The following is a 72089-nucleotide window of genomic DNA, read 5'->3' as shown; positions in this document are numbered from 1 at the left end:
GAGCTTCTTGCTTTACCCAAATACCCCACTGAGGAATTGGAGCATTCTTGATAACTTCCTGATTTCTTTATGGGCCCATGAATCTCTTACTTGGAACCCGAGCTTTCCTCTCCGCTTGTTTCTTTTTATTACTTAGCGCTTCAACTTTCTTGGCTCTATCAGCTAACATGGTGAACTCTCTTATTTTTAGGACCCCAATCAATAGTTTAACATGCTTGGTTAGTCCTTCCTCGAAGCTTTTGCACAATTCTGCTTTATTCTAAACCTACTATTGGGCATACTGACTCAGTCGGACAAACTCTCGTTCGTATTCTGACACAGTCCATTCCTCTTACTTAAGCTGTAGAAATTCCTTTCTCTTCTGATCTAAGAATCTTTGACTGATGTACTTCTTTTTAAATTCGGCTTGAAAGAACTCCCATGTAATATTCTCCCTCGGTGCTACTGAAGATATAGTTTTCCACCAGTTGTATGCAATGTCTTTCAGTAAAGATATCGTGCACTTCAAGCACTCTTCAGGGGTACATGAAAATTCATCAAGAACTCTCACGGTAATCTCAAGCCAGAACTCAGCCCGTTCCGGATCATCGTCAATTGTAGCCCTAAATTCTTCAGCCCTATATTTTCTAAGCTTATCTACTGGAGCTTTACCAATCCTTACCAAGCCAATACCTTTAGGTACTTCTTCAAATTATTCAGGAGGTGGGGGAGGTTGCAGTATAGCAGGGTTGGTTCTCAAGTACTCACCAAACCATTCATCTATTATTTTGAAAAGGGCTTCCTTTGCCTCTTCCTGACCCCTAGACATGGGCCTTCTACTACGACTAGACGTAGCTCCCTATACGGAAGCTTGAGCATAGCTCTCGGATTCCTTGGACTCATCTCAGGCTTGGTAGGAAGACATTTAATATATACAAATACATTTAAAATGGTTATGTAACACCCCGTACCCGAGTCCGTTACCGGAGTCGAACACAAGGTGCACACAGACTTAACTTAATTGTTTTCATAGTCCATAAAAAAAATTTCCAGACAAGCTGGCTACTGCATCACTGTCGCCTTAAAAATCATATCTTGAGTTTCAAAACTCGAAAATCAGTTTCGTAATTTTTTCCTAAAACTAGACTCATATGTCCATCTACAGATTTTTTTCTAGAATTGTTGGTCGAGCCAATTAGTACATTTTATTAGTTAAAGTCTCCCCTAATCCAGGGTTCGACAACACTGACCTTCACGCATTACGAATTGGATATCTCCCTATACAGGGCTTCAATACTGATGCCGTTTGTTTCTATAGAAATTAGACTCAAGGAGGAATCTATAAATATATGGCATGACTCATAATTATCTCTGGTTAATTTACAATGAATTTCAAAAGTCGGAACAGGGAATCCAGAAACTGTTCTGGCCCTGTTTCACGAAAACCTAAATATCTCTTAACATACAACTCATATGACCTTTTTGTTTCTTCCCTATGAAATTATATTCATCAAGGTTCATTTACATAATTTATTCACTATTTAATTCCATTGCTGATATTTTTAGTGATTTTTCACATCCACACCACTGCTGCTGTCAGCATCTGTTTTCAGGTAAACTTTACCTATTTCGTGGTTTCCATGGACCAACTAGAGTTTTGTCATACATAGGTCCACCTATGATCATATTTAGCCATTCCAAGGGCTGATCATTGCCCAACACTTCCATTCCAGTCCATAGTCACATCATGAAACCATATATACATACATAAACACAAATGGTCTAATGCCATACTCCACTTCTACGAGCCATTTTCGCATGGCTGTACACACATACATCACAAAACGTACTTGAAAACAGCAAAGGGTAGTCCTATACATGCCATTTCAAAGCTCAACCAAAATTGTACCAAAAGGGGGCTTTGATAGTGTGGGAGACTTGACTTCCAAAAATTCGAGTTCGATGGTGACGAGCCAAAATCTATAAAACAGAGGACAAAGAAACGGAGTAAGCAATTTATGCTTAGTAAGTTTTGAGCAAGGGATTCCAACACAACAAAAGCATAGCATTCATATAGCTAAACGAATAATTTCATATGCACACATTCTCAATATCATACTTACTTCACATTACCAACCCTTATGTTCATACACAAAGATCAACTTAGCCATAGGCGGTAGCTCGTTTATCAACCGGCGAATACTTATTTGTAAGGGCTCAACTAATTCAAAGCACATACGAACATACCTCATTGCTGGAATTTTTACAAGCGTATTAACTGAAATTTTTACAGCAAGATTGCTCTTTCCGAATCACGTACCTTCGGATTTTATCCGGATATAGCGACTTCGCTCAAAAGCCTTTGGAGATAGCCGGTTATAATAGCTCGCACAAATGCCTTTGGACTTAACCCGAATTTGGGAACTCGCACAAATGCCTTCGGATCTTAGTCCGGATTTAGTAACTCGCACAAATGCCTTTGAATTGACCGGATTTAGTCACTTAGCACAAAAGCCTTGGGACTTAGCCGGATACCATTCGAATAACCAAGCACATATATCAACAAATCATAACACAATCTTATTACATTCTCATTACCAAAGCTCAAACACAAGACACTTATCATATTTACAATTTCGGCTCAATAGCCACACACAAAGAGCATGATTTCGATTTACTTGAGACATGATCTAATCAAATCATACTTTAAGCTCTATTACTCAAGAACTTACCTCGGATGTTGTCGAACGATTCCGATGGCTATTCGACCACTTTTTCCTTCCCTTTATCGGATTTAGCTCCCCTTTGCTCTTGAGCTTAATTTAACAAATAAATTGATTTAATCATTTGAGCATCGAAGAGGAATTCAAGGTACTTAGCCCACATATTTTCATTAGACATTAAGGTCACATATGTACGGAAATCATGAATCAAACTCAACACATTAGTTAGTACTCTCCTTAGCCGAATTTTCCAAGCCAAGAATAGGCATCAATATGCTTGCCTCTAACCGAATGCATGCACACCAATCCCCCTCATGTGGCCGAATATGCATGTCCATGTTGAGGCCAATTATACACTTAATATCACACATGAACGACATACATTTTACTAACTAATGCATTACATATTGTAGTTCAATACACATTTATCATTTACTTCATAACCGAAACATCATGTGCAAACACATATACATATAGGTGCAAGGGCCGAATCTCAAGTTGCTTATATCCAAATATAAACATATATCCAAAGCTCAAATCTTACCTACCATGCAATATGCATAAATCATGCTTATGGATATACCATGGCCGAATACACCACAACATTATACCGTTTCAATTTTGGTCATGGTTAAACAAAGAACTTAATGTCTCACTCAAAATGCTAAAAGAAAATCCAAGAGTCCTCAATCCACCATCACATGTATCATTAGCAAGCTTCATATTTAACATGCAATGGCATTAGCACAAAATCCACCTTGGCCAAATACCATCCCCATGATATAACAAAGATTTGAACCATGGGCTAATAAGAGCATCAAGCTATCAACTAAAAACATGCATGAATCTCATGGCACAACCTCAAACATACCTTAATCTAGATATAGTATGGCCAAACCTCCTCCTAATCCTCTTTCAAACCAAGCATGAAGCAAAACTCCTTCCTTCTTCCTTAGTATTTTTGGCCAAAAGGAATGAAAAAGGATGAACAATTTTTTTTTTCTTTGCTTTTCTTCAACTCGCGGCAAAGGGGGGGGTTCACTCACACATTCTTCTTTTTTTTTTTTCATTTCTTTATTACCCATACTTATTAATTTATTTTTTTCTCCCATGATGTACCAACATAACATGTCTAGGACATGTTTTGCCCATAATTCCTTGTCATGGCCGGCCACTAGCTATTAGGGGGGGAAATTTGACATGCAAGTCCTCCCTTTTGACTACATGCACTATTAGGTCCTTATAGATTAGCCTATCACTTTTCAAAAGTGTCACACAAGTCCTACTAACTGAATTCACATGCAATCGACTAAATCGAAGCTTGAAATTTTCACACATTCATAATTTCATATTCTAGACAATAAATATTACGTTCAAACATTTCGGTGACTCGGTTTAGCGGTCCCGAAACCACTTCCCGACTAGGGTCAATTTTGGGCTGTCACAGGTTAGGAGATGTCACACTATCATAACTTGTATAATGGCATGTATAGCTAGACTCAATACATGCTATGTTAGTCCGAGAATTGACTAAACCGTAGCTCTGATACCACTAACTGTAACACCCCTTATCCGTATCCGAGGCCGGGACAGGGCACGAAGCATTACCGGCCATTTTGATAAACCATAAATTATACATATTTTTACCCTATGTTTAATGCATTTTATGGATGATTTCTCATTAGAATTGGTGAATTCGATGCTCCTAATGCTTTAATTTCATGTTTTATACTTAGGAGAGCATAGGACTGCGAAAGGAACGAGAAATGGGCCAAAAATGGAGAAAATTGGCCAAAGTTTGAGATCAACACGGCCTGGACCTCCTCACACGGGCAGACCACACGACCATGTCAATCTGGCAAAATTGGAGCACGACTCACACGGGTATAGCACACGCCCGTGCCATTCTAATAGGCTCGAACACGGCCTGAAGTAATCGCACATGGGCGAGTCCCTGCCGAGCCGAAGTTGAGTCCAATTCAAAAAAAGGCTAATTTTGAGGGCCTCTAGGCATTCCAAAGCCTATAAATACACCCTAGAGGAGGAAGAAAGGGAAGACAGAGAAGAGGGGGCAAGGAATTACACCAAGGAAGCCGATTGATCCATCTCAAAAACCGGATTCATCATCAAGACTGAAGATCTCTCCTCAATTTCCCTTCAGGAGTTTTGGGTTTTCTTTATGTTTTTTATTCTTTATTCTTCTGAGATGTTTTCTTATTTAGTTATGAACTAAAACCCCTAAATACCTAAGGGGAATGAAACCTAAGAAGAATCTTGTTATTATTTTCTTTATTGTATGATAAATATTTAACTTGTTCTTAATTATGTGTTCTTAATTCTTGTTTTGATATCCCAGAATACTGATTCAAGACATGCTCTTATTTAGAGGAGGAATAGACCCTGTCTAAGAGTACTTTTTTCATAATTAAGCAGAGTTGATTGTGCCCCAAGAAATAGGGTGACAAGATTTGGCTGGATTAAGCTGAAACCTAATAAGGGGATCCATAGATCGAGTTAATGCAACCCTAGAATGTTAATTAGAGAAAAGTATCCGTTATTCAATCTAGGGATTAGACGTTATTAGCCTTGAATAGGGATAATAACATAACTCAGGGACCTCTATGGAACAAGTTGAATGAATAAATTGTCCGATTCGGAGCCAGAATAACAAGTAAAGTCTTAATGGATTTTTCCTTAGGTATTGTCTTCAATCAATCGATTTTCCCTGTAACACCCCAAACCCGAGACCATCGCCGGTGTCGGACCCGAGGGGTTAACAAGCCAAGTTCACATGTTTTGCCCACCAATTTGACATTTCCAGTCAGGCTGGAAAACTGCGTCACTGTCGCCTTAAAAATCATATCTCGAGTTTCAAAACTTGGAAACTGGTTTCGTAAATTTTCCCTGAATTTAGACTCATATATCCATCCATGGATTTATTTCTAGGATTTTTGGTCGGGCCAATTGGTACAGTTTATTAGTTAAAGTCACCCATGTTACAGGGATCGACTGCTCTGACCTTCGCGCAGTATAACTTGAATATCTCTCTGTACAGGGCTTTAATGCTGGTATCGTTTGTTTCTAATGAAACTAGACTCAAAATGGAATCTGTAAATATAAGGTATGTCTCCTAATTCTTTTTGGATAATTTATAGTAAATTTTTAAAGTTGCGACAGGGAACCCAGAAACCATTCTGGCCCTGTCTCACAATAGCTTTAATATCTCTTAACCTGTAACTCCTATGACAATTTCGTTTCTTCCATATGAAAATAGACTCATCAAGGTTCATTTACATAGCTTATTAACTATTTAATTCCATTCCTATGAATTTTGGTGATTTTTCACATTCACGCCACTGCAGCTGGCAGCATCTGTTTTAAGGTAGGTCTTACCTATTTGGTAGTCTCCATGAATCAACTAGTCTTGCCATACATAGGTTCATATATGATCATTTTAACCATGCCAATGGCTGATCATATGACCAACATTCCCATTTCAAGCCATAGCCACATCATGACACCAAATATATACATACAAACCACAATTAGTCTAAGTTCATGCTTCCTTTTCGAGCCATTTTCGCATGGCCGTACATACTTACATTACAACATATTTAACAAACAAGGGTAGTCCTATACATGCCATCTCAAGTTCAACCAAAATTTATACCAAAATGGAGGCTTGATAGTGTGGATGACTTCGACTTCAACGATCCCAAATCCGATTGCTTGACGAAATCTAGAAAACCGAGAGCCAAAGCAGCGGGTAAGCATTTTATGCTTAGTAAGTCTCAAGGAATATAATCAACTCTAATTACAGCAATACATTCACATAACCAAATGCATCATTTCATTAATACACATTCTTACTTCACACTTCATCATTATATAATTTCACAAAGTATCAATCAATTCAATAACTGAAATTCATTAGTCGATTGAGCGAATGTTGCTCAAACATGTTGACTTTCCAATGCACATATAAACGTACCTCATTCTTTGGGCTTTTGAGTGTACTCATTGAATTTATTACAGCAGCCAACACTCACCTCCAGCCCAAGATTCTTGAACATAACCGGATATAACCATGTGCACAAATGCCTTGGTCTTAGCCCGGATAGAATGTCTCGCACGAATGCCTTGGTCTTAGCCGGATGTAGCCACTAGCACAATTGCCTTGGTCTTAACCGGATAAAATTTCCAGCATAATTGTCTTGATTTAGCCGGATATCATTCAATTTCCCATGAACACATACATCAATTATCATTGGACATACATAATTCATTTTCGTTACTAAGGCTCAAACGCAATTATAGTCACAAGCATATTCGCCTTGGGACTTAGCCGGGTAGAATTCAAATACTCATGCATACATAATCAATAATCAATACACATCCATACTTTATTTCACATAATTCAAGTAGGGTCACTTCTTGAGGACTTACCTCGGATGTTGTCGAACGGCTTTTTTCGGCTATTCGATCACTTTCTCCTTCCCTTGTCCAATTGTGGCCCTCTAAGCTCTTGAGCTAATTCAAACAAATTCAATTTATTAAAACCTCATTGTGCTAGCTTTTGGCGAATATGACAAGGAGTTTAAATGGTCATATGGCCACCCTTTAGCTTGAATACACAATGGTCATGCACATTTTATACTACATCAAGCAATTCAATACAATTTATTCGAGCATCAAGGAAATGCTAAGGCCTTCAATAGGCTACCCAAGGCCGAATATTCATGTACATGTTGAGGTCAATTTTGCACTTAATACCTCACAAAAACAGCATGCAATTTACTAATTAATGCTTTGCACATTGTATTAAAACTTATAATATAGCATCAAGCACTTATATGTGTGCTAGGCCGAATTGTGCTTGCAATTTCACAAGCATTCTTCCACATCTTCTTCTTTAAACCAATATATTCATCACTTAGTTCATAACCAAAACATAATGTGCAATCATATATATGCATATATGAGCATGGCCGAATTTCAAGGTGTCCATAGCCATCCAAAACACAAATTTTAACTAACATGCAAGAAGCATGAATCATGCTCAAGAATGCATCATGGCCGAATATGACAATCATGCTCCTTTTCAACTTCAATCATGATAAAACAAAAAAGAAAGCTCAAAATCTTACTCAAGAGTAGACAATCCATCATTGCATGCATCATCATCAAGCTTCACACTTAGCATGCAATGGCTTTATAACCATAACAACTTTGGCCAAATGCCATTTCCATGGCATAACAAAGATTTGAGCCATAGCTAACATGCACATCAAATTAGCAACCAAAACATGCATGAAACTCCCAACACAACCTCATACATACCTTACTCTTGTTGCAAGTTTAGCCAAATTTCCTTCTAGATCTCTTCTAAACAAAGAAAATGAAGCAAAATCCTTCCTTCTTCCTTAGTATTTTCGGCCAAAGAAGAGAAAAATAGGTGAAATTTTTTTTCTTTGCTTCTCTTTCACTCACGGCAAAAGGGGGAAGGATGAGCAAATTTTGATTTTTTGTTTCTCTTCCTACATGCTTAATTTTTTATCATTTATCACATCATGCATTAACAAAACATGTCATAACATGTCTTCCTTGCCCATATTCCTTGTCATGGCCGGCCACTATACCATCCTTGGGGAAATTTGACATGCAAATCCCTTATTTTTGCATGCATGCTCAACTAGTCATCACACATTTCCCCATCATACTTTCAAAGTTTACTACTAGGTCCTTTCTAGTGAAATTCACATTTATAATTCTAAATTGAAACATCAAAATGTCATACACAATTTAACACATATCATAGGCATCAAAATAAATTTTTAATTATTTTTATGCCTCGGTTTTGTGGTCCCAAAACCACATTCCGACTAGGGTCAATTTTGGGCTTTCACATTCCCAAAAGCAATTCCCCAATTCTTTTCTCTGTGAGTTCTTAGTTTAGATAATTAGTTAATTAAAACAAAAACCCCTTTTATTCTTAGGCTAGATAATAAAAAGATAGTCATTACTAGTACTTTTAGTTCCTATGGGTTCGACAATTGGTCTTGCTAAAACTATACTACTGTTCGATAGGTACACTTGCCTACATCGCGAAAATAGTTAGTTCAAGAATGAGTAATTATAAATATTTAAAACCTATCTCGAAACCTCGCGATCAAGTTTTTGGCGTCGTTGCCAGGGAACTAAAACATTAGGAATGCTTAATTTTTATTACTTTAGCCATTTATTTTTCTTGCAATTTAATTTAATTTTATCATTATTATTTATTAACCTACTCTTTCTTTCTCTTGGTAAGTTTTCATAGTTTATGACTAGAAGAAACCCGTCGGGACCATTACTTTTTGACGAAGAAATCGATTGCACAGTTCATAGAAACCAAAAAGAAATAAGGCGAAGCTTAAGATACACGAAGAATGACCAAGAAGACAATACTCAACCTCCAACCAAAGAGATGGCTGAAAACCCTATGTTTGCATGATTCAATACTCAACTTGGAATGTTTGAAACTTTTATGTTCTTTTACTTGAATTCTCAATGTATGATTACCTATGGATTATTGTGGGATATTATCGATAGAAATTATAAGTTGAGAAGAATTTATTTTGATTATGAGTTGAGAATTTTGCTTGAGGACAAGCAAATGCTTAAGTGTAGGGGTATTTGATAAACCGCAAATTATACATATTTTTACCCCATGTTTAATGCATTTTATGGATGATTTCTCATTAGAAGTGGTGAATTCGATGCTCCTAATGCTTTAATTTCATGTGTTATACTTAGGACAGCATAGGAGAGCAAAAGGAACGAGAAACGGGCCAAAAACAGAGAAAATGGGCCAAAGTATGAGATCAACACGGCCTGGACCTCCTCACACGGTCGTTTCAATCTGGAAAAATTGGAGCACGACTCACACGAGTATAGCACATGCCCGTGCCATTCTAACAGGCTCAAATACGGCCAGAAGTAATCGCACACGGGTGTGTCACACTGGCGTGTCCCTACCGAGCCCAAGTTGAGTCCAATTCAGAAAAGGCTAATTTTGAAGGCCTTTAGGCATTCCAAAGCCTATAAATACACTCTAGAGGAGGAAGAAAGGGGAGACGGAGAAGAGGGGGTAAGGAATTACTCCAAGGAAGCCGACTGGATTCATCATCAAGACTAAAGATCTCTCCTCAATTTCCCTTCAGGAGTTTTGAGTTTTCTTTATGTTTTGTATTCTTTATTCTTCTGAGATGTTTTCTTATTTAGTTATGAACTAAAACCTCTAAATACCTAAGGGGAATGAAACCTGAGACGAATCTTGTTATTATTTTCTGAATCGTATGATAAATATTTAACTTGTTCTTAATTATGTGTTCTTAATTCTTGTTTTGATATCCCAAGATACTGATTCAAGACATGCTCTTATTCAGAGGAGGAATAGACCCTGTCTAAGAGTACTTTTGTCATAATTAAGCAGAGTTGATTGCGCCCCTAGAAATAGGGTGACAAGATTTGGCCGGATTAAGCTGAAACCTAATAAGGGGATCCATAGATCGAGTTGATGCAACCCTAGAGTGCTAATTAGAGAAAAGTCTCCGTTATTCAATCTAGGGATTAGACGTTATTAGTCTTGAATAGGGATAATAACATAACTTAGGGATCTCTATGGAACAAGTTAAATGAATAAATCGTCCAATTCGGAGCCAGAATAACAAGTAAAGTATTTTTCCTTAGGTATTGTCTTCATTCAATCGATTTTCCCAAAAGCAATTCCCCAATTCTTTTCTCTGTGAGTTCTTAGTTTAGATAATTAGTTAATTAAAAAAAACCCCTTGTATTCTTAGGCTAGATAATAAAAAGACTGTCATTGCTAGTACTTTTAGTTCCTATGGGTTCGACAATTCGGTCTGGCTAAAACTATACTACTGTTCGATAGGTACACTTGCCTACATCGCGAAAATAGTTAGTTCAAGAATGAGTAATTATAAATATTTAAAACCTATCTCAAAACCTTGTGATCAAGTTTTTGGCGTCGTTGCCAGGGAACTAAAACATTAGGAACGCTTAATTTTAGCCATTTATTTTTCTTGCAATTTAATTTAATTTTATCATTATTATTTATTAACCTACTCTTTCTTTCTCTTGGCAGGTTTTCATAGTTTATGACTAGAAGAAACCCGTCGGGACCATTACTTTTTGATGAAGAAATCGATTGCACAGTTCATAGAAACCAAAGAGAAATAAGGCGAAGCTTAAGGTACACGGAGAATGACCAAGAAGACGATACTCAACCCCCAACCGAAGAGATGGCTGAAAACCAAGGAAATCAACTACCTCCTGCAATTGCGACTAATCAAAATCCTGCTCCACGTACTATGTATGACTATGGTAAACCTTTTTTAACAGGAATTGAATCAAGTATAGTTAGACCTACTATCGCTGCGAATAATTTTGAGCTGAAACCTAATATAATTCAGATGATACAGCAGTTTGTTCAATTTGATGGTTTGCAGGATGAGGATCCCAATACTCACTTGGCCAATTTTCTGGAATTTTGTGACACTTTCAAAATTAATGGCATTTCTGATGGTGCCATGAGGGTTTATCACTACTTTGGGAATAAATGACCGAAAATTTTTTACTAAAATATTTTCCGCTGGCTAAAACGGCTAAGTTACGTAATGATATCTCTTCTTTTGTGCAGATGAATTTAGAAGCACTCTACGATGCATAGGAGAGATACAAGGAACTTTTGAGAAGGTGCCCTCACCATCGGTTACCGCTTTGGCTCCAAGTACAAACATTTCACAATGGTCTGAATCCTTCGACTCGGTAAATGGTTGACGCAGCTGCTGGCGGAACCATCAACAATAAAACACCGAAAGATGCCTATGAGTTCATTGAAGAAATGTCACTGAATAACTATCAGTGGCAAGTCATAAAGACTAAGCCAACAAAAATAGTCGGCGTTTATAACGTCGACTCAGTTACTATGCTTTCAAATCAGGTAGAACTTCTCAATAAAAAGATTGATGGTTTACTTGGATCTACACAGGTACATCCAGTAATGAGGTGTGAATCAAGTGGAGGAGGTGTGCATACAAAATATCAATCCTTCATGCCTACAACTGAAGAGGAACAAGTCAACTATATGGGTAAAAATAACTTTAGATCTCAAAATAACCCATACAGTAATACTTATAATGCAGGTTGGAGGAACCACCCAAATTTCTCTTGGGGTGGTCAAGGGAATCAAAAGCCACAAAATCCTCAGGGTTTTCAACAGCCATCTTATCAACAAGAGAAGAAACAAAACCTTGAGGAAATGCTCTCTAAATTCATCTCGGTGTTAGAAACCCGTTTCCAAAATACTGAGACAACACTTAAAAATCAACAAGCATCGATCCAAGGACTTGAAACTCAGATAGGCCAGCTATCCAAACTAATCTCCAAACGATCACAAGGTAGCTTACCAAGTAATACTGAACCTAACCCAAGGGAACACCTCAACGCAATTAGTACTCAAGATAAGGAAGGATTCTTTGCGCCTGAGCTAGAATTGATGCAAGAAACTATGGTGAGCAAAGGTAAAAGTGAGGTAAGTCATAACAAAATGATGAATGAAGAATATAAACCTTGTGTCCCATACCCTAACGTGACAAAGAAAGATCAGTCAGATGAACAATTCGGTAAATTCCTTAAACTTTTGAAAAAATTACATATTAACTTACCGTTTATTGAAGCTCTGTCGCAGATGCCGAATGCAATGAAATTTTTAAAAGAGCTTTTAGTAAATAAGTGGAAGTTGGACGAAGCGTCGCATGTGGAGCTAAACGCAGTCTGCTCAGCTATTCTACAGAATAAGCTACCCCACAAATTGAAAGATCCAAGGATTTTTACAATTCCTTGCTTAATTGGTAGTTTAGATATAAATCATGCATTAGCTGATTTAGGGGCTAGTATCAATGTCATGCCTTACAAAATGTTTAAGCAACTAGGTCTTGGGAAACCTAAACAAACTAGGATGAGCATTCAATTGGCAGATGAAACTATAAGATTTCCTAGGGGTATTATTGACACACTATAAGCTGACGCCATGTCCCAGACATGTCTTACACTAGCTTGTATAACGCGGGGCCGACGCATGTCCCAGACAGGTCTTACACTAGCTCTCATCTCAATGCAGATGCATATCCCAAACCTGTCTTGCATTGGCTTAAATATCTCGAAGCTGATGCATGTCCCAGATATGTCTTACAATGGCTTTCATACTATGGCTGATGCATGTCCCAGACATGTCTTATACTAGCACACATACTGCCCATTATCACGGTACAAATATCCAAGTCTATTCCAAAGTTTCAACGAAAGTCTTTACTACTTGAGTTTCTCAACATGTATTCTTATATTCCAAAATCGAGACAATTTATGCCATATCAACTCAAATACACATTATAAAGATATAGTTGCATTATTGACATACAACTTACCTCGGATTACAAAATGTAGGCGGCTAGATGATTTACTCAACTTGCTTGGTCTTCCCCCGGTCCAAGTCTAGTTTTCGTGTTTCGTGATCTAAAATAATAAAAATTCAATGATTTAACCTCTAAAAAAATTTAAGCAATCATAAGTTCACATTTTTGGCAAAATGACCATTTTGCCTTTTAGACTATTACAAACTGACCATTTTACCCCTAGGCTGAAAAATTGATTTTTATCGAATTTCTTTAAATATGAAACTAGTCGAACCCTTTTTACTCTTATAGTGACCCAAAATTCCCTTTGTTTCACAACATTACTATCCATTTTACAAACTTTACAAAATGGTCCTTTTTTAAGGTTTTCATGACTTCTTTCACAAAAGTTGTTCACTACACCACTAAGATTCATTTTCTCCCATAAAAACTTAGAAAACATCATAAACCCTTTCATGGAAAAACCCTAGACTATTAATCATTTTGCAAAATGGTCCACTCACTAGCTAGTTCATGCTACAAGGGCTCCAAAAGTACAAAAATTATCAAAAATAACGTTCAATTTGACTTACTTGCTAGAGGATAGCTTGGCTGAAATTTTTGAAGCTTAAAAACCCCTCTTTTGCTACTATTAACAGTGGGAAGAAAATGAGAGAAAATAAAATATCATTCTCTTCTTATTCAATTTTATTTTTTTAACCAATTTAGTCACCAAAACCCACCTAACCTAATCAACTTGGTCAAACCTTGTCCCTATGGCTGGCCAAGCTTCTTTTAGAAGTCTAATTGCACTTTAAAGGCCTCCAATTATGGCTTTCTAGCTATTTAGTATACTTATCAAGTAAAATAGAACTTTTACCCTTTATGCAATTTAGACCTTTTTCAAAATTAAGCTTTCAAACGCTAAAATTAATTCACCAAATTTTTCATGCAGCTACATAAACATGCTATAACTCTAATATAATGATAAAATAATTTCTTTGACTTTGGATTGGTGGTCCCGAAACCACTGTTCCGACTGAGCCTAAAATCAGGCTATTACAATTCTTCCCCTTAGGGATTTCTGTCCCTGAAAATCTTACCGATGAATAAGGTCGGGTATTGATCTCTCATAGTCTCTTAGGGTTCCCACATAGCTTCCTCGACTCCGTGTCTACGCCATAAAACCTTCATGAGTGCTACATTTTTATTCCTCAATTTCTTGACCTCTCGATCCAAAATTTTTATTGGTTCTTCACCATTAGTCATGTCTGGCTAATCTCAACCTCAGTTGGCACGATCACATGCGAAGGATCCGATCTATATCAACGTAACATGGGCACATAGAACACGTCATGAATCTTTTCCAATTCTGAGGACAAAGCCCAATAATAGGCAATAGGCCCTACTCTCTCGGTAATCTCATAAGGTCCTATGAAACGAGGACTCAACTTGCCCTTTCTACCGAATCTGAGGACTTTCCTCCACGAAGATACCTTTAAAAACACCTTATCCACAACATAAAACTTAATCTCTTTCCATTTCAAATTCGCGTAGGATTTTTGTCTATCTGAAGTGGCCTTCAAGCAGTCGCGAATCATCTTAACTTTCTCTTCAGTCTCTTTAACTAAATCAACCCCGTCTATCTGATTCTCTATCAGCTCGGTCCAATACAAGGATGTTCGACACCTACGCCCATATAAAGCCTCATAAGGTGCCATATAACTGCTGTTGTAGGCAAATTCGACTAGTGGTAAATACTTTTCCCAACTGCCTTGGAACTCGAGAACACAACACCGTAACAAGTACTCTAATATCTGAATTACTCTTTCTGACTGACCGTCGGTTTGCAGATGAAAAGTTGTGCTAAAATTTAGTTTCGTTCCCAAAGCCTCTTGTAACTTTTTTCAAAACCGCGAGGTAAACCTCGGATCTCTATCCGAAAAAATCGATAAGAGCACTCCATGAAGTTTCACGATCTCAGAAACATATAGATCGACCAATTTCTCAAGAGAATAATCAATACGCACTAGTATAAAATGTGCCGACTTAGTAAGTCTATCAATCACTACCGAAACGAAATCTCTTTTCTTTGGCGTTAAGGGCAATCCTGATACAAAATCTATGGTTACCTGGTCCTATTTTCACTCAGGAACCATCACTGGTTGAAGTAATCCCAATGGTACTTGCTGTTCAGCTTTCACTTGTTGACAAACCAGACACTTAGAAATAAACTCAGAAATTTCTCTTTTCATCCCCGACCACCAGTACATTTTCTTCAAGTCGTTGTACATTTTCACACTACCCGGATGGATAGACAAGCAACCACTATGTGCCTCTCGTAAAATCCTCTGAATTAGCAGATTGTTCTTAGGTACACAAATTCTATCTCGGTACCTTATACACCCATCGGTACCACTATGAAATTCGGATTCATTTCCAATCTCACACTGAGCCATCTTAGCTTGCATATCCTTATCACCTTTCTGAGCTTCACAGATATCTTGAAGGAACATCAATCTAGATCTAATCTCAGCTAGTATCAAACCATCATCAACCACGGTTAATTAAATATTCATAGCCCTCAAGGAGAACAACGATTTTCTACTCAGAGCATCAGGGACTACATTTGCCTTCCCCGGGTGATAGTCAATCACTAACTCGTAATCATTTATCAACTCTAGCCACCTTCATTGCCGTAAGTTCAACTCCTTTTGAGTCATTAGATATTTTAGGCTTTTATGGTTGATGAACATCCAGCATTCTCACCATACAAATGGTGTCTCCAAATCTTTAATGTGAACATGATGGTTGCTAGCTCTAAATCGTGGGTCGGGTAATTCTTCTCGTGTGGCTTTAGCTATCTTTTTGCATAGGCTATTACTTTGCCTTCTTGCATGAGCACACACCCTAACCCATTCAAGTATGCATCACTATACATCACAAACTCTTTTTTCGGCTCCGGTTGCAATAAAATTAAGGCTTCGATCAATAAAGCCTTTAGTTTCTCGAAACTCTGTTGGCACTTCTCCGTCCATTCAAATTTGACATCCTTTTGTAACAACCTTGTCATCGGAATAGCTACAATAGAGAATCCATTCATGAATCTTCAGTAGTACCCAGCTAAACCCAGAAAGCTTCAGACCTCTGTCATATTCCTCGATAATTTCCACTCAACAATAATTGAGATCTTGCTTGGGTCAACTCGAATCCCATCTCCCGACACAATGTGTCCCAAGAATCCGACCTCTTTAAGCCAAAATTTACTCTTACTCTTATCCCTCAAACCGTTCTCAGATGCTCCGCGTGTTCACTCTCATCACAAGAGTAAATCAGTATGTCATCGATAAAGACCACCACGAACTTATCCAAATATAGCCAGAAAATGTGATTAATCAAATCCATAAACACCGCAGGGGCATTTGTTAAATCAAAGGGCATAACAAGAAACTCATATATTGTCCATACCTCATCCTAAACGCTATTTTTGGTACATATTACTCTTTAACCCTTAACTGATAGTAACCCAACCTTAAGTCGATCTTAGAAAACATAGTGGCTCCCTTCAACTGATCGAAACAATTATCGATCCTTGGCAAGGGATACTTGTTCTTCACAGTCACCTTGTTGAGCTATCAGTATTCTATGCACAATCTCATTGACCTATCCTTTTTCTTCAAAAATAGTACTGGGACACCCCACAGAGAAAAACTCGGTCTCGCAAAACCCTTTTCAGTTAACTCTACTTTCAACTCCTTCAACTCCGTAGGAGCCATCCTATATGGAGAAATCGAGATGGGTGTTGTACCGGGGACTAACTCAATTCCAAATTCAACTTCCCTCACTAGAGGTAATCTGGGTAATTCTTCCAGAAACACATTTGTAAACTCACAAACTACTGGTACGTATTCAATCTTTGACTCAGATGCTTGAGTATTCAGTACAAACACGAGATAAGCCTCATATCTTTTTCTCAAATATATCACTGCCGACAATGATGATATCACCACAGGCAAGTTATCCGTTCTACCCGATTCAACCCGAAGAACATCCCTGCTTTCACACTTCAACTCAATAATTTTTCTCCCACAGTCTACTACAACACTGAAAAGTCAACCAGTGCATCCCAAAAACATCAAGTTAGCTAGAAAATAGTGTCCTCTAATTGTCAAAGGACAATTTCTACACACTTGGTCAACTAACACATGCCTGCTTAAAGGGTTTGACACCTTTATCACAATTTCGGTAGACTCTACTAGCATGTTCATACGGGGTATCAATTCTATACAAATATAAGAGTGGGTAGACCCCGGATCAATTAAAGCAATAACAGGTATATCATGGATAGAAAAGGTACCCGTGATCACATTAGGAGACTTTGCCTTTCACGGGCACGTATAGCATAGGTCCTTGCAGGTGCTCTACCCTCGGACCTTCCTGCAACATCTCTTGGTGCACCTCTACTGCTAGACCCACTTTCAGGGTTCTTATGTGGTCTACCCCTTGAAGGAGCACTATTCGCCCTCACATCTTACTTTTTCTTATTATCTTCTAATTCGGGACAGTTTCGAATGAAGTGGTCTAGTGATCTACATTTGAAGCAACCCCTCCCGTTGCCTCGGTACTCGCCGAAATGACGCCTACCACATTGTAAACATTCTGGCCTATTTGGCTGAACACTAACGACACTCACGATAGAAATAGTCTGGGCTTTAGAAGTCGTATTCTGCTTGTTCTTGCTCTTATTTGAGAACTCCACTGGCGTGTTCGATTGGGTAGGAAACTCTCTCGATATCTTAGATGAAGTCTGCTGTGATTTCCCCATCTGTCTCTTTCTTGAGTCTCGGGACTCAATGTTAGCTCTTCTCTTCTCTTTGGCCAATTCTTGACCTTACATGCTCTCTCCACGAGCACCACAAATTCCCTCAATTCTAGGAGTCCAACTAAAAGACGGATATCTTCATTCAAACCATCTTCAAATCTTTTGCACATAATGGCTTCTATAGATATGCACTCTCGCGCATACTTGCTGAGTCTTACATACTCACGCTCGTATTTAGTCACCATCCTACGACCTTGCTTCATCTCTAAAAACTCTTTCCTTTTCTGGTCTATAAACCACTGGCTAATATACTTCTTCTGGAACTCTTCCTGGAAAAATTCTCAAGTTACTTACTCTCTCGGTACAACTGACACGAGAGTGTTCCACCATTGGTAGGCCGAGTCTCGTAAGAGTGGCACTGAGCACTTCACGCACTCCTCAGGCGTGCACGATAACTCATCAAATACTCTAATGGTATTTTCTAACCAAAATTTTGCTCTTTCCGGGTCATCATCAATCTTAGCCCGAAATTCCTCGGCCCCTTGCTTTCGTATCTTATCTACTGGGGGTTTTTTTCTCCTAACCAAATCCACTCCTTGCGGAGCTACAAGGGCATACTGAGGAATTGGATGAGGTGGGAAGCTTGAGTATTCAAATTTGCTCGAATAAACTCCAAATACCACGCGTCCATTATGTGGAGGTAAGCTTCTCTAGCTCCTCTGCCCTAACTCATTGTCACGGGCCCACAATCAATTGGCACAGTGCCTTCAGCGGGAGTCAGAGCATGACTTTCCATGTCATTTTCCGTAGCTATGTCAGGATCCATTTACTATATGAAAACATAATTTATAATCGTCATGAGTAGTCACACTATCATTATACAGTTATGGCATGTATAGCTAGACTCGTAATCATGCTAGGTTAGTCCTAAAATTAACTAAACCATAACTCTGATACCATTAAATGTAACACCCCTTACTCGAGTACGAGGCTGGGACTGGGCACGAGGCATTAACATACTTAACCACATGCATACAGTCATTTTGATGTCATTAAGACTCGGTCCAATTAAAAAATTTTCAAACTTTGTTTAGGCTCCTTAACATGGGCCTACAAGGCCCCAAACATCCATGGGAAACCATTCAGAGCCAACTCAGTTCCTTATACCGACTAAATAAAAATAACTCTTCAACTAGGGCACACACCCCTGTGGAAGGGAAACACACCCATGTGGTCATTATAACAGGGCCGTGTTAATGGCCCGTGTGATACACACAGCTTAAGCATCTAGGGACACGCCCATGTTCCATGCTCGTGTGAATTAAATTCTGAATACGAACCTACAGGGGTTTTCACACGGCCTGACACACGCCCATGTCTATAGCCCATGTCTAAAAACCTTGACATTATGTTTCTAACGTCAGCACCCGATTTGGGGCACACGGCCAAGGCACACGCCCATGGCTAGAGGTCGTGTCCTCCACACGGCTGAGACACGTGGTCATGTCTTTGCCCGTGTGTTTACTACAATACATTTTGACTTGCAAAGTTTATGTGTAGGGGACACACGGCCTAACAACACGCCTGTGGGGCTGACCGTGTGTCACACACGGGCTAGACACATGCCCGTGTGTCTACCCGTGTGGACAATATAAAGCAATATACCAAGCCTTTTCCACCCTAAAACAAAATTTAACATTAACCAACACATCAAAGATTAACTTACTATGATCTCTCAACCAAACAACCATAACTAGGACCCACGTACATTACATATAATCAACCATGCTAACAAGTTCACATTCATGAAAGGCTAGCTTGCATTCACATAATAACTTTCAATATTAGCCAATTTCCATGGCCTTATACAAAATAAATCAAATTCTAAAGTAAGCCAACATATTTGGCCAATTAACAATGACACAAAACTCAAAAGTCAAGGTCCTATACATGATATAATAATAAAAAAAGATCTAACTATACCAAGTGCTTCGGATGATAGTGTGACTGGCTTCTCCAAAGTAGAGATGATCCTCGAGTTACTATGGCAGCACTATATGAAAATGGAAAGGGAAATAGGGTAAGCATAAAGCTTAGTAAGTTGCATGAAAATAAACAACAACTACTTATCATAAGGAAATATGCTCATAACCTTTCATAGATTGTTCATGAATACATAAATAAATGCAAGTACAACTTACTCATCACCATCCAATACAAATCAATTGCATATATTGAACCCATGTCTCATACATTTCAATTTGGTACCTATACCACTCACCACACGATCATGACTTTTCTCATTTCGATACAAATCATAAACCTTTTGTTGAACCATTTGGAATGCTACCAGGTACTCAATAGCCCTAACATAGGTTAAGATGCCGACGCCATGTCCCAAACATGGTCTTATACTGGCTTTCATATAGCGAGGTTGATGCCATGTCCCAAACATGGTATTATACTGGCTTTCATATAGCGAGGCCGATGCCATGTCCCATACAGGTCTTACACTGGCTCTCATCTACCGGTGTCGATGCCATGTCCCAGACAAGTCTTGCACTGACACACTACAAACTGACGCCATGTCCCAGACAGGTCTTACACTAGCTTGTATAACACAAGGCCGATGCATGTCCTAGACATGTCTTACACTAGCTTAAATATCTCGAGGCCGATGCATGTCCCTGACATGTCTTACACTAGCACACATATCGCTCATTATCACGGTACAAATATCCAAGTCTATTCCAAAGGTTCAACGAAAGTCTTTACTGCGTGAGTTTCTCAACATGTATTCTCATATTCCAAAATCGAGACAATTTATTCCATATCAGTTTAAATACACATTATAAAGATATAGTTGCATTATTGACATACAACTTACCTCGGATTACAAAATGTAGGCGGCTAGATGAATTACTCAACTTGTTTAGTCTTCCCCCGGTCCAAGCTTGGTTTTCGTGTTTCATGATCTAAAATAATATAAATTCACTCATTTAACCTCTAAATAAATTTAAGCAATCATAAGTTCACATTTTTTGCAAAATGACCATTCTGCCCTTAGACTTTCACAAAATGACCATTTTACCCTTAGGCTCGAAAATTGATGTTTATCAAATTTCTTAAAATATTAAACCTAGCCAAACCCTTTTTACTCTTATAATGACCCAAATTTCCCTTTGTTTCACAACATTACTATCCATTTTACAAACTTTACAAAATGGTCCTTTTTAGGGTTATCATGAGAAGTTCTTTCACAAAAGTCGTTCACTACACCACGAAGATTCATTTTCTTCCATAAAAACACAGTAAACATCATAAACCCTTTCATGGAAAAACCCTATACTATTAATCATTTTGCAAAATGGTCCCCTCACTAGCTAGCTCATGCTACAAGTGCTGCAAAAGTACAAAAATTATCAAAAATAACCTTCAATTTGACTTACTTACAAGAGGATAGCTTGGCTGAAATTTTTGAAGCTTAAAAACCCCTTTTTTTGCTGGTATGAATGGTGGGAAGAAGATGAGAGAAAATAAAATATCATTCTCTCCTTATTCAATTTTATTTTTTTAACCAATTTAATCACTAAAACCCACCTAACCTAGTCAACTTGGTCAAATCTTGTCCCTATGGCCGGCCAAGCTTCTTTTAAAGTCTAATTGTACTTTAAAGGCCTCCAATTATGGCTCTCTAGCTATTTAGTATATCTATCAAGTAAAATAGAACTTTTACCCTTTATGCGATTTAGTTTTTTTTCAAAATTAAGCTTCCAAACGCTAAAACTAATTCACCAAATTTTTCATGCACCTATATAACCATGCTATAACTCTAATATAATGATAAAATAATTTCTCTGACTTGAAATTGGTTGTGCCAAAACCATCGTTCTGACTAAGTCCAAAATCGGGCTGTTGCACGGGGTACTCATTACATGCTTAGTAAGTTCATATAATGGAAAGTAAACTTAACGGTCATTTTAAACACATAATCTCAACAATCCATACAGTCCAACCATTCTAGATAATTTTCGCTAAACACATGCACTCAATTAATAAGTTAGTCTCAAATATTACGAGATGCATAGATGAGCTCATCATATCATGTACACATTATATTTCATGTTTCTCATGTCTTATATATATATATATTTCATCCCTTGAATTATTGAATTCCCGATGGATATTTCATCTGTCAATTCATATCCAGAAGTACCGTCTTGGTACATTCTCAAGCCATATATCCTACAGCAGAATTTGTAACACCCCAAACCCGGCCCAGACGTTATGGCCGAATCTGACGTGCCACATTGGAGTTGAAAACCCACGTTCTGTTTTAGTGTTTTAAAACCATACATTTTATTGAGTTAACAAAGTGTATGGAAACGGGCACCGTGTAGGTATCCGAGAGAGAGGAGGTGAGCCATGAAGGTCGCTTAAGTACCAAGCTCTTTAATTGGATCCAATCCTAGACATGCCCACAACCATAGCCACACTTTGTCATATCGAGTTTAAATTTGTTTAAGTGGACGTCTTTGATAAATCGATTAATCGTGGTGTTGAGATATTTTGAAAACAAGTATCATTTTGAAAACACGTCCTAAGTCTAGCCCATTTGAACAATTATCAACCAGGTTTGAAGTTATTAAAATAAAATAATCCAGAAGAAATAAAAGAAAAGTTAAAATGGCCTTATTACAACCCAAAAATAAATAATATTTAAAGGAAATTTAAAGAAAACCAACGCTTATTTAAAAGTCCAAAGACAATCACCATGGCCACTCAATCCCTCCGCCCAAGTCCCCACATCAAGGCTCACCGCAAGGTTAAGGAAAGGGGGTGAGTTTGGAAACTCAGTGTGCAACAAGCCCCTTTCAGAGCCCAAAACAATAACAGCCTGTTGGGTCTAAGCCCAAATCCAATCTCAAACATGTACTGGGCCATAGCCCTTTTCATATTTCATATTTCATAACACTGGGCCGAAGCCTTTTCAAATTTCATATTACTGGGCCGAAGCCTTTACTGTAAACGGTATGGCCCTTAGGCCCATTTCAATATCACATATAATTTCAATGAAAGAATGCAACCCATTTGGGGAGACTACTCAACCCACCATCCGCTACTCTCCACCCGTACCAACCAACACACCATGTGGGGATTAACTCGACCCACCCCGCCATACTCTCCACTGGCAGCATAGCTGCTTTATCATATAACTGGAGGCCTAGCCTCTTTTAATAACTGGGGCAAAAGCCCTTTCAATAACTGGGGCATAAGCCCTTTTATAACTGGGGCATAAGCCCTTTTGATAACTGGGGCATAAGCCCTTTTGATAACTGGGGCATAAGCCCTTTTTCACTTCCTCCATCCATATAAAAACCCAACCCAATGCAGTTATGATTACATCATGTGCATATCATACATATCATGTGCATATCATACATGTCATGTGCATCTCATACATACCATATTTATCAAAATCCCATGTATTAAAATCATACATAAACCCTAGGGGTATAATGGTCATTTTTACCTAGGGGCAAAACGGTCATTTTCATGGTATAAGGGTAATCTCATAATTTTACCAAAAATTAGGGTTTCCATGTTCATTAACGATTACTAACAATCCATGGGTGCAAACAGTGATTCTGGCCCATTTTTAGCGAAATCGAGTTATTGGCCTTAAAACCCCTAATGGGCCCTACTTAGCCAATTTCGTCATCTAGGCCCATTTAGCCTATATTCCATAACGGTTTTAACGGTCTTATCATGCCATATAATGATTTCCGTTTTCTACCATTTTTACCCAAATGGGCCCGAAAGCCTAATGGGCCCCACTTGCCCCTCGAGGCCCAACTTACCAAGAACGCCAAAATCACATTCTTCTGTTTCCATCGTTCTCGATCATCGTCTCATCGATTCTAACTAACTAGTGAGCGTTAAGCTTGCTCACAAGTCCTCGAAATGCCGAATTTGGCATTTGACTTTTCGGCATTTTATCGCTTTAAGCTATGAAAGGGTTCGTTTGTAACACCCCGAACCCGAGACCATCGCCGGTGTCGGACACGAGGGGTTAGCAAGCCAAGTTCACTTGTTTTGCCCATCCATTGGACATTTCTAGTCAGGCTGGAAAAACTGTGTCACTGTCGCCTTAAAAATCATATCTCGAGTTTCACAACTCGGAAACTGGTTTCGTAAATTTTCCCTGAATGTAGACTCATATATCCATCCATGGATTTATTTCTAGAATTTTTGGTCGGGCAAATTGGTACAGTTTATTAGTTAAAGTCACCCATGTTACAGGGATCGACTGCTCTGACCTTCGCGTGGTATAACTTAAATATCTCTCTGTACAGGGCTTTAATGCTGGTGCCGTTTGTTTCTAATGAAACTAGACTCAAAATGAAATCTGTACATATAAGGTATGTCTCCTAATTATTTTTGGATAATTTATAGTGAATTTTTAAAGTTTTGACAGGGAACCCAGAAACCATTCTGGCCCTGTCTCACAATAGCTTTAATATCTCTTAACCTGTAACTCCTATGACCATTTCGTTTCTTCCATAAGAAAATAGACTCATCAAGGTTCATTTACATAGCTTATTCACTATTTAATTCCATTCCTATGAATTTTGGTGATTTTTCACATTCACGCCACTGCAGCTGGCAGCATCTGTTTTTATGGTAGGGCTTACCTATTTGGTAGTCTCCATGAATCAATTAGTCTTGCCATACATAGGTTCATATATGATCATTTTAACCATACCAATGGCTGATCATATGACCAACATTCCTATTTCCAAGCCATAGCCACATCATGACACCAAATATATATATACAAACCACAATTAGTCTAAGTTCATGCTTCCCTTTTCGAGCCATTTTCGCATGGCCGTACATACTTACATTACAACATATTTAACAAACATGAGGTAGTCCTATACATGCCATCTCAAGTTCAACCAAAAATTTATACCAAAATGGAGGCTTGATAGTGTGGATGACTTCGACTTCAAAGATCCCAAATCCGATTGCTTGACGAAATCTAAAAAAAACTGAGAGCCAAAGCAACGGGGTAAGCATTTTTATGCTTAGTAAGTCTCAAGGAATATAATCAACTCTAATTACAGCAATACATTCACATAGCCAAATGCATCATTTCATTTATACACATTCTTACTTCACACTTCATCATTATATAATTTCACAAAGTATCAATCAATTCAATAACTGAAATTCATTAGTCGATTGAGCGAATGTTGCTCAAACATGTCGACTTTCCAATGCACATATAACGTACCTTATCCTTTGGGCTTTTCAAGTGTACTGATTGAATTCATTACAGCAACCAACACTCACCTCCAGCCCAAGATTCTTGAATATAACCGGATATAATCACGTGCACAAATGCCTTGGTCTTAGCCCAGATAGAATAACTTCGCACGAATGCCTTCGGTCTTAGCCGGATATAGCCACTAGCACAATTGCCTTGGTCTTAACCGGATATAATTTCCAGCATAATTGTCTTGATTTAGCCGGATATCATTCAATTTCCCATGAACACATACATCAATTATCATTGGACATACATAATTCATTTTCGTTACTAAGGCTCAAACGCAATTATAGTCACAAGCATATTCGCCGGGACTTAGCCCGGTATCATTCAATTTCTCATACACACATAAATCAATAATCATACACATCCATACTTCATCTCACATAATTCAAGTAAGGTCACTTCTTGAGGACTTACCTCGGATGTTGTCGAACGGCTTTTTCGGCTATTCGATCACCTTTTCCTTCCCCTTGTCCAATTGTGGCCCTCTTAGCTCTTGAGCTAATTCAAACAAATTCAATTTATTAAAACCTCGTTGTGCTTGCTTATGGCCGAATATGACAAGGATTTTAAATGGTCATATGGCCACTCTTTAGCTTGAATACACAATGGTCATGCACATTTTATACTACATCAAGCAATTCAATACAATTTATTTGAGCATCAAGGAAATGCTCAGGCCTTCAATAGGCTACCCAAGGCCGAATATTCATGTACATGTTGAGGTCAATTTTGCACTTAATACCTCACAAAAACAGCATGCAATTTACTAATTAATGCTTTGCACATTGTGGCCCAAAACTTATAATATAGCATCAAGCACTTATATGTGTGCTAGGCCGAATTGTGCTTGCAATTTCACAAGCATTCTTCCACATTTTCTTCTTTAAACCAATATATTCATCACTTAGTTCATAACCAAACATAATGTGAAATCATATATATGCATATATGAGCATGGCCGAATTTTCAAGGTGTCCATAGCCATCCAAAACACAAATTTTTAACTAACATGCAAGAAGCATGAATCATGCTCAAGAATGCATCATCATCAAGCTTCACACTTAGCATGCAATGGCTTTATCACTATAACAACTTTGGCCAAATACCATTTCCATGGCATAACAAAGATTTGAGCCATGGCTAACATGCACATCAAGTTAGCAACCAAAACATGCATGAAACTCCCAACACAACCTCATACATACCTTAATCTTGATGCAAATTTAGCCAAATCACCTTCTAGATCTCTTCTAAACAAAGGAAATGAAGCAAAAATCCCTTCTTCCTCTTAGTATTTTCGGCCAAAAAGGGAGAGAGCAAGCATGAACAAATTTTTTTGTTTTTCTCTTCTTGGTTGCACGGCAATGGGGTATGCCACTCTCTCACACACATTTTTTTCATTCTTTTCTCACCCATGCTTATTTGTTTACTATTTCTCCCTAATGCCCAACAAAACATGTTTCATGACATGTTTAACCCATATCTCTTTGTCATGGCGGCCATTACTTGTAAAAGGGGAATTTGACATGCAAGTCCATTATTTTGCATGCATGCTTTAATTAGTCATCACCCTTTCCCTATCGTATTTTCAAAGTTCACTACTAAGTCCTTTCTAGTGGAATTCACCTTTATAACACTAAATCAATCATCAAAAAATGTCATACATGAATACACACATATTATAGGCATCGAAATAAATTTTAAATTATTGTTATGCCTCGGTTTTGTGGTCCCGAAACCACATTTCGGCTAGGGTCTATTTTGGGCTGTCACATCGTTACACACCTGATTTGCGATATTCCTTGACGAGATCTCCTATGCGATTTGTCCTATAATCAACCACTTATAGATTAGACCATGTTATTATTAAACCAAATCGAAAACTACCTATTATCATCACTTACACATTCGGCCACCATCCACAATGACCCTTGGGTTCATACCTTTACCGAAGTTGATGACTAGATTTAGTCACTCCGATGATCCAAGCTTTTCACACACTCCTCGATCGGTAGCCTTTAATCCTCACTAGCACCAACAAACCAAATAACACCAAAAACCCTTTTAGCCTTAGTCGACAGAGGGGTTTTCAGCTTTTCTTAAACCACAAGATACAAATGGAAAGAAGGTTCGAATACTTACCAAGAGATCTACTCATTGAAGAACGTTCCAAATACCTTCCTACCCCATATCCGTTGTGAATCCAACTTAAACGTGCGTAGAAAATAGATCTAAATATTAATTCCCGAATCACTAAAATATGAAGCTTTCGGCTTTTCAGAAAATATTAATCTATGCTATTTAGAGGGTTAGTACACACCTGTTATGGGTTGAAGTTGAAACACTTCCAAAATCAATCGCCACGATAACCACCACCATCACTCAAACTTAACTAATCCAATATCAATATATGTAAATCCTAAGCACATCACCATACGGAACATAAGGGCATATTCGTCATTTTACCATACAGGTATTTTGGTAGTTTTACAAATTGAGGGTATTACGGTAATTTCACAAACCAAGGGTATTTTAGTAATTTTGTAAATCGAGGGTAAAACAAGAATTTTGTAAATCAAGGGTAAAACAAGTAATTTTGTAAATCAAGGGTAAAACAAGAATTTATAAATCGAGGGTAAAATGGTAATTCGTAAATCAAGGGTAAAAGCAGTAATTCTATAAATCGAGGTAAAACGATAATTATGTAAATCTGGGTAAAATGGTAATTATGTAAATTAGGGTAAAACGGTAATTCTATAAATCGAGGTAAAATAGTAATTACAGAACCGAGGGTAAAAGCAGTAATTCAGTAAATCGAGGGTAAAACGGTAATTTTACAAATCGAGGGTAAAAGCGGTAATTCTATAAATCGAGGGTAAAACAAGAATTTCGTAAATCAAGGGTAAAACAATAATTACAGAACCGAGGGTAAAAGCGGTAATTTCGTAAATCGAGGGTAAAATAGTAATTCAGAACCGAGGGTAAAGCGGTAATTTTACAAATCGAGGGTAAAGCAGTAATTCTATAAATCGAGGTACTTTGGTAATTTTGCAAGTCGAGGGTATTTCAATAATTTTACGTGTCGAGGGTATTTCAAGAATTTCACAAATTAGGGGTATTTTGGTAATTTTACAAACTAGGGGTATTTTGATAATTTTACAAACTAGGGGTATTTTGGTAATTTTACAAACTAGGGTATTTTGGTAATTTTATAAACCAAGGGTATTTTAGTAATTTTACAAAGTAGAGTATTTTGGTAATTTTGTAAACCAAAGTATTTTAAACATGGATAACAATACTAATGGCTCTAAAGCCCATTCTCATTAAATGGGCCCACACGCTCGTGTGGCCCTTTTAGCCCAAACCTAGCCACAGATATGCGATTCACCTAGCCTAGTCCAATATTTACTACACAATCAAACAACTTATCCAATTGGGCTCAGAGGCCCATTGGGCCCATATGGCCCTTTCTACCATCGCTACCAAGTAGCCATCCAACAACAAGAGTAGTGATAAATACACACCGATAGGAGACTAGAGTTAATCCACGCCCGAGCACTCTTAGCCGACGCCCAACCCAAACGAAAGCACGCCATACAAATGAAAGGGATCACCAAGAAAGGTACATTTACTCTCTTCATGGTTCCTCTATTTAAAGCCGACTTCACAACCACTCTTATATTAGCTTCCGATGTGGGATCCTCCAACATTAGAGTTTAAATTCAACACCAACTATTGCCCCCGTTAGCAAAATAAATGCTCTTTGCTTGCCATGGGATTCAACCTATGCCTCCCTTAAATGCTCCACACGCTACTTGCCACTAAGCCACAAGGCTTTTTGTGTCATTTATTTAACACAATAATTTCAAAACCCTCATCCAAGCATCCGGTTTTTTTCACTTAATACCAAAATTTTTTGCTAAAGCCCAAGTTTGAACCCAAGATTTCTCTAACACTTCTCAGGGCCATTAACCACCAAAGCGGACATTTAATTGTGTCATTTCATTGCACAATTAAATACCTATATACAACCTCCTTACGGACCCCCACTCAAGGCCCAATACTTCTAGGCCCAAATTCGGGGTGTTACAATTCTACTCCCCTTAAAGAAATTTCGTCCTCGAAATTTCCAACTATCAACTAACCGTATTACTCAAGTCAAACCTCTATGCTTCCGCTACGCACTCTAATTAAAAATAATTCTTAGTACGACCCAGAACATCTAATTACCAAAGTAAAGAAACATTTATCAAGCACGCATACAATTCATAACACATATTTAAATAAAATAAACTTGGTGATCCCGAGCTCGATGCTCCTTGGACCCACATCTAAGACATGCTCCTGTCTTCCTATGGCATTCACCCGGATGACGTCCGTTGTAGTCTTTGCAGATTGGATAGGTTGGTCGTGCCTTAACATGTTTCACAGAACGAGGCTTGGTTTTCTGAGAACTAGAATCCTTCCTTTTCTTACACTCCAAGCACCCTGCTTGAAGCGTTTCCCTAATTTCCTTAATTTTGGTATCCAATACTTCCTCTACCACTTTCCTTACTAACTCGGCCAGTGCCTCAGTACCAAGCTCCGAGTTACCGCTACCCGAAGTTGGTAGACTTTGCTTACCCTCAGAATTCATATCAATACTCTACATTGCTAGTACACATATCAATTAACTACAAAGATCTAAAAAATTTTACTATTTATTCACATGTCTTATGCAGAGATAGTATTTTAAAGTTTCTATTTTCACAGAATCATAGCCTAGCTATAGTCTCGATATTCTAGAGTTTTTAGGGTTGCCCTAGTCATAATGTCATGATATGGTCTCAGTTCTATCTACAGTAATATCTTAATATAGAGTAATATGAGGAACAGAAATACTTACAGACTTGGTGCCGGGGATTCAGTGCGCCACTTCTTTCTCAATCCATTTAAAACTCGAAAACCATATTTTTGATCACCGAAAATAGAAATTTAAAAACTTTGATTTGAAAACACCCTTTATTTTGAAACTCTTGATTTAAAACAAAAAAACTTGGACCATTTTAACATATATACTCCGCAAAACATCTTTAAAATGAACTTTTCAAAAACCATTTCCAAAAATACCCTTCTTAGGCCTAAATTTTTGAAAAATTTTCGGACCCGATCCACAGCCGAGTTGTTGCAACTTAGCTCTGATACCACTAAATGTAACACCCCAAACCCGGCCCAGACGTTATGGCCGAATCTGACGTGCCACATTGGAGTTGAAAACCCACGTTCCGTTTTAGTGTTTTAAAACCATACATTTTATTGAGTTAACAAAGTGTATGGAACCGGGCACCGGTAGGTATCCGAGATGAGGAGGTGAGCCATGAAGGTCGCTAAGTACCAAGCTCTTTAATTGGATCCAATCCTAGACATGCCCACAACCATAGCCACACTTTGTCATATCGAGTTTAAATTTGTTTAAGTGGACGTCTTTGATAAATCGATTAATCGTGGTGTTGAGATATTTTGAAAACAAGTATCATTTTGAAAACACGTCCTAAGTCTAGTCCATTTGAACAATTATCAACCAGGTTTGAAGTTATTAAAAATAAAATAATCCCGAGAAGAAATAAAAGAAAAGTTAAAATGGCCTTATTACAACCCAAAAATAAATAATATTTAAAGGAAATTTAAAGAAAACCAACGCTTATTTAAAAGTCCAAAGACAATCACCGTGGCCACTCTGAATCCCCTCCGGCCCAAGTCCCCACATCAAGGCTCACCTGCAAGGTTAAGGAAAGGGGGTGAGTTTGGAAACTCAGTGTGCAACAAGCCCTTTCGAGCCCAAAACAATAACGACTGTTGGGTCTAAGCCCAAATCCAATCTCAAACATGTCTTGGGCCATAGCCCTTTTCATATTTCATATTTCATAACTTTGGGCGAAGCCTTTTCAAATTTCATATTCTTGGGCGAAGCCTTTATCAGAAGCGGTATGGCCCTTAGGCCCATTTCAATATCACATATAATTTCAATGAAAGAATGCAACCCATTTGGGAGACTACTCAACCCACCATCCGCTACTCTCCACCGTACCAACCAACACACCATGTGGGATTAACTCGACCCACCCCGCCATACTCTCCAATGGCAAAGATAGTGCTTTATCATATAACTGGAGGCCTAGCCTCTTTTAATAAGCAGGGCAAAAGCCCTTTCAATAATCGGGGCATAAGCCTTTTATAATCGGGCAATAAGCCCTTTTGATAATCGGGCATAAGCCCTTTTCACTTCCTCCATCCATATAAAACCCAACCCAATGCAGTTATGATTACATCATGTGCATATCATACATATCATGTGCATATCATACATGTCATGTGCATCTCATACATACCATATTTATCAAAATCCCATGTATTAAAATCATACATAAACCCTAGGGGTATAATGGTCATTTTACCTAGGGCAAACGGTCATTTTCATGGTATAAGGGTAATCTCATAATTTTACCAAAATTAGGGTTTCCATGTTCATTAACGATTACTAACAATCCATGGGTGCAAGCAGTGATTTCGGCCCATTTTAGCGAAATCGAGTTATTGGGCCTAAAACCCTAATGGGCCCTACTTAGCCAATTTCGTCATCTAGGCCCATTTAGCCTATATTCCATAACGGTTTTAACAGTCTTATCATGCCATATAATGATTTCGTTTTCTACCAATTTTTACCCAAATGGGCCCAAAGCCTAATGGGCCCCACTTCCCTCGAGGCCCAACTTACCAAGAACGCCAAAATCACATTCTTCTGTTTCCATCGTTCTCGATCATCGTCTCATCGATTCTAACTAACTAGTGAGCGTCGCTTGCTCACAAGTCCTCGAAATGCCAAAATTTGGCATTTGACTTTTCAAGCATTTTATCGCTTTAAGCTATGAAAGGGTTCGTTACACACCTGATTTGCGATATTCCTTGACGAGATATCCTATGCGATTTGTCTTATAATCAACCACTTATAGATTAGACCATGTTATTATTAAACCAAATCGAAAACTACCTATTATCATCACTTACACATTCGGCCACCATCCACAATGGCCCTTGGGTTCATACCTTTACCGAAGTTGATGACTAGATTTAGTCACTCTGATGATCCAAGCTTTTCACACTCCTCGATCGGTAGCCTTTAATCCTCACTAGCACCAACAAACCAAATAACACCAAAAACCCTTTTAGCCTTAGTCGACAGAGGGGTTTTCAGCTTTTCTTAAACCACAAGATACAAATGGAAAGAAGGTTCGAATACTTACCAAGAGATCTACTCATTGAAGAACGTTCCAAATACCTTCCTACCCCATATCCGCTAGAATCCAACTTAAACGTGCGTAGAAAATAGATCTAAATATTAATTCCCGAATCACTAAAATATGAAGCTTTCGGCTTTTCAGAAAATATTAATCTAAGCTATTTAGAGGGTTAGTACACACCTGTTATGGGTTGAAGTTGAAACACTTCCAAAATCAATCGCCTACGATAACCACCACCTGTCACTCAAACTTAACTAATCCAATATCAATATATGTAAATCCTAAGCACATCAGTCATACGGAACATAAGGGCATATTCGTCATTTTACCATACAGGGGTATTTTGGTAGTTTTACAAATTGAGGGTATTACGGTAATTTCACAAACCAAGGGTATTTTAGTAATTTTGTAAATCGAGGGTAAAACAGTAATTTTGTAAATCAAGGGTAAAACAGTAATTTTGTAAATCAAGGGTAAAACAAGAATTCTATAAATTGAGGGTAAAATGGTAATTACAGTAAATCGAGGGTAAAAGCGGTAATTCTATAAATCGAGGTAAAACGATAATTATGTAAATCGGGGTAAAATGGTAATTATGTAAATTAGGGTAAAACGATAATTCTATAAATCGAGGGTAAAATAGTAATTACAAACCGAGGGTAAAAGCAGTAATTACGTAAATCGAGGGTAAAAGCGGTAATTTTACAAATCGAGGGTAAAGCGGTAATTCTATAAATCGAGGTAAAACAAGAATTTCGTAAATCAAAGGTAAAACAATAATTTCAGAACCGAGGGTAAAAGCGGTAATTTCAGAATCGAGGGTAAAATAGTAATTACAGAACCGAGGGTAAAACGGTAATTTTACAAATCGAGGGTAAAACGGTAATTCTATAAATCGAGGGTACTTTGGTAATTTTACAAGTCGAGGGTATTTCAATAATTTTACAGGTCGAGGGTATTTCAGTAATTTCACAAATTAGGGGTATTTTGGTAATTTTACAAACTAGGGGTATTTTGATAATTTTACAAACTAGGGGTATTTTGGTAATTTTACAAACTAGGGGTATTTTGGTAATTTTATAAACCAAGGGTATTTTAGTAATTTTACAAAGCAGGGTATTTTGGTAATTTTGTAAACCAAAGTATTTTAAACATGGATAACAATACTAATGGCTCTAAAGCCCATTCTCGGCCCAAATGGGCCCACACGCTCGTGTGGCCCTTTTAGCCCAAACCTAGCCACAGATATGCGATTCACCTAGCCTAGTCCAATATTTACTACACAATCAAACAACTTATCCAATTGGGCCCGTAGGCCCATTGGGCCCACATGGCCCCTTTCTACCATCGCGCCCAAGTAGCCATCCAACAACAAGAGTAGTGATAAATACACACCGATAGGAGACTAGAGTTAATCCACGCTCCGAGCACTCTTAGCCGACGCCCAACCCAAACGAAAGCACGCCATACAATGAAAGGGATCACCAAGAAAGGTACATTTACTCTCTTCATGGTTCCTCTATTTAAAGCCACTTCACAACCACTCTTATATTAGCTTCCGATGTGGGATCCTCCAACATTAGAGTTTAAATTCAACACCAACTATTGCCGCCTCGTTAGCAAAATAAATGCTCTTTGCTTGCCATGGGATTCAACCTATACCTCCCCTTAAATGCTCCACACGCTACTTGCCACTAAGCCACAAGGCTTTTTGTGTCATTTATTTAACACAATAATTTCAAAACCCTCATCCAAGCATCCAGGTTTTTTTTTCACTTAATACCAAAATTTTTTTGCTAAAGCCCAAGTTTGAACCCAAGATTTCTCTAACACTTCTCAGGGCCATTAACCACCAAAGCGGACATTTAATTGTGTCATTTCATTGCACAATTAAATACCTATATACAACCTCCTTACGGACCCCCACTCAAGGCCCAATACTTCTAGGCCCAAATTCAGGGTGTTACAGAATTACCAGTCCAGGCTAAATTCTAGTTGTACCATATACTCAAAGGGCTTTGTCAGATTACTAGTCTAGGCTCGATCCTTTATATGACAAAGAATTCCCTATAGAGTCAAATTTGGATTACCAGTGTAACAGCTCAGCTTTTAGTTGTTTCAAGACCACAAATTTGAGTTAGAAAAATATTTTAATATTAATTTCCATGTATTTGGTAAGTGAATTGACATGTGTGGACTGTTTGTGTGCTTAATTTGTAAAAATGACCTAATCGCATAAAATATAAAAGTTGTGTGCTAGATGTTTAAATGCTTATTTGAGTTGGCTTTCTAGAGTAAATGTCCTTATGTGGTTATTTAACCATTGGAAGTTTGAATGGACTTATAAGGGCATGTGTTAGGTGAATTTATAATTGTTTATAAAAGGGCAAAATAGGAAAATGTTTATTAAAGTAATTTATATGAAAACAAATTAGAAAATCATGTCATATATGTGTTCATCCACTGAAATTGAAAAAAAAAAAGAAAGAATAAAGGCTTTTAGGTTTCGGCACATTGGAAGCTTAATTTGGGTATGTTTTTACTTCAGTTTTCGATAATTTCTACATTTTTGAGATCATTGCTAAGTGTACTATAAAGCCCATGCCTCAATTTCCAATTTTGTTGATGATTTGAAAATGTGTCATGGATGAATTCATGAGTTTTGTGTTGTTAAATGGTGAAATATGAAAGCTTGATGTTGGGTTTACATGTTTTGTCTTTGGCTTTTAGTTGAATTTGAGTAAATTGGGCTAATTTGTGAAAATGTTATTTTGAGGGACTAAAATGTGAAATAAATGAAAAGTGTGGACTAGTATGAGTACTAGAAGAATTCTGCCAAGCATAAGTATATGCAAATTATGTGTATTTTGTGATTTTGTGAATTAGGGACTAAAGTGTCAAAATGTGAAAATATGAGGGCTAAATTGTAAAATGCCCTAAATATGTGTTTATAGATGGAATTGTATTAATTGGTGAATAAAAGGGTTAATTTTGAAAACCTATAGATCAAGAAAGGAGGAATTCAGACTTAGATTGAGAAAAGTCGAAGGTTTTCGAGTAGATAGTCCGAGTCGACAAATTCCGAGTACGAGGTAAGTTCATACTTAAAATATGATGTTAAGTAAGTTTTTATGCCTTTATTCTACATGGGTTGTATATAATTGAATTGGATAATATGATGATGAATCAGAAGCTTTGGCACTAAGTGTGCGATTTAAACTAGCTTTGGCACTAAGTGTGCGATTTATCTAGCTTCGGCTACTTGAGGCACTAAGTGTGAGATACCAACTTAGTCTCGGTTATTTGAGATGGCGCTAAGTGTGCAGAAATATTTAGCTTCGACTAACCTTATAGCACTAAGTGTGCTGATGTGTAAAACACGAATAACTTATGGAAAGTCTTATAACATTCAACATGAGGTAAGTACAAAAGTGAATAAGTACGGGAAGCTTCAGGTATGTATAATGCCTAAGTGGTAGATGATGTTATGTATATGAATCTCATTGAGTTGATATAGTTATATGGATTGAAATTGTGCAAATACTCATAGGTTATCATTTTATGTTTATATACTATGAATGTTTTGAGTACGAGCTTACTAAGCTTTTGAAAGCTTACTCTGTGTGATTATTGTTTGTTTCACAGTTATCGTAGCTACTGAAGGCTCGGGGATAGTCAAGGATCGTCACCACACTATCGATCTCATTTTGGTACTTTTGAAAATGTAAATATTTGAAGTATGGCATGTATAGGCTAGTAGTTGGGAGTATGTTTTGTGATGTATATATATATCTAGCCATGTGATTTGACTAATTTGTGTTTGAACTTATGGTTGAGAAAGGCTTATGATATGTGATGTTATTTTGCAGTAGTGGCATTTTCTAGTTGGATAATGGAGAAGGTGAGGTTATAAGTATGTAAATGGTTGATAATATTATTGCATGAATGATGTATATGTTTTAGCATGAGAAATTGGATTGTACATAAATGCTTGTTTTTATGCTTGTAAGTTGACCCTAAAAGGGGTGGCAATTTGTCTTAACGAAGCCTACTGATAAACCGTAATTTATACATATTTTTACCCCATGTTTAACGTATTTTATGGATGATTTTCCATTAGAATTGGTGAATTCGATGCTCCTAAAGCTTTAATTTCAAGTTTTACACTTAGGAGAGCATAAGAGAGCAAAAGGAACGAGAAACAGGCCAAAAACGGAGAAAACGGGCCAAAGTACAAAATCAACACGGCCTGGACCTCCTTACACGGGTAGACCACACGGCCGTGTCAATTTGGCGGGCTCGACCACGACCTGAAGTAATCGTACACGGGCGTGTCCCTGCCGAGCCCAAGTTGAGTCCAATTCAGAAAAGGCTAATTTTGCGGGCTTTTCGGCATTCCAAAGCCTATAAATACACCTTAGAGAAGGAAGAAAAGGGAGGACGAAGTAGGGGGTAAGGAATTACTCCAAGAAAGACGATTGATTCATTTTAGAAGCCGGATTCATCATCAAGACTGAAGATCTCTCCTCAATTCCCCTTCAGGAGTTTTGGGTTTTCTTTATATTTTGTATTCTTTGTTATTCTAAGATGTTTTCTTATTTAGTTATGAACTAAATCCCCTAAATACCTAAGGGGAATGAAACCCAAGACAAATCTTGTTATTATTTTCTGAATTGTATGATAAATATTTGACTTGTTCTTAATTATATGTTCTTAATTCTTGTTTTGATATCTCAGGATAATGATTCAAGATAAGCTCTTATCCAGAGTAGGAATAGACCCCGTTTAAGAGTATATTTGTTATAATTAAGCGGAATTGATTGCGCGCCTAGACATAGGGTGACAAGATTTTGCCGAATTAGGGTGAAACCTAATAAGGGGATCCATAGATTGAGTTAATGCAACCCTAAAGTGTTAATTAGAGAAAAGTCTCGGTTATTCAATCTAGGGATTAGACGTTATTAGTCTTGAATAGGGATAATAACATAACTCAGAGACCTCTACGGAACAAGTTGAATGAATAAATTGTCCGATTTGGAGCCAGAATAACAAGTAAAGTCTTGATGGATTTTTCCTTAGGTATTGTCTTCATTCAATCGATTTTCCCAAAAGCAATTCCCCAATTCTTTTCTCTGTGAGTTCTTAGTTTAGATAATTAGTTAATTAAAACAAAAAGCCCTTTTATTCTTAGGCTAGATAATAAAAAGACAGTCATTACTAGTACTTTTAGTTCCTATGGGTTCGGCAATTCGGTCTTGCTAAAACTATACTACTGTTCGATAGGTACACTTGCCTACATCGCGAAAATAGTTAGTTCAAGAATGAGTAATTATAAATATTTAGAACCTATCTTGAAACCTCGCGATCAAGTTTTTGGCGTCGTTGCCAGGGAACTAAAACATTAGGAATGCTTAATTTTTATTACTTTAGCCATTTATTTTTTGTGCACTTTAATTTATTTTTATTATTTATTAATTTACTTTTTCCTTCTCTTGGCAGGTTTTTATAGTTTATGACTAGAAGAAATTCGTCAGGCCCATTTCATTTTGGCGAAGAAATCGATCGTACAGTTCGTAGAAATCAAAGAGAAATAAAACGAAGCTTAAGATACACAGAGAACGAGCAAGAAGATGATACTCAACCCCCAACCGAAGAGATGGCTGAAAACAAGGCAATCAGCTACCTCCTGCAATTGCGGTTAATCAAAATCTTGCTCCACGCACTATGTATGATTATGCTAAACCTTCTTTAATAGGAACTAAATCGAGCATAGTTAGACCTGCTGTAGCTGCAAATACTTTTGAATTAAAACCTAACACTATTCAAATGATACAGCAATTTGTTCAGTTTGATGGTTTACAGGATGAGGATCCCAACACTCATTTAGCCAACTTCTTAGAACTATACGATGCATTTAAAATTAATAGTGTCGCTGATGATGCCATTCGTCTTAGATTATTCGCTTTTTCATTGAGGAACAAAGCTAAACAGTGGTTGAACTCGTTACCACAAGGGTCAATTACTACTTGGGAACAAATGACCGAAAAATTTTTACTAAAATATTTTTCGCCGGCTAAAATGGCTAAATTACGTAATAATATCTCTTCCTTTGTGCAGATGGATTTAGAAACACTCTAAGATGTATGGAGAGATACAATGACCTTTTGAGAAGGTGCCCTCACCATGGGTTACCGCTTTGGCTACAGGTTCAAACATTCCATAATGGCCTGAATCCTTCAACTCGACAAATGGTTGACACAGCCGCTGGCGGAACCATCAAAAATAAAACACCTGAAGATGCCTATGAGTTTATAGAGGAGATGTCACTGGATAACTATCAATGGCAAGTTATGAGGACAAAGCGAATGAAAATAGCCAGCGTTTATAACGTCGATTCGGTCACAGGTTCACCCAGTAATGCAGTGCAAAGCAATTGGATGTGGAACAAGCCATTTGGAATACCAACCTTATGGCCACAACATGGATAACGAGCAATTAAACTACATGGGTAATAATCCTAGACCTCAAAAAAATCCATATAGTAACACTTACAATGCAGGTTGGAGGAACCACCCCAATTTCTCATGAAGTGGTCAAGGAAATCAAAGACCATAACCACCTCCAGGCTACCAACAACCATCCTACCAACAGGAAAAGAAGCTGAACCTTGAAGAGATGCTCTCAAAGTTTATTTCAGTGTCAGAAACTCATTTCCAGAACACCGAGACAAACTTAAAAATCAACAAGCATCGATCCAAGGGCTCAAAACTCAGATAGGCTAGCTTTCCAAACTAATTTCTGAATGACCACATGGTAGCTTGCCAAGTAATACTGAACCCAACCCAAGGGAACAACTCAATTCAATTAATATTCAAGATGAAGTAGGAGTTGTTGAGCTTGAACCAGAATCGAGGTAAGAAACTATGGTAAGCAAAGGTCAAGGTGAGGTAGATAACAATAAAAACAAAACGGTGAATGTCGAATATAAACCTCGCGTTCCATACCCTAATGCGACAAGGAAAGACCGCTCAGATGAAAAATTTGGTAAATTCCTTAAACTCTTAAAAAAATTACATATTAACTTACAGTTTATTGAAGCCCTATTGCAGAAGCCAAATGCAATGAAATTTTTAAAGGAACTTTTAGCAAATAAGAAGAAGTTGGACGAGACGTCACACGTGGAGCTAAACGCAGATTACTCTGTTATTCTCCAAAATAGACTACCAACAAACTAAAAGATCCAGGGAGTTTTACAATTCCTTGCTTAATTGGTAGTTTAGATGTAATAATGCATTAACTGATTTAGGGGCTAGTATTAACGTCATGCCCTACAAAATGTTTAAGCAATTAGGTCTCGGGAAACCCAAACAAACTAGGATGAGCATTCAATTAGCAGATAAAACTATAAGGCTCCCTAGGGGTATTATTGAAGATGTAGTAGTTAAAATCGATAAATTTATATTTCCCGTTGACTTTATTGTACTAGATATAGAGGAGGATAACAACACTCCTTTAATTCTGGGAAGCCCTTTTTAGGAACTGCTAAAATGATTATTAATGTTGGGCACAGGTGAGCTCACTCCGTGTGGGAGACGAAACAATCACCCTTCAAGCTCGCAATTCTGGCAACACATTAGGAATTGAAGGTGATCGTTTAACCCATTCTCCTAGAACTGACAATATGGTACAACCTACTTTACAGGAAATAAGTTTGAAGGAAGCACATGAGTCATTCTCAAGTAATAGTAGAGGACCTATTCATGAAGATCAAAGATTACAAATCGAGGAACTCGACGAATGGCTGGAGCATAAAATAAGAACACCCGGCAAACCGAATCTACGACAAAACGAGCCCAATACCTTTCCAAATCAACTTAACATTAGATAGAGTCTTATTAGATGCCTTAGATCCCCACATAGTCACTACCACACTGAATGAAGAAATCCCTCTTACGGTACTTAGTATCTTTCCATTCGGTACAAGGCACCCCAAGTTTGGCGCTTTTAAGGTAAAAAACACCCATTTAAAACCTTATTTTAATGAGATTGATGATAGGAATGAGGAGAATAAACTCCTCAAACCACCATGATTATTCAACGGAGAGGTAAGTCAAGCTTAGACTATAAATAAGTGCTTCTCGGGAGAGAACCCGAGCACTAACTGTATTAACTTCTTTAAAAATTTAGTCTTTAACATCTAACTTACTAACGGAGCTCTCGAATACAGGTTTTCCACAGAGACACGGCCAAGCACACGGGCCTGCTTATGGCCGTGTGAAAACAGGGCAAGGATTTCCCCAAACACGGGCTATGTTAAAACGCCACGGCCGTGCGACATGGCCGTGGTTGAGCCTGCCAACACAACACGGGCGTGTGACACGCCCGTGTGGAAGACCCATGGTTGAAACTGAGAAATTAGCACGGGCGTCCGACACGCTGGTGTCTAACACCTGTGGTCAAACCTATCAAATTAACACGGGCATGGGGCGTGCCCACACGGGCGTGGGAGAAGCAAGCAAAGCTAGACACAGTCGTGCAACACGTTCGTGTTAACCCACACGCCAAGGAACACGGGCATGTACTAAATGTCAGACGCGCCCAAATTCAAAATTCGCAAATCACACAAGTTAAAATTGGGGAACATGGGCATGTGCCCTGGACGTGTGGCCCAAAATCTATAAATACCCTTCACTATTCACTTTATTCCCCATTCAAAAACCCTAACCCTAGCCCCTACGACTCCACATTACTTCACTGCCACGCCCGTGCGCCACTTCCCACTCCATTTTTTACGCTCAATCTCTCTCTCTTAGCGTTTGTTTACTCCTTTCACTTCTATTTTACTTATTACTAATGCTTATTATTAGCATAATCTTCATTCCTTTTGAACTATTTTTCATTTTTCTCATTATTTTATCATTTAGTTTGCATTCTTAGGTTAGTTATCATACATTTCGTGTTAAATCGAATTATTAGGAAAACCTCATACCCATGACTTTACTATGCTTGTTCTCATGATATTTCCATGCTAATGTCTATCCTTTAATTTGAATTCTTCGATCATTTATCATACATCTCATGTTAAAACAAGTTGTTCGGAAAGCCTCACTCTTTTGTCATACACATGCCATTACTACGCCCATTCCCATGCCATTACAATGATAATGTCACGAAATTATTATATTAGTTATGTTTGGTTGTGGCTGAAATTCTGCTTTTTATTTGAAAATTGTATTCCTTTTACTTTGACCACTCATTAAGATGACTTGATGATTCTAATCGCAAGTACCATGTCATCTTCACGAGGAACAGAAACCGTTGTACCTGCCTCGAAGAAAAGGAAGGAAGCGTCATCTTCCACAGGTCTAACCACGGAAATTTGTCACCCTCTCCTGTAGTTCCCCCGAGGGCCCCAAGAAGAGCTTGTCCAAATAGTTCAGGTCCGATCCTTAATTGCGGGCCGCTGCATCGACTGGGCTACCGTAGAACAAGTTCAGTTGGCTGATGCGATTCGAGCCCTCCTAACCACCGACCCTTGGGAGCTATTCTTTGGGAGCATCGAACCAACATACCTCAAGCTCACGATGGAACTATGCTTAGCGTTCCATCTTTAGACCGTAATGATAAATTATGATGATCTTGGCACGGTCTAGTTTTGCCTAGGTGGGTTAGTCCGCTAGCTAAGCGTCCCAGAGTTTGGTGCTGCACTAGGCTTATATACGGAGGAGTTCAAGGAGGAAAATGAACTACATGCTCTCACTCGCCACATACATTTTTCTCCCTTGAAGTACTGGCACACTTTGGCCCCTGGCGCAACCTCCTACAATCCTGGCCGCTCCAAGGCATCAGTTCTCCCACCATCCCTAAGGTACCTACTCGTCATTTTAGCTCACATGATTACAGGGAGGTGAGAGAGCACTGGCATCGTCAACACTCACGGCGCCTACTTCTTATGGTTTATGTCACATGGGTATGTCATCGACCTTGCCTACTTCATCGCCCTCACGATTCAACACCAGACAGAGTAGCATAGGAAGGGGATCATCTACATTGGCCCCTATGTAACGCTATTGGCTCGACACTTCGGGCTCCTCGACATCGTGGCCCAAGAATCATCCTTGACCCTCATTGGCTAGATGTCTCCACAAGGCATCTCAAGCATGCTTAGCATGAGGATGATCAGGAGGCACCGAGGAACCTACCCTCCTCAATATCGTCTCACCCAATCCACCGAGTAAGAGGCCTATGAGGACATTTCTGATGATGTCCCTTCACAGCACGAAGACCCACCATCCCAGCCACCACCACCCTCTCGTTCAGTTCATGCGGCGGCTTCATATGCTGACATCTCTGAGCACCTCACTCGATTCGAGCAGCAGTGTTTTCAACGATTTGACAACATTGATGCTACTCTCTGATAGATTTGTCAGCACCTCCACATCTCATCGCCAGTCCCACCTCGCGAACCATCCAGCGATGAAGATGTTTAAAAACATTTATTTATAATTTTATGTTTTTAATTTTTATTAAAACTACTTTTTATTTTTATTAGATTTTAGAAATTTTATTTTTAATTATTAATTTCGGTTATTTCTTTTTGAGTAATTATTCTTCCTAATATCCCTAAAATTATATAGAGCTTTTAAGCTCATCATCACATAGGAACTAAAACTCCACCGGGAAAGGTTCTCTACGACTGTCATGTCCTGCTCGTCCACGACCATAGCTACCACTAGAGATAATATCCTTTTAGCGCAGGACTTATGGCCTAATGAACCTCTACGACCACCGGAGTTTCCTCCTCCACTCTCGAACCAATTCCTCTCCAGAACTCCAGTTTGAGGAATTCATCATATAGGAAGTTACAATTCTCTCCCTATCTTATTTTTACACTCTAAATATCTATCTTTGTACATTGAGGGAAATGTACATCTTAAGTGTGGGGCGTATTTATTTATTATCAAAAAAATCCCTGAATGACTGCCTTGTTCTCTTAAAAAGCTCTCATATCATATTTAGGATAAATTTTGATTGATTTATGATTTTGATTGATATATCTTGAATTAAAACATAGGCATTTATGCATTCATTTTTTAAACTTTAAGACATTAGAGAATCAAGCAAGATAAGTTAATTTTTAAGAATTTAAAATTTTTGGTTGTTTCCCCAAAATTTAGGTATTACTTTGAGTTGGGATTCACAAGTTTTAAACATCAAAAAGCCATAATTTTTGTGAGATTTTTGAGCCTTTTGAGCATCTATTAATTCTTTCATGCTCACTTTTATTATTGCTTTGGGTGCGTTAGTAGTGAACTGTTATTCTAGAACTTGCTTGATTATTCATGTAGAGACAACACCATTTCATTTGATATGTCAAAATGATTAAGGCACTTAGGATTAACCCATTCATGCCATGAAAAGCCTACCTCCACAATTAACCCCTAGTGAACCCCCTTGAGCCTAACAAGCCATTTCTTGTATTACCCTTAATATTAACCTTTAAACCATTATTGTTGAAATCCCCTAAATTAATTTAAGCCCCATTTTTGTAAAGATTTGAATTGAAATAGTTGCTTAACTATGTTTTATTCTACTCTGTAATTTAATTGGTTCTTTAAAAAAAAACATGTATACATATTAGTAGTGATCTTCTGTTTGTAAGCTTCAGAAGTTAAATTCCTTAGTTTGAGAAGAAGCTCTGTTGTACGCAAGTGATGATTAACTCTTTTTCTAGTTAGGTAATTTTTCAATTCAATCTTGATTCTAACCCTTTCTTTCAGCTTATGACCACACCCCCTAACCAAATCTCATTACAACCCTCTAAAGACCTTTTGATTGATGTATCATCTTAAATTATAATGGAGATTTGATTTTCATGCAAGCCTATGGTAATGACTTTTCATTATTGACTATTGAGTGCTTCATTTATTGTCCTTAAACACCTCGAGTGATTTGAGTGAATCTGCAGTGAGGATGTGAAACTCTGTGGTATACTAAATCAAAGGTAATTACTTAAATAATGAGAGACACCTATGTTTGCATGATTAAATACTCAACTTGGAATGTTTGAAACTTTTATGTTCTTTTAGTTGAATTCTCAATGTATGATTACCTAAGGATTATTCTGAGATATTATCGATAGAAATTATAAGTTGAGAAGAATTTATTTTGATTATGAGTTGAGAATTTTGCTTGAGGACATGCAAATGCTTAAGTGTGGGGGTATTTGATAAACCGTAATTTATCATATTTTTACCCCATGTTTAATGCATTTTATGGATCATGTTCCATTAGAATTGGTGAATTCGATGCTTCTAATGCTTTAATTTCATGTTTTACACTTAGGAGAGCATAAGAGAGCGAAAGGAATGAGAAACGGGCCACAAACGGAGAAAATGGGCCAAAGTACGAAATCAACACAGCCTGGACCTCCTTACATGGGTAGACCACACGGCCATGTCAATTTGGCAAGCTCGAGCACAGCCTAAAGTAATCGCACACGAGCGTGTCCCTGTCGAGCCCAAGTTGAGTCTAATTCTGAAAAGGCTAATTTTGAGGGCTTTTAGGCATTCCAAAGCCTATAAATACACCATAGAGAAGGAAGAAAAGGGAGGACGGAGTAAGGGGGCAAGGAATTACTCAAAGAAAGTCGATTGATACATCTCAGAAAACGGATTCATCATCAAGACAGAAGATCTCTCCTCAATTCCCCTTCAGGATTTTTGGGTTTTCTTTATGTTTTGTATTCTTTATTATTCTAAGATGTTTTCTTATTTAGTTATGAACTAAATCCCCTAAATACCTAAGGGGAATGAAACCCAAGACGAATCTTGTTATTATTTTCTGAATTGTATGATAAATATTTGACTTGTTCTTAATTAAGTGTTCTTAATTCTTGTTTTTGATATCCTAGGATACCGATTCAAGATAAGCTCTTATTCAGAAGAGAAATGGACCCTGTTTAAGAGTACATTTGTCATAATTAAGCGGAGTTGATTGCGCGCCTAGACATAGGGTGACAAGATTTTGCCGAATTAGGGTGAAACCTATTAAGGGGATCCATAGATCAAGTTAATTCAACCCTATAGTGTTAATTAGAGAAAAATCTCGGTTATTCAATCTAGGGATTAGATGTTATTAGTCTTAAATAGGGATAATAACATAACTTAGGGATCTCTACGGAACAAGTTAAATGAATAAATCGTCTGATTCGGAGCCAGAATAACAAGTACAGTCTAGGTGGATTTTTCCTTAAGTATTGTCTTCATTCAATCGATCTTTCCAAAAGCAATTCCCCAATTCCATTCTCTGTGCGTTCTTAGTTTAGATAATTATTTAGTTAAAACAAAAACCTCTTTATTCTTAGGCTCGATAATAAAAAGACAGTCATTACTAGTACTTTTAGTTCCTTTAAGTTTGACAATCTGGTCTTGCTAAAACTATACTACTGTTCGATAGGTACACTTGCCTACATTGTGATAATAGTTAGTTCAAGAATGAGTAATTATAAATATTTAAAACCTATCATGAAATCACGCGATCACCTGCATTGTGCCACACGGTCAAAGGCCACGGACGTGCTTTGTGGCCATGTTTGTTTGGCAATAACCTCTTAAAAATCACACGGCTTTGACACACGGGCGTGTCATATGGCCGTGGCCATAAGTCAGTAGCTAGCTAAGTATCACACAGCCATAGCACACGGGCGTGTCTATTGGCCGTGGGTGAAAGTTAGTATGCCTGCTCTATTTTGGCACGGCTGGTTCACATGGGTGTGTTTGATACCCGTGTAAGGTGCACAGCCTGGTCACACGGGCGTGTGACCTTAACAGAATAGAAAAATTCTCTAAGTGTTGAAAGTGGTGAACATGTTCAGTTTAGTCCCAACCTCTTCCTAATACATGTTTAAGGTCTCATTGACCTAAGAAAGGGACTTATGTTGATGTTTGACTATGATGCTATGATGTTTGTGAAATGCATGCGAAGTGTTTCAATATGTTTGGTAATGCCACTTAACCCTAGTCCGGAGATGGATACCGGTTAGGGGTGTTAAATTCGGTTGGTATCAGAGCTATGGTTTAGTCGGTTCCAGGACTACTATAGCATATGTGAGTCTAGCTATACATGCCATACCTGAAACTGCGATAGTGTGATGAATCCTGACATTGAAATGTGCTTTTATATAGCAAATGGATCCCGATAGAGCTGTAGCTGACGATGTTGAAAGCAATGCACCTACTCCCGTGCAAGGGATGGTGTAAGCTTATTCTAAACCGGCTACGAGTAGCCGTGATGGTGAGGCTAAGAAAGCCTTCTATCAGATGATGAATGAATGGTTCACCCAATACATTAGAACCAATCCGATTGTACAACAACATCCACCCCCGGTTAATCCTTCTCAAACTCCTGGTATGCCACGAGTGATTCTGGTACAGTTGAGTAGACCACTAGTTGATAAGATTAGAAAGTATCAGGCCGAAGGGTTCCCAGCTACAACGAATGATGATGCTGAAAGAGTCGAATTCTAGTTGGAAAATACAATAAGAGTGTTTGATAAGATGTCTCTGAGTCCTAAGGAAAGTGTTAAATGTGCCGTTTCACTTCTGAGAGATACGGCGTATCATTGGTGGAAAACTTTAATATCTGTGGTTCCAAGTGAACGAGTTATATGGGATTTCTTTCAATCTGAATTCTGAAAGAAATATATCAGCCATCCATTGATCAAAAACGCAAAGAGTTTCTTGAACTTAAACAAGGCCGTATGTTTGTTACAGAATACGAGTGAAAATTTGTAAGGTTGAGTCAATATGCCCATGAATGTGTATATTCAGAAGCAAAATGTGTAAGAGATTTGAAGACGGTTTGAATGAGGATATTCGTTTGCTAGTTGGTTTCTAAAAATCAAAGAATTCGTGGTGCTTGTTGAAGGAGTATGTATAGTGAAAGATCTTGGAAAAGAGAAAAGAAAGGCTGAGTTTGAAGCTAGAGATGTACGAAAGAGATCATCGGGAAAATCATTTCAATCTGGACCCAAGAAGTTTAGAGATGATAGCAGTCGTTCAAAGGCTAGTGTGGGAGATATTCAAAAAGAGACTGTGTTAGATTGCAATCGAATTACAAATCTCCAGCCACGTCTGTTGCTAGTGTTGATAATGCAAAGAATGAAAGGCCTGAATGTGAGCAATGTGGAAGACGACACTTTAGTGAATACTGGGGAAAAAGTAATAATCAAGCTTGTTATAGTTGTGGTTCAAGAAACCATTTTATTAAAGACTGCCCAGATTTAGCTGGAAAAGATAATGTTCAGAATCTGAGACAGAGTGGTAATGTTTCTCGTGGTAGACCTCCCAAAAATACGGGAAATGTAAGCGATAGTCATAGAGGAATGAAAGATACAGCTATTAGATCTGAGGCTCGTGCACCTGCTATCGCGTATGCTATTCGAGCTCGTGAAGAAGCTTCATCGCCAGATGTGATTACGGGTACATTTACTCTCTATGATACTTATGTGATTGCTTTGATAGATCCGAGATCAACATATTCGTATATATGTATGAACTTAGTGAACAGTAAGACTTTGTCTATAGAGTCTACTAAATTCGTAATTAGAGTTTCAAACCCCCTAGGCGGATGCGTCTTGGTTGATAATGTCTACATGAATTGTCCGTTAATGTTTCGAGACAATTGTTTTCTGGCTGATTTGATGCTATTACCTTTTGATGAGTTTGATATTATTTTGGGAATGGATTGGTTAACTATGAATGATGCTGTGGTGAACTGTAAACGAAACACTATTGATTTGAGATGCAAAAATGATGAAATAGTCAGAATTGAATCTAGTGATTTGAATGGATTGCCTGCTGTAATATCTTCGATGAAAGCATTGAGTATTGTGAGAAAGGGTTGTGAAGCCTACTTTGCTTATGTGATTGATTCGAAAGTTTCAGAAAGGAAAGTTGAATCTGTACTTGTTATCTGTGAGTTTCCTGAAGAACTTCCGGGATTACCTCCAGTTAGACAGGTAGAATTTGGCATAGAATTCATGGAACTACTCCGATTTCGATAACTCCGTATAGAATGGCTCCGACCGAGTTAAAAGAATTAAAGTCTTAGTTGTAAGAATTGACGGATCGAGGATTTGCTAGATCGAGTTTCTCACCTTGGGGTGCTCCGGTTTTATTTCTGAAAAAGAAAGATGGTACGATGAGAATGTGTATAAATTATCGTTAGTTAAATAAAGTGACGATCAAGAATAAGTATCCTTTGCCCCGAATTGATGATTTGTTTGATCAGTTGAAGGGAGCTACTGTGTTTTCGAAAATAGATTTGAGATCGGCCTACTATCAGTTACGAGTGAATGATTCAGATATTCTGAAGACTGCTTTCAGAACGAGGTATGGTGTAACACCCCTTACCCGTATCCGTCGCTGGAACAGGGTACGAGGTATTAACAAATCATAGTACATACTATTTAATAAAAACGAGACAAAAATATGGCGTGCAATTAGATCAGAAATCATTATAACATATGCCTTTAACAATACTAGCCAATTTCAAAGGCTTCGTAAAAAATAATCGGTCAGATACTATAATTAATATTTTAAACCTAGACAATTATGACACATAACAAAATAACTAAGTCTACTATATATGCCATAATTCAAAATGTTCAGTTCAAATACCCAAAAGTATTGATAGTGTAGGCAGATCTTCAACGATCCTTAACTCCTGTGCAAGCTGGACGACACTATAAGACAAAAGAGAGAAAAGAAAGTAAGCTTATAGCTTAGTAAGCAAGTATATAATTAATAAATAAAGAATTTAATATGTTTACACAATAACTCAAGTGTATATACTTTTTAATTTTACTATTTACTCCACTTTGGTCAAGCGTCAAGCTGTCTCTCTTGCGTCATATTCACTAAATAAATCATAACTCGAGTTACAAAACTCAAAATTCAAATCTATAAGATTTTCCTGAAACTAAACTCATATTACTTCCTACTAAAATTTTTCTAGAATTTTTATTCCAGCCAATTAGTACAGTATATTAGTTAAAGTTTCCCCTGTTATACAGCTCGACTGATCTGACCTTTGTTCACTACAAATTGAATTTCTCCCAGTACACACTTCAAATATCCATGAAATCTATTCCATTTAAAACTAGACTCAATAAGGAATCTATACATATAAACTATATTTCTTAATTTGTTTTGTACAATTTTTACTGATTTTTCAAAATTAGAAAAAGGGATCACATAGTCATTCTGAGCGAGTCACACACAATTATAAATATTTCAAAATATAGAGTTCCTTTACTTGCTATGTTTCTTTTACATGGGAATAGACTCATTAAGTTTTAATTTCATATCTAATTCAGCCTCTAACTAAATTCCTACTATTTTTGGTGATTTTTCAAATTCACGTCACTGTAATTGTCCAAAACAATATTATTGCTAATTCACTCTTTCACACCTTCTTTGTATTAACCTCATTTTAGCATGCATATCACAATTCATTTTCACCACATTTCATACATCACAAGTATAGGTCCATGATTACAATGTCACCTTAAAACCATCCCGTTGAACAATTCGGATCAATCCTCGATACTTGATGGTTTCAGTACACAGCCCCAACATCATATTTCATATAATTCGGCTCTCTTGTACACATGGTGAACACTTAGTAGCATCCATGTGACCTAGCCAATTTATCTCATAGCTCTCTTGTCTACATGGTGTCCTTCACTTGGAATCACACATGCGACCTAGCTACATTTATCTCTCCCGTAGCTCTCTTGTCTACATGGGATACATCCCGTATCACACATTTGACCTAGCTCCTACATAGTATCTCGTAGCTCTCTTGTACACATGATGTGCATTCAGCACTATACATGTGACCTAGCTACGCTCCATCTATATTATTCAATCTTTCCGAATGTTCAACTGGGATTTTTTCTCTCTATTACTTATTTCCATTCTTCCAATGGTCGATTTATGCTTCGAAATCAGCTAAACTATATATAATAAGCTAAAATATAAAAATTTAAATGAAGTTAATGTATTATTTACATACAAACTTACCTCGGTGCAAAATATGGAAATTTTGCAATTTAGTCCAAAACCTTTTCCTTCCACCGTTCGAGGTCGATTCCACGCCTTTCTTGATCTATAACAACACATTTAGCTCATTTAATACTCATACTATTTATTTCAATCCAAAAATCACATTATGGAAAAATTACATTTTTGCCCCCTAACTTTTACAAAATTACAATTTTGCCCCTAGGCTTGGAAATTTAATTTCAGCCCTTATTATTATGTTTTATGGCATGCTGGTCATTTTTCTCTTCTATGACAACATCAAATTCTCACTCTAACATGCACTTATGAGCATTAGGTATTTTTACCAATTATACCGTTTTGCTCGTTTTCGCTAAAAATCACTTAGAAAAGATCGTTCCCCTAACCTCAAACATTCATATTCTACCATCAAACATCAAAATACATGCATATCATTCATGGGTAAATTTTTAAACATAAACCCTAAATCGAAATAATGGTAGAAATAGGTAAACCAAGCTACGAGGATTTCAAAAATGTAAATAACATTAAAAACGAGGCTTGAATGCACTTACTATTGAGCTTGAAAGCTTGAAACAAACCCTAGCTATGGAGAACATGCAAGTTTCGGCCAAGCTAAATGAAGATGAACACATTTTTGTGTTATTTTTCCCATTTTATTTCATTTATTATACAAATGACCAAAATGCCCTTACTACTAAACTTTCTAAAAATTCCATCCATGTCCAAATTTTTGTCCATATAAAGTATAATGGTCTAATTTCCATTTAAGGACCTCTACTTAAAACCCCCATTTCAATCAAGTACTTTATGAGCAAGAACACACACATTTTTCACCTATTTCAATTTAGTCCTAAACGTCAAATTAAACACCCAATCGATAAAATTTCGCAACGAAATTTTCACACGATTATGCAATCATAATATAAACACTAAAACTTAATCAAAATAATATATGTTTTTTCAACCTTGGATTCGTGGTTTCGAAACCACTGTTCCATTTTGGCCCTAAATCGGGCTGTTACAACTCTTCCCCCTTTAGGGATTTTCGTCCCTGAAAATCTTACCGGTAAAAAGGTTTGGGTACTATTTTCTCATGGCTTCCTCTGGTTCCCACGTAGCTTCTTCTACTCCATGTCTTTGCCATAAAACTTTCACTAAAGTTATACTTTTCTTTCTCAACTATTTTACTTCTCGAGCCAAAATCTTAATCAGTTCCTCATCATAGGTCAAGTCTGATCGAATCTCAATTTCTGTTGGAGAAATCACATGTGAAGGATCAGAACGATAACGTCGCAACATTGATACATGAAACACGTTATGAATTCTTTCTAATTATGCCGGTAATGCCAACCGATATGCCACTGGTCCAATCCTCTAAATAATCCCGTACGGCGCAATAAAATGCGGACTCAACTTGCCTTTTCGGCTAAATCTCAGAATCTTCTTCCGTGGTGACACCTTCAAGAGCACTGTATCACCCACCTGAAATGCAATCTCTTTTCTTTTTAAATCTCCATATGACTTTTGTCGATCTGAAGCAGCTTTCAAGCAATCACGAATTACTTTTACTTTCTCTTCGGTTTCTTTAACTAGATCAACTCCGTGAATCTGTTTCTCACTAAGTTCGGTCCAATATAAAGGAGTCCGAAACTTGTGACCATACAAGGCTTCGTACGGTGCCATCTGTATACTTTACTGAAAACTGTTATTGTAGGCAAATTCAACTAAAGGTAGATATTTCTACCAACTGCCTTCAAATTCTAAAACACAGCATCTAAGCATATCTTTGAGTACTTGGATTACTCTTTCCGACTGACCATCTGTTTGTGGATGAAACGCTGTACTAAAGTTCAATTTTGTGCCCAAAGCTTCTTGTAACTTTTTCCAGAATCTCAAGGTAAACCTCGGATCTCTATCTGATATTATAGACATAGGTACCCCGTGCAACCTCACAATTTTAGCAATATATAATTCAGCTAATTTATCAAGTGAGTAATCGGTATGTACCAGTATAAAGTGAGCCGACTTTGTTGACCTATCAACCACAACCTAGACAGCATCCTTTTTTTTAGGAGTCAGAGGCAAACCGGTTACAAAATCCATGGTAATCCTATCCCATTTCCACTCAGGCACCATTACCGGTTGGAGAAATCCTGAAGGCACTTGATGCTCAGCTTTTACTTGTTGACAAATCAAACACTTGGTTACAAATTCAGAAATGTCCCTTTTCATGCCTGGCCACCAATATAACTTCTTTAAATCATTATACATTTTTATGCTACCAGGGTGAACTGACAAATAGCCACTATGTGCCTCATGTAATATTTTCTGAATCAATTCATCATTTTTCAGTACACATATCCTGTCTCAAAACATCAAACAGTCATCTGGTCCAACTCGAAAATCTGAGTCGTAACCCGATTCGCACTGAGTTCTCTTGGTTCGCAACTCACTATTGTTATTTTGAGCATCACAAATCAACTGGAGAAATAACAATTTAACCCTCATCTCTGCTAAGATTGACCCATCATCGGACAATGCTAACCCCGTATTCATGGCACTCAAAGTAAAAAGAGATTTCCTGCTCAAGGCATCAGCAACTACATTCGCTTTTCCCGGATGATAATCAATCATTAGCTCATAATCCTTCAATAATTCAAGCCATCTTCACTGTCGCAGATTCAAATCCTTTTGATTCATTAAATACTTCAATCTTTTGTGATCAGTAAAAATTCGGCATTTTTCACCATACAAATAATGTCGCCAGATCTTCAAGGCAAAGACAATAGCGGCCAATTCCAAATCATGTGTAGGATAGTTCTTCTCATGTGGTTTTAACTGTCTCGAGGCATAAGCTACCACTTTACCCTCTTGCATTAGCACACATCCAAGGCCTGTCAATGATGCAACACTATAAATTACGAACTCCTTCCCCAGCTCGGGCTGTACTAAAATTGGTGCTTCAGTCAATCGTGCTTTCATCTTTTAAAAACTTTGCTGACATTTATCAGTCCATTCAAACTTAACATTCTTTTGCAGCAACTTAGTCATAGGAGAGGCAGTCATCGAAAATCCCTCGACAAAAAGTCTATAATACCCTAACAAGCCTAAAAAGCTTCTAACCTCGGATACATTAATACCCTGACAAGCCTAAAAAGCTTCTAACCTCATATACATTCTTTGGCGGTTTCCAATCAACGATCGCGGAGATCTTGCTCGGATCCACCCGAATACGTTCACCTGAGACTATATGACCCAAAAATCCAACTTCACAAAGCTAGAAATCACTTTTACTAAACTTAGCAAACAGTTTCTTTTCTCTCATGATCTGCAATATGGTTCTCAAGTGTTCGGTGTGCTCAGACTCATCCCGAGAATAAATTAGAATGTCATCTATAAACACTACTACAAACTTATCTAAATATGGCTGAAAGATTCGGTTCATCAAGTCCATAAATATAGCTGGAGCATTTGTTAAGCCGAAAGGCATCACAAGGAACTCATAATGTCCATACCTTGTCCTAAAGGCGATTTTCAGCACATCCGACTCCTTAACTCTCAACTAGTAGTAACCGGACCACAAATTGATCTTTGAAAACATTGTGGCCCCTTTTAACTAATCGAATAAATCATCAATCCTTGGCAACGGGTACTTGTTCTTTATAGTCACCTTATTGAGCTGACGGTAATCAATGCAAAGCCTCATTGAGCCATCCTTCTTCTTTACGAACAATACAGGAGCACCCCAGGGAGAGAAACTCGTCTTACAAATCCCTTGTCTGTTAACTCTTACAACTGAGCCTTCAATTCTTTTAATTCAGTCAGAGCCATTCTATATGGAGCAATCGAGATCGGTGCAGTCCCCGGCAACAAATCAATGGCAAACTCTATCTCTCTGTTCGGAGGCAATCCAGTCAATTCCTCTGGAAATACATCTGGAAATTCACAGACTATCGGTACTGATTCAAGCTTCAATTTAGACAGCTTAGTATTCATTACATAGGCCAGATAAGCTTCACACCCTTTCCTCATGTATTTCTGTGCAGACATGTGCGAAATAGCTATAGGCAATTTATTTGATTCATCTGTTTCAACCCACAGAATTTCACCATTTTCACATTTCAACTCTAGTGTTTTCTGTTTACAATCTACCTTGGCATCATACAATGTCAACCAGTCCATTCCCAAAATAACGTCAAACTCATCAAATGGTAACAGCATCAGATTAGCTGGAAAACAGTGACCTTGAATCATTAATGGGCAATTCTTGCAAACCTTGTCAACTAGCACATATTGGCCTAAGGGGTTCGACACTTTAATCTTAAACTCAGTAAACTCAACAAGAAACTTCTTATTAGATACTAAATTCATACAAATATAGGAATGAGTAGACCCGGGATCAATCAATGCAATAACAATAGCATCATAGAGAGAAAATGTGCTAGTAATCACGTCGGGAGATGATGCATCCTCTCGGGCATGTATGGCATAAGCTCTAGCAGGCGTTCTAGCTTCTGATCTCACTGCTGAATCTTTCATTACAGTTTTACTGCTAGCTCCACTTCTAGTATTTCTCGATGGTCTACCTCTGCTAGTGGTAGTACTCTGTCTAGCACTCTAAAATTTTTTTTCTTTAACTTTCTCCGGACAGTCTCTAATAAAATGCTTGCGAGAACCGCACCTGAAACAAGCTCGCTCCTTTCCCCAACACTCACCATAATGTTGCCTGACACATTGCTGACATTCGGGCTTTCTAGATCGCACATTACCCACACTTGCCACTGAAGTAGCTTGAGCTTTAGACCTCGAATATGCCCTATCACAATCTCTGTGTGAATCCTAACTGAAACTGTCATTCGAGGGTTCGTCTCCTTCCGTTTTTGATCAATAAATCGCTGACTTATGTATTTCTTTCTGAATTCTTCCTGGAAGAAATCCCAAGTAACCCTTTCTTTTAGCACCACTGCTACCAAAGTCTTCCACCAATGGTAGGCTGAATCTCTCAAAAGTGATACAGCACACTTTAAGCACTCCTCGGGTGTACAAGAGACCTCATCAAATACACAGGTAGAATTTTCAAGCCAGAACTCTGCTTTCTCGGGATCATCATCAATCTTTGTTCTAAACTCTTCAGCCCCTTGTTTTCGAATCTTGTCAACCGGAGGCTTGTTCATTCTTACCAAATCTATGCCTTGAGCAGCTACAGGAACCGTCTGAGGTATGGGAGGGGGTGGAGGAGGTTGAGCATTTGGGTTTGCTCGAATAAACTCAGTGTACCAATTGTTCATCATTTGGAGAAAGGCATCCCGAGCCTCATCTCCCTGTCTCAATGTCTCAGGTCTACTTTCTACAGGCGCGGTCCCTTGTGCGGGAGCCGGTGCATTACTAGCAGCATCATCAGCCGCAGTTCCTTCAGGATCTATTACTATATTAAAACAAAACACAGTTTAGAATAATCAAGAGTCACCACACTATTACAGTATATTTATGGCATGTATAGCTAGACTTTTACACACACTTTATTAGTCCGAGAACTGACTAAACCATAGCTCTGATACCACTAAATATAACACCCCTTACCCGTATCCGTCGCCAGAACAGGGTACGAGGTATTAACAAATCATAGTACATACTATTTCGTAAAACCGAGACAAAAATATGGTGTGCAATTAGATCATGAATCATTATAACATATGCCTTTAACAATACTAGCCAATTTCAAAGGCTTCGTACAAAATAATCGACGATACTATAATTAATATTTTAAACCTAGCATGTTATGACACGTAACAAAATAACTAAGTCTACTATACATGCCATAATTCAAAATGTTAGGTTCAAATACCCAAAAGTATTGATAGTGTAGGCGGATCTTCAACAATCCTTGACTCTCGTAAAAGCGTGGCGACACTATAAGACAAAGAGAGAAAAGAAAGTAAGCTTATAGCTTATTAAGCAAGTATATAAATAATGAATAAAGAATTTAATATGTTTACACAATAACTCAAGTGTATCTACTTTTTAATTTTACTATTTACTCCACTTTGGTCAAGCTGTCTCTTTTGTGTCATATTCACTAAATAAATCATAACTCGAGCTAAAAAAGTAAAAATTCAAATCCGTAAAATTTTTCTGAAACTAGACTCATATTAATTCTTACTAAAATTTTTATAGAAATTTTTGTCCAGCCAATTAGTACATTTTATTAGTTAAAGTTTCCCGTATTATACAGCTCGACTGATCTAATCTCTGTTCACTACGAATTGAATTTCTCCCAGTACATAATTCAAATATCCATGAAATCTATTTCATTTACAATTATACTCAATAAGGAATCTAGACATATAAACTATATTTCTTAATTTGTTTTGTACAATTTTTACTGATTTTTCAAATTTAGAACAGGGGATCACATAGTCATTCTGAGCGAGTCACACACAATTATAAATATCTTGAAATATAGAGTTCCTTTACTTGTTCTGTTTCTTTTACATGGGAATAGACTCATTAAGCTTTAATTTCATATGTCATTCATCCTCTAATCAAATTCCTACTATTTTTGGTGATTTTTCAAATTCACATCACTGTGACTATCCAAAATAGTATTATTGCTAATTCACTATTTCACACTTTCTTTGTATTAACCTCATTTTAACATGCATATCACAATTCATTTTCACCACATTTCATACATAACAAATATAGGTCCATGATTACAATGTCACCTTAAAACCATCCCGTTGAACAATTCGGATCAATCCTCGATACTTGATGGTTTCAGTACACAGCCCCACCATCATATTTCATATAATTCGGCTCTCTCGTACACATGGTGAACACTTAGTACCACCCATGTGACCTAGCCAATATATCTCATAGCTCTCTTGTCTACATGGTTTCCTTCACTTGGAATCATACATGCGACCTAGCTACATTTATCTCTCCCGTAGCTCTCTTGTCTGCATGGGATACATCCCGTATCACACATGTGACCTAGCTACTACATAGTATCTCGTAGCTCTCTTGTACACATGATGTGCACTCAGCACCTTACATGTGACCTAGCTACGCTCCATCTATATTATTCAATCTTTCCTAATGTTCAGCCGGGATTTTTTCTCTCTATTACTTATTTCTATTCTTCCAATAGTCGATTTATGCTTCAAATCAGCTAAAATATATATAATAGGATGAAATATAAAAATTTAAATGAAGTTAGTGTATTGTTTACATACAAACTTACCTCGGTGCAAAATATGGAAATTTTGCAATTTAGTCCAAAACCTTTTCCTACCCTCGTTCGAGGTCGATTCCACGCCTTTCTTGATCTATAACAACACATTTAACTCATTTAATACTCATACTATTTATTTCAATCCAAAAATCATATTATGGAAAAACTACATTTTTGCCCCCTAACTTTTACAAAATTACAATTTTGCCCCTAGGCTCAGAAATTTAATTTCAACCCTTATTCTTATGTTTTATGACATGCTGATCATTTTTCTCTTCTATGACAACATCAAATTCTCACTCTAACATGCATTATGAGCATTAGGTATTTTTACCAATTATACCGTTTTGCTCGTTTTCGCTAAAAATCGCTTAGAAAAGATCATTCTCCTAACCTCAAACATTCATATTCTACCATAAAACATCAAAATACATGCATACCATAAAACATCAAAATACATGCATATCATTCATGGGTAAATTTTTAAACATAAACCCTGACTCGAAATAATAGTAGAAATAGGTAAACCAAGCTACGAGGATTTCAAAAATGTAAAGAACATTAAAAACGGGGCTTGAAGGCACTTACTATTGAGATTGAAAGCTTGAAACAAACCCTAGCTATGGAGAACATGCAAGTTTCGACCAAGCTAAATGAAGATGAACACATTTTTGTGTTATTTTTCCCATTTTATTTCATTTATTATGCAAATGACCAAAATGCCCTTACTACTAAACTTTCTAAAAATTCCATCCATGTCCAAATTTTTGTCCATATAAAGTATAATGGTCTATTTTCAATTTAAGGACCTCTACTTAAAATCCCCATTTCAATCAAGTACTTTATGAACAAGAACACACACATTTTTCACCTATTTCAATTTAGTCCTAAACGTCAAATTAAACACCCAATCGATAAAATTTTGCAATGAAATTTTCACACGATTATGTATTCGTAATATAAACACTAAAAATTAATCAAAATAATATTTTTTTCAACCTCGAATTCGCGGTTTCGAGACCACTGTTCTGTTTTGGCCCTAAATCGGGCTGTTACATACGGCCACTATGAATTTTTAGTTATGCCTTTCGGATTAACTAATGCGCCTGCTATTTTTATGGATTTGATGAATAGAATTTTCAGACCGTATTTAGATCAATTTGTTGTAGTATTCATTGATGATATATTGATTTATTCACCTGATGAATTTGAACACACCGAGCATTTGAGAATAGTGCTACAGACTCTACGAGATAAACAATTGTATGTAAAGTTTAGTAAATCCGAATTCTGGTTGCGAGAAGTTGATTTTCTGGGTCATATTGTATTAGCTTTCGGTATCCGAGTTGATTCGAGCAAGATTTTAGCTATTTTGGATTGGAAGCCTCTAAGGAATGTATCTGAAGTCTGCAGTTTTCTGGGACTTGTCGGTTACTACATACGATTTGTAAAAGATTTCTCTGTGATAGAAACTCCATTGACAAAATTGCTTCAGAAAGATGTGAAATTTGAATGGTCTGAGCAATGTCAGAAAAGTTTTAATCGGTTAAAAGCTCTGTTAACTGAAGCTCCGATGTTGGTACAACCTGAGTCGGGTAAAGAATTCGTTGCTTATAGCGATGCTTCGTTAAATGGACTCGATTGTGTTTTAATGCAAGAAGGAAAAGTTGTTGCTTATGCTTCGAGATAGTTGAAGCCACATGAGAAGAACTATTCGACCATACGAACTTGAGTTAGCCGCCATTGTGTTTGCTTTGAAGCACTACTAAAGACTACGAATGTAACACCCCTAATGTTACCCGATGCTCTAAGTAGAAATCGTTATGGCATACTATGAAACTCATTTAGGCGTGATACCACATTGAAAGAGTTGACCCCAAACCCGTTACGAATCGGCGTGCCACATTGGAGTTGAAAACCCACGTTTTTAGTGTTTTAAAACCATACATTTTATTGAGTTAACAAAGTGTATGGAAGTTGGGCACCGGTAGGTATCCGAGACAGAGGAGGTGAGCCATGAAGGTCGCTAAGTACCAAGCTCTTTAATTGGATCCAATCCTAGACATGCCCACAACCATAGCCACACTTTGTTATATCGAGTTTAAATTTGTTTAAGTGGACGTCTTTGATAAATCGATTAATCGTGGTGTTGAGATATTTTGAAAACAAGTATCATTTTGAAAACACGTCCTAAGTCTAGCCCATTTGAATAATTATTAACCAATTTTAAAGTTATTAAAATTAAAATAATTAGAAAAGAAATAAAAGGAAAGTTAAAATTGGCCTTATTACAACCCAAAATAAATAATAATTAAAGGAAATTAAATGAAAACCAACACTTATTTAAAAGTCCAAAGACAATCACCGTGGCCCACTCAATCCTCTCGGCCTAAGTCCCCATATTAAGGTTCACTGCAAGGTTAAGGAAAGGGGGTGAGTTTGGAAACTCGATGTGCAACAAGCCCCTTCAGAGCCCAAAACAATAACGGCTGTTGGGTCTAAGCCCAAATCCAATCTCAATCATGCCTTTGGCAGTAGCCCTTTTCATATTTCATATTTCATAATCTTGGGCAAGCCTTTTCATATTTCATATTCTTGGGCTAAAGCCTTTTCATATTTCATATTATTGGGCGAAGCCTTTATCAGAAACAGTATGGCCCTTAGGCCCATTTCAATGTCACATATAATTTCAATGAAAGAATGCAACCCATTTGGGAGACTACTCAACCCACCATCCGCTACTCTCCACCCGTACCAACCAACACACCATGTGGGATTAACTCGACCCACCCCGCCAAACTCTCCAATCGGCAAGATAATTGTTTTATCATATATCTTGGAGGCCTAGCCTCTTTTAATAATCGAGGCAAAAGCCCTTTCAATAAGCGGGGCATAAGCCCTTTTATAAGCGGGGCATAGGCCCTTTTATAAGCGGGGCATAAGCCCTTTTGATAATCGGGGCATAAGCCCTTTTGATAATCGGGGCATAAGCCCTTTTTCACTTCCTCCATCCATATAAAACCCAACCCAATGCATTTATGATTACCTCATGTGCATATCATACATATCATGTGCATAGCATACATTTCATGTGCATATCATACATACCATATTTATCAAAATCCCATGTATTAAAATCATACATAAACCCTAGGGGTATAATGGTCATTTTACCTAGGGGCAAACGGTCATTTTCATATTATAAGGGTAATCTCGTAATTTTACCAAAATTAGGGTTTCCATGTTCATTAACGATTACTAACAATCCATGGGTGCAAACAGTGATTACGGCCCATTTTAGCGAAATCGAGTTATTGGGCCTAAAACCCTAATGGGCCCTACTTAGCCAATTTCGCTGTCTAGGCCCACTTAGCCTATATTCCATAACGGTTTTAACAGTCTTATCATGCAATTTAACAGATTTCCTTTTCTACCAATTTTACCCAAATGGGCCCGAAAGCCCAATGGGCCCCACTTGACCCTCGAGGCCCAACTTACCAAGAACGCCAAAATCACATTCTTACCGTTTCCATCGTTCTCAATCACCGTCTCATCGATTCTAACTAACTAGTGAGCATTAAACGCTTACAAGTCCTCGAAATGCCGAATTTGGCATTTCGCTTTTCGCATTTTATCGCTTTAAGTTATGAAAGGGTTCGTTACACACGATTTGCGATATTCCTTGACGAGATCTCCTATGTGATTTCTCCTATAATCAACCACTTATAGATTAGACCATGTTAATATTAAACCAAATCGAAAACTACCTATTATCATCACTTACACATTCGGCCACCATCCACAATGGCCCTTGGGTTCATACCTTTGCCGAAGTTGATGACTAGATTTAGTCACTCCGATGATCCAAGCTTTTCACACACTCCTCGATCGGTAGCCTTTAATCCTCACTAGCACCAACAAACCAAATAACACCAAAAACCCTTTTAGCCTTAGTCGACAGAAGGGTTTTCAGCTTTTCTTAAACCACAAGATACAAATGGAAAGAAGTTCGAATACTTACCAAGAGATCTACTCATTGAAGAATGTTCCAAATACCTTCCTACCCCATATCCGTTGTGAATCCAACTTAAACGTGCGTAGAAAATAGACCTAAATATTAATTCCCGAATCACTAAAATATGAAGCTTTCGGCTTTTCAGAAAATATTAATCTAAGCTATTACGAGGGTTAGTACACACCTGTTACGGGTTGAAGTTGAAACGTTTCCATAATCAATCACCTACGATAACCACCACCTGTCACTCAAACTCAACTATTCTAATATCAATATATGTAAATCCTAAGCACATCAGTCATACGGAACATAAGGGCATATTCGTCATTTTACCATACAGGGGTATTACGGTCACTTTACCCTACAGGGGCTTTACGGTGTTGTTAGTCATTTCGTCCTACAAGGGTGTTTTGGTAAATCAACAAACCAAAGGTATTTCAGTAATTTTGTAAACCAATGGTATTTCTATAATTTTAGAAAGTCAAGGGTATTTCGTAACTTTGTAAATTAGGGGTATTTTGGTAATTTTACAAATTGAGGGTTTTCGGTAATTTCACAAACCAAGGGTATTTTAGTAATTTTGTAAATCGAGGTAAAACAAGAATTACGTAAATCAAGGGTAAAACAAGAATTCTATAAATCAAGGGTAAAATAGTAATTCTATAAATCAAGGGTAAAACAAGAATTCAAGTAAATTGAGGTAAAAGCGGTAATTACGTAAGTCGAGGGTAAAACGATAATTATGTAAATCAGGGGTAAAACGGTAATTATGTAAATTAGGGGTAAAACGGTAATTTTGTAAATCAAGGGTAAGACGATAATTATGTAAATTAGGGGTAAAACGGTAATTATGTAAATTAGGGTAAAAGCAGTAATTACGTAAGTCGAGGGTAAAACGATAATTATGTAAATCAGGGGTAAAACGGTAATTATGTAAATTAAGGGTAAAACGGTAATTCTGTAAGTCGAGGGTGCTTTAGTAATTTTACAAGTCGAAGGTATTTCGGTAAATTTACAAATCGAGGGTATTTCAGTATTTTTACAAACTAAGGGTATTTCGGTAATTTTAGTAAACTAAAGTATTCTAAACAGGGATAACAATACGAATGGGCCTAAAGCCTATTCTCGGCCCAAATGGGCCCTGCGCTCGTGTGGCCCTTTTAGCCCAAATCTAGCCACAAATATGAGATTCACCTAGCCTAGCCCAATATTTGCTACACAATCAAATAACTTATCCAATTGGGCTGTGAGGCCCATTAGGCCCACATGACCCCTTTCGCCCATCGCGACCAAGTAGCCATCCTACTGACTAGAGTAGTAAAAATACACACGATAGGAGACCGGAGTTAATCCACACTCCGAGCCCCTTAGCCGATGCCCAACCCAAACGAGCACGCCATACAAATGAAAGGGATCACCAAGAAAGGTACATTTACTCTCTTCATGGTTCCTCTATTTAAAGCCGACTTCACAACCACTCTTATGTTAGCTTCCGATGTGGGATCCTCCAACATTAGAGTTTAAATTCAACACCAACTCTTGCCCACCGTTAGCAAAATAAATGCTCTTTGCTTGCTATGGGATTCAACCTATGCCTCCCCTTAAATGCTCCACACGCTACTTGCCACTAAGCCACAAGGCTTTTTGTGTCATTTATTTAACACAATAATTTCAAAACCCTCATCCAAGCATCCGGTTTTTTTTCACTTAATACCAAAATTTTTGCTAAAGCCCAAGTTTGAACCCAAGATTTCTCCAACACTTCTCAAAGATACTTAACCACAAAAACAAGCCTTCATTAACAAAATTTACATGCACAACAAAATATTAAAAGCTGCCTTCAACCGCTCCCATGCTCAAGGCCCAAAACTTCTAGGCTCAAATTCAGGGTGTTAGATTATCAAAGCTCAAAAAGTTCATAATAAGTTTATGACTAAATGAACTCAGTGTAATTCTGATTCTGATTCTGAATTCTAGATAGATGTTGATGACTGCTTGAGGTTCAGAAATAGACTTTGTGTTTCAAGAAATCTAGAGTTGATTCAGATGATTCTAAGTGAAGCTCACAGTAGTCGGTTCTCCGTGCATCCAGGCAGTACTAAAATGTACAATGACTTGAAACAACATTATTGGTGGTCCAAAATGAAAAAAGATATCTCTGAATTTGTTTCTAAATGTTTGATTTGTCAGCTAGTTAAAGCTGAACATCAAGTGCTATCTGGGTTACTAGAACTAATTATGATCCCGGAGTGGAAATGGGATCGAGTGACCATGGACTTTGTGTCGAGTTTACCTTCATCTCTGAGAAAGAAAAGAGGCATTTGGGTTGTAGTTGATCGTTTGACAAAATCAGCTCATTTTATTTCAGTTCGATCTGATTATCCGCTTGATAGATTAGCTAAATTATACATTTCTGATATAGTAAGATTGCATGGTGTACCATTGTCTATAGTGTCAGACAAAGGTCCGAGATTTACGTCACGATTTTGGAAGAGGCTGCAAGATGCTCTGGGTGCTAAATTACATTTTAGCACAGCTTCTCATCTGCAAACAGATGGTCAATCTGAATGGATTATTCAGATACTTGAGGATATGTTGAGATGTTGCATTCTCGAGTTTGAAGGTACGTGGGAACAATATTTACCTATGATTGAATTCGCTTATAATAATAGTTTTCAGTTGAGCATCAAAATGGCACCATACGAAGCTTTATACGGTCGTAAATGTCGTACACCTTTATATTGGACAGAGCTCAGCGAAAATAAGATTCATGGGGTTGATTTGATAAAAAAAATTGAATAGAAAGTGAAAGTGATCCGAGATTGTTTGAAAGTAGCTTCTAATCGTCAGAAATCATATGCAGATTTGAAAAGAAAATATATTGAGTTTGATATTGGTGAGAAAGTGTTTTTGAAAGTATCTTCGTGGAAGAAAGTGCTTTGATTTGGTAGAAAAGGCAAATTGAGTCCGAGATTTATTGGGCCGTATGAAATCATCGAACGAGTTGGATCGGTTGCTTATAGATTGAGGCTACCATCTGGGTTAGAAAAGATACATAATGTGTTTCATATATCGATGTTTCGACAGTACAAATCTGATCCTTCAAATGTAATTCCTTCATCTGATATTGAAATTCGGTCTGATATGACCTATGAAGAAAAGGCGATCTGAATCTTAGCTCGAGAGGTTAAAGAGTTACGTAATAAGAAAATTCCATTAGTTAAAGTGATGTGGCATCGGCACGGTATTGAAGAGGACACGTGGGAGCCTAAAGATGCTATGAAACAGCAATATCCAAATCTGTTTATCGGTAAGATTTTCGGGGACGAAAATCCTTAAGGGGGAGAATTATAACAGCTCGATTTTGACCCTAGTCAGAATAGTGGTTTCGGGACCACAAATCTGAGTTAGAAAAATATTTTAATATTAATTTTCGCGTATTTGGTAAGTGAATTGACATGTGTACAAGTCTCGTGTGAAAACGTAACTGTTTGTGTGCTTAATTTGTAAAAAGGACCTAATCAAATAAAATATAAAAGCTGTGCGCTAGATGTTTAAGTGCTTATTTGAGTTGGCTTTCTAGAGTAAACATCCTTATGTGGTTATTTGACCATTGGAAGTTTGAATGGACTTATAAGGGCATGTGTTAGGTGAGTTTATAATTGTTTATAAAGGGGTAAAATGGGAAAATGTTTATTAAAGTAATTTATATGAAAACAAATTAGAAAATCATGTCATATATGTGTTCATCCACCGAAATTGAAGAACAAAAAGAAAGAATAAAGGCTTTTAGGTTTCGGCACATTGGAAGCTTAATTTGGGTTGTTTTTGCTTCGGTTTTCGATAATTTCTACGTTTTTTAGATCGTTGCTAAGTGTACTATAAAACCCATGCCTCAATTTCCAATTTTTTTGATGATTTGAAAATGTGTCATGGATGAATTCATGAGTTTTGTGTTGTTAAATGGTGAAATATGAAAGCTTGATGTTGGGTTTACATGTTTTGTCTTTGGATTTTAGTTGGATTTGAATAAATTGGTCTAATTTGTAAAAATGTTATTTTGAGGGACTAAAATGTGAAATAAATGAAATGTTTGGACTAGTATGAGTACTAGAAGAATTTGGCCAAGCATAAGTATATACAAATTATGTGTATTTTGTGATTTAGTGAATTAGGGACTAAAGTGTCAAAATGTGAAAATATTAAGGCTAAATTGTAAAATGCCCTAAATGTGTGTTTATAGATGAAATTGTATTAATTGGTGAATAAAATGGTTAATTTTGAAAACCTATAGATCAAGAAAGGAGGAATTCGAACTTAGATCGGGAAAAGTCGAAGGTTATCGAGTAGATAGTCCGAGTCGACAAATTCTGAGAACGAGGTAAGTTCGTACTTAAAATATGATGTTAAGTAAGTTTTTATGCCTTTATTCTACATGGGTTGTATATAATTGAATTGGATAATATGGTGATGAATCAGAAGCTTTGGCACTAAGTGTGCCATACCGACTTAGTCTCGGTTATTTGAGATGGCACTAAGTGTGCAGAAATATTTAGCTTCAGCTAACCTTATAGCACTAAGTGTGCTGATGTGTAAAACACAAATAACTTATGGAAAGTCTTATAACATTCAATATGAGGTAAGTACAAAAGTGAATAAGTACGGGAATCTTTAGGTATGTATAATGCCTAAGTGGTAGATGATGTTATGTATATGAATCTCATTGAGTTGATATAGTTATATGGATTGAAATTGTGCAAATACTCATAGGTTATCATTTTATGTTTATATACTATAAATGTTTTGAGTACGAGCTTACTAAGCTTTTGAAAGCTTACTCTGTGTGATTACTGTCTGTTTTACAGTTATCGTAGCTACTGAAGGTTCAGGGATAGTCGAGGATTGTCACCACACTGTCGATCTCATTTTGGTACTTTTGAAAATGTAAATATTTGAAGTATGGCATGTATAGGCTAGTAGTTGGGAGTATGTTTTGTGATGTATATATATATTTAGCCATGTGATTTGGCTAATTTGTGTTTGAACTTATGGTTGAGAAAGGCTTATGATATGTGATGTTATTTTGCAATAGTGGCATTTTCTAGTTGGATAATAGAGAAGGTAAGGGTATAAGTATGTAAATGGTTGATAATATTATTGCACGAATGATGTATGTGTTTTAGCATGAGAAATTGGATTGTACATATATGCTTATTTTTATGCTTGTAAGTTGACCCAAAAAGGGGTGGTAAGCTCGCTTAAACCAAGCCTGCATTGTGCCACACGGTCAAAGGCCACGGGCGTGCTTTGTGGCCATGTTTGTTTGGAAGTAACCTCTTAAAAATCACACGGCTTTGACACATAGGTGTGTCATATGGCCGTGGGCATAAGTTAGTAGGTAGCTAAGTATCACACGGCCATAACACACGGGCGTGTCTATTGGCCGTGTGTGAAAGTCAGTATGCCTGCTCTGTTTTGGCACGGCTGGTTCACATGGGTGTGTTTGATGCCCGTGTAAGGTACACGGCCTGGTCACACGGGCATGTGACCTTAACAGAATAGAAAAATTCTCTAAATGTTGAAAGTGGTGAACATGTTCGGTTTAGTCCCGACCTCTTCCTAATACATGTTTAAGGTCTCATTGACCTAAAAAAGAGACTTATGTTGACGTTTGACTATGATGCTATGATGTTTGTGAAATGAATGCGAAGTGTTTCAATATGTTTGGTAATGCCGCTTAACCCTAGTCCGGTGATGGATACGGGTTAGGGGTGTTACAACTAGTCCAGGCTAAATCTTAATTGATGCATATACTTGATGGGCTCATTTTGAGATTACCCGTCGAGCTAAATATATTCTGCAGCACATGCAGGAATATATTTCATATAAGAAATATCCTAACCATCGGAATTCAAAAATTCAAACGGGTTACAAGTCCCTTTTCAATCAATTCTTAACCTTTGAATAATTTTACATAATTCAATGTTCTTGTATTACACATTCAATTCCACACAACAATTATAATTAACATATTTACATAATCAATTAAGTTACACGAACTTACATGGATGGTGTTTCGGTTTTGAATTCCGACTATTCCAAAACCTTTTGTTTTACATGGTCTACTTTCGGGATTGGTCTTTCCGAGTCTATATAAGCAATTTAAATTATTAATATATCACATTCATCAATTTTAGCCTAAAAATTTATTCTATGGCAAAAATACCTTTTTACCCCTAACTTTGCACATTTTTACACTTTGGTTCCTAGGCTTGTAAAATGAAATGCATGCATTTTCTTGATTATCCAAGCCTAGCCAAATTATATACTAGCTAATAGTAGCCTACATTTTTTTTTATTTCACATATCTACTACTCATTTTACACCTTTTTTACAAACAAGTCATTTTTAGGTATTTTCATGAATAATCACCCTACAAAAGATGTTTATTTAACATCAAACTTTCATATTCCTGCATTAAACATCAAAGAACATGCATGTCACATATGGGTAAGTGTTTGAGCATAAACCCTAGCTCAAAGTCTGGGTAAAAATAGATAAATTAAGCTTCAATGATCTAAAAAATGCAAAGAACATTAAAAATGAGGCTAGGGAGCACTTACAATCAAGCTTGAAATTTGAAAACCCTAGCTATGGAGACCCCCAAATTTTCAGCACCCCTTTGAGAAGATGGACAACATTTTTTCTTGATTTTTCCCTTTTTATTCTTTAATTAACCAAATGACTCAAATGCCCTTTTTACTAAACTTTGAATTTTAATCCATGCATGCCCATTTTTGTCCAAAATTTCAAAACCTGGTCAAATTACTATTTAAGGACTCCTAATTAACAATCCAATGCAATTTCATGCTTAAATCTCCTAGAGCACAAGTTTTGCAACTTATTCAATTTAGTCCTTAAAGTCAAATTAGACATCTTAGGCATAGAATTTCTTCATGAAATTTTCACACAAGCATGCATTCATATCCTAGACCTCATAATAATCATAAAATAACTATTTCTACTTCAAATTTATGGTCTCGAAACCACTGTTCTAAGTAGGCCCTTATTCAGGATGTTACAAGTTGAAACTTGGAATACTACCGGATACATCAGAAGTTTGCACCTAAGTGCCTCATATGTAGCCAATGCTACTTCATATCTCAAATCACATGTTGCTCGTTTATGAGCTACTCATGGTTCTACTCATGCAGGCTATCAGGCATCCACACCACATGCCGGACCACCTTGCAATCAATGTAACACCCCAAACCTGGCCTAGACATTATGGCTGAATCTTCGATGTCACATTGAAGTGTGTTTTGAAAAAACACTGTTCTGTTCGAAAAGTCTGTACTATATTAAAACACTCGTAGTGATCTTTAAAAAAACTTTTAAATATCTTGTTTGTTAATAAAAACTCAAATAGGTTTACTTAGTTTAGGTTGTTATTACTTTAAACATATTGTTTGTTGCAGAAGCTTTTGATAGATATTGTAATGGCGAGGTGTTTTGAAAACATTTATCTTTTTGAAAATTCACGTCCTACTACCACTAGCAGATATAAATCAAAGTAAGTAAACCCCAAGTTAAAGTAAAAATTTAAAGAGGCCTTATTACATAGCAAATATGTAACATCCTAGTTTTTGGGTTTTTCAGCGATTCTCGATATTTTGGTAAAGTTTTAAAATTTGGTATTTGGTTGTGAAATTCATAATTTGAGTATATAAATGGGCTTATGGAGGCCCATGTGTTGGCCAAAACCCGGTAGAATTTTTGAATTTTGGACTTAAGAAGTTAGGGGCCTTGGATAGGTGGTATTATTAAAATTTGTGGGTAAAATGTATCACAAAAGAGCCTCTAGTAAAGTGGCTAAGTGACACCACTAGGGAGCTATAAAGGTGGCGTGTAAGTGGTTGGGGGAAGACCTAGGATCGATTCCCTGTGATGGAAAATATGATACTAATTTTTACTCTTTGAGCATGCAGAAGTTGTAGTTGAATGAAACTCTGTGGGAGAGAGTTTGAAACAGTCAAATGCATGGATTAAGGAGGGATAAGGGGAGAGATTATAAGGATTTGGGAGGGGGATAGAGTTAGCCGATTTGAGGGGATTAGAGAGGGGATTTCGGCAGAGGGGTTTTAGTTAGGGATTTTCGGCACTTGGGTACTTGTTGTGCCATTTTCTTCTTTGTAACCATAGGATTAGTCTTCTTTTTTCTTCTTTCTTCTTCCCTAGCCGAATCTGCCACCCTTCCTTTCATCTTTTCTTCATTTTCCTTCTTCCAAATTAGCCCATTACTTCCCTCCATTCATCTACTGTTTCTTTCCCCTACCTCCACTTCTGCCGAAATACTGCAAAAGCCGAAATCTGTGAAGCTAGGTGGTATCGATTCTTTGTTGACCAGCAACCCTCTTTTTCTTTTCACTTTTTGGTGGTCAATTCCCTTATCTTCTAGGCTTAAACGGATTCAAAAAGAGAGACTGTGCTAAGTGTTCGTACTCTAAAGTGATTTTAATAGTAACTGTTGACAAAAGCCGAAACCCCTATAGTTTAGGGAGGTGGCCGAATGTGGGTATAGGCCTTATTGGGTTCTTCTTTTGATCTTTTTATGGTTTGTATAGTGGAGGAGCAGCAAGTCGGAGTGTCGACTTGGATTAACTCGAATCATCGGAGTGACTAAATCTAGTCATCAACTTCGGCTAAGGTATGGATTCTAAGGCCATTATGGATGGTGGCCGAATGTGTAAGTGTTGATAATGGATGGTTCTCATTTTGGTTTAATTATTGTGAGCTGAACCATAAGCGGTTGATTATAGGAGAAATTGTGTAGGAGATCTCGTCGAGGAATATTGCAAATCAGGTGTATAACGAACCTTCTTTCATAGCTTAAATCGATAAATGCTGAAATGTTGAAATTCTGGCATTTCGAGGACTTGTGAGCAAGCGAACGCTCATTGGTTAGTTAGATTTCTCGGGAGCGTTGGAAAAGGTAAGAGCACGATTTTTGGCATCACAGTAAGTTGGGCCTCGAGGAGCTAAAATCGGGCCCAATAGGCTTACAAGCCCATTTGGGTAAATTTGGTAGGAAATGAAATCTTGTTAAATTGCGCTTTAAGACTGGTAATACCATTATCGATTCTGGCCCATTTTTAGCAGAATCGCTACTTAAACACATGAATTGTTAGTAACTGTTAATGAACATGGAAAACCCTAATATTTGGTAAAATTATGAAATTACCTTTATAATATGAAAATGATTATTTTGCCCCTACGTAAAAATGACCATTATACCCCCAGGGTTGAATTATAAATTTGATACATGGGATTTTGATATACATGATTGATATGATATGCACATGATATGTATGATATGCACATGATGTATTCATAAATGCATTGGGTTGGGTTTTTATATGGATGGAGGAAGTGCAAAAGGGCTTATGCCCCAGTTTACTGAAAAGGGCTCATGCCCCAGTTTACCGAAAAGGGTTTTTGACCCAGTTATTAAAAGAGGCTAGGCCTCTAGTTATATGATAAAGCAGCTATACTGCCAGTGGAGAGTTTTGGCTGGGTGGGTTGAGTTATTCCCCATATGGAGAGCTTGGTTGGTACGGGTGGAGAGTAGCGGATGGTGGGTCGAGTAGTCTCCCCAAATGGGCTTGCATTCTTTCATTGGCATTACATGTGATAGTGAAATGGGCCTATAGGCCATACCGTTTCTGAAGAAAGGCTTGCCCAAGAATATGAAACATGAAAAGGCTTCTGCCCAGTGTTATGCAATATGGTAAATGAAAAGGCTTCGGCCCAGTATATGTTGAGATTGGATTTGGGCTTAGGCCCAGCAGGCTGATATAGTTTTGGGCTCTGCAAGGGGCTTGTTGCACATTGAGTTTCCAAACTCACCCCCTTTCCTTAACCTTGCAGGTGGGCCTTGATTTGACTTGGAGCCGGAGGGGATTCAGAGTGGCCACGGTGATCGCTTTTGGGCTTTTGAATAAGTGATTGGTTTTCTTAAGTTTACCTTATTTATTATTTATTTTTGGGTTGTAATAAGGCCATTTTAACTTTATTTTCTTCTTTTCTGGGATTATTTAATTTTTAATAACTTTAATCTGGTTGATAATAAATGGGCTAGACTTAGGACGTGT

The 72089-nt window shown here is 37.5% G+C and overlaps 2 long non-coding RNA genes and 1 other non-coding gene across 3 annotated transcripts; all 3 read right to left on the bottom strand.

Moving 5' to 3' along the window:
- Positions 1 to 11370: 11370 nt before the first annotated feature.
- LOC128294999 (small nucleolar RNA R71) lies at positions 11371 to 11477 on the bottom strand. The gene has a single exon (XR_008285306.1). It is a non-coding gene; the product is annotated as a small nucleolar RNA R71 (small nucleolar RNA).
- Positions 11478 to 27276: 15799 nt separating this feature from the next.
- On the bottom strand, positions 27277 to 62187 carry LOC128293936 (uncharacterized). The gene is made up of 3 exons (XR_008284093.1): positions 62123 to 62187; positions 27463 to 27551; positions 27277 to 27348 (listed from the first exon to the last, which is right to left on the bottom strand). It is a non-coding gene; the product is annotated as an uncharacterized LOC128293936 (long non-coding RNA).
- Positions 30886 to 32289, bottom strand: LOC128293937 (uncharacterized). The gene is made up of 2 exons (XR_008284094.1): positions 32246 to 32289; positions 30886 to 31076 (listed from the first exon to the last, which is right to left on the bottom strand). It is a non-coding gene; the product is annotated as an uncharacterized LOC128293937 (long non-coding RNA).
- Positions 62188 to 72089: the final 9902 nt, after the last annotated feature.

This window comes from Gossypium arboreum, chromosome 6 (genome assembly GCF_025698485.1).
Source record: "Gossypium arboreum isolate Shixiya-1 chromosome 6, ASM2569848v2, whole genome shotgun sequence".
Taxonomy (NCBI): domain Eukaryota; kingdom Viridiplantae; phylum Streptophyta; class Magnoliopsida; order Malvales; family Malvaceae; genus Gossypium; species Gossypium arboreum.
This window is presented reverse-complemented; position numbering and strand designations above follow the sequence as displayed.